This window comes from Sceloporus occidentalis, unplaced genomic scaffold (genome assembly GCF_023333645.1).
Source record: "Sceloporus occidentalis isolate IW3139 unplaced genomic scaffold, rSceOcc1.0.p SCAF_28, whole genome shotgun sequence".
Lineage (NCBI taxonomy): Eukaryota > Metazoa > Chordata > Lepidosauria > Squamata > Phrynosomatidae > Sceloporus > Sceloporus occidentalis.
This window is the reverse complement of record NW_028317008.1, coordinates 12,614,037-12,674,984: the sequence shown is the minus strand read 5'-3', so window position 1 is coordinate 12,674,984 and position 60,948 is coordinate 12,614,037. Positions and strand designations below refer to the sequence as shown.

Genomic DNA, 60,948 nt, shown 5'->3' with positions numbered 1-60,948 from the left:
CAAGTTAGAGGACGCCAACAACCCAACAAACACATCCATGTATTACATGTACATAGTTTTAAAATCAATTCATTTATTGTGGTGTTGGTAAACAACTCCCACAGCCCTATGCCAAAAGCTACTGGAGATATTCAGCCCTGGCTTAGAGCTTTACAAGTCTGTTATCTGCACTGTATCTTAAATATGGCAGTTTATTCATGTGATTGGTACAGTGATTTTATTAACAGTGACCACTGTTCACATTGTTGGGCAAAGTCAACATCAGTGTTATTCTGTGGACCTAATGGATTGAAATACTAAGACATATGGAATTATATATAAATGTTTTTTCTTCCATATTTAGTGTTTTTTGCCCACTCAATCGTACACAAGATAATCACACTATCAGTATAGAATGTAAGAGTAAATAGTATTTTTGAGAAGTGGATTGTAGTCTGTGACAGATACCGAATGACTTTGCATCACAGCTTCAGAAATACATACATTTGCCATGCCCCCTTTGGAAATAAAAGTGCGCTTTCAAGTCACTCTTGATCAGCATTATTTTGCATTGAAGTTACTGTGCCCAAATCCATTGGCTATGCAGTCTTCACAGGACCTTGTGTTATCTGGCTCCGATGCACAGCTACACTCAATTGGTCTGCTGGAATGGGATGTTCGAGGTTGTATATGGAGAGAGTGTAGTGGGGAATCTCTTTCCATCACTGATAGGACATTATCCGCAGTCCTGTATGCCTCAAGTTTTCTGGGTACTCCTAGGAACGTCACTTCAGATTGACTGCATTCACAAGGGTTTCCTAGCGGTTTTTTTATTTGTGTCATGTTCATTGGATAGTCCAGACTTTCATCACTCTCCATGGGAACATTATGATAATTCAGTTGCGTCGGAGAAGGATAATCTGACGGTGGAACAGACTTCAGAGATTTAGGATCATCCTCATTATTGTGGTCAGCACACCTGGAGGTCTCTACTCTTTTTAGAACCTGCAGATAAAATAATGAAGACATTTTACCTGCACTGTAATAAGTAATTTGTTATATAGTCAAAACATTATCCCATATATGCTTATTATGAGATGAAACAGCTGGGTGATAATTCAGTACTTCCACTTCCAGATGTTTGGAAGTTTGTGAAGGCCGGTTTCATCATTACATGTGAATGCAATGTGTTGTGTCTTTGCCCTTGCAAAAGATACAACAGAAGGAAAGTATATGAGTATACTGTAACTCAACCTCATATCTAGTACATCTTTGTACTCTTTATTTGAACTGTACATGAAGACATGGGATGATGATCACCCATGCAGTATTTTAGTTGTGAATCAAGATTGATTCACATGACCACTGGTAGTTCCACTGCACAGAGCACACATCCATCAAGGTCCCACCTTTTTTGTGTTATTTTTTGGGGTTTGTATTATTGTATGTAAGTGAATGTGCTGAGATTGTGGTGTGTCACATGTGTGTTTTGGTCTGTATGTCTACATGATGCCTTCAGCTTATTTGTTCTCTCAGTATTTTTATCAGTTTTTGTCTTATGTCTATTTTCTTGACAATGTTTTACTAACAAAAAATAATTATGGGTGTATGAATGTTTAGGGAAAAAATGAGTATATATGAATAGGTGTATGAATGTTTTAAAATATTCAGTCACACGTGACACAGAGGAACCTAAAAACAATAATATTTAAATATCTAAACCATATATAAACAGAAGGACTGAAGTCATATTGTAGAAAAAAACAGCACCTGTTGCCTATGAGAGGGGTGGCAAACACAAGGCAGTAATATTTAGTGAAATATGTATACAGGTAACATTGTTTTCGTTTATTCTTGCTTTTTGCACATAACATAATAGCAAGCCACAGGTAAAAAGAGAGTGGTTATTGCAAACTATTGTGGACAGGTGTGAAAAAGGAGAGCAGAAATCAATTATTTTATGTAAGACATCTAAACTGGCACCAACCTCTTGCATATCGGGTCTTTGTTTCATTCGCGATTCAGTACATTCAATTGATAAACCTAAGAGTCTGTGTGCAGTAAACTGGGGCCAGCTGTCACATTTTTCATCCAGGATTCCAAGAAGAGACTCAGATCCTCCTTTCTCTGTCAGGTCCCACATCAAATCTCTCTATTAAAATAAAAGACACGATAGGTACATAACTACCGCTGCACCAATGTCATGTTGTATATAAATCATTACTATTATTGAATGCACGGAGAGCTTACCAGACACATATTTTCAGATCCTTTGAGAAGAGCTGGTTTTCCAGTTAAAACTTCCATCGTTATCTAGGAACAGCCAAAGTAAAATTAAATCATAAACATTCATCAGCTATGCTCTGTACATTGGTTATTTAAACTAGACCTGTTATGTTAAATTTTAGATTATTTATTAAGAGACGTACAAGAATTCCCTGTAGATATGACACATTGGCACAAGCTAGAAAGCCAAAGGAAATAATTCGATGGGATTGACTCATAGCACTGAGCTAGAAGTTTGCATGTCCAGCTGTTGATGACCTACAAGTTAAATGAGTGAGTGGAAGAAGGATCATATGAGTGTCCGTCAGTCCAGGACAGCCCAACTGGCACATCAGGCCAATACCTGGTGGCCACTGGCCAAAAGCACCACACACTCCAGCAGCAGTTTGGCTGCTTTACACTGTACCCGGCTGGATATACACGGCCACATGCTATGTGAACATAGAAATGTAGCATGCGACCAGGCATATCCAGATGTCGGCCCTACTTATGTCATCAGGCAGCTGCTGGTCTTAATGTGCTAGGGCCGACTCCTCATCACCAGTCCAGCCCTGATGGTAGTTCAAGTCCTGCACTAGATATTGCTACCCCTTGGTATGGAGTGAAGGTGTTAATTGTGGTTCCTCATACTCACAATGCCATAGCTGTACACATCAGTTTTAGATGACAAATTTCCTCTTCTAATGTACTCCACTGGCAAGTATCCCAGGAAGCTGAGGGTGGCATGATCCATCTTTATGGTGTAACTGTGATTTATCAGGTAAGACCGCAAATGGACCATGGCAAAGTCTGAGAGCTTCGGCTGGAAATGCTGATCAAGCAGTATATTTTTGCTGGAACACAGAAAATAAGAATGAGAACCAGTGGCTGGAAAATGTGAAAATTGTGCTATTCCCCAATGCTATTATGTATAATGTCACACACTTTATCATGGAGAGACTGTAAAGTAAATCTCTACGCTATCCCAGATGTATTAACCCCATGACCTCCACAGAATTCCAGGGCAGAGAATAAGACAAGCAGATGGTCAATAACTGTTTACAAAAATCTAACTTAGATGTATATTGATCGTGTACCCCATCCCAATTCCACTAAAAGAAGCCAAATCCTTGATCTGTTAAGTGTAGAAAGATGGTGTTATACCAGACTTTGTTCATTACGACACTGGTACCAGTAAAATCTTACAGCCTTGTTTACACAGAAAATGAAGCATATGGACCAGGCATAAAACCTTCAATAATTAAAATGAAATATGTTAAAACAAAAAATATAATAAAAGCTTTTGAATGTTGCTTAAAAAAAACCATACTATGACCACACATGAAGTGCATAAAGAGAGCAGACATATCAATTACCTGGTTATATTCCCACATATGACAGGATTATACATTAAATTGTGGAGATATTGGATGGCTTGTGCTACTCCATGCAGAATACTGAAACGGACTTTCCAGGACAACGAAGCACTGTTTGCCTAAAACAAACCATTTTGGGATTATTTGAGAAATAAAATGAGAGTGTACGTATATATGTATAAGTAGGAGAAATATTGGAATAAGAGGTCATAATCTAGAACTAGAGGGTGAGAGGCAGATACATGTAATACAAGGAGATTTTACTGTACTGAGAGAGTGGTAACAGCCTCCAGTAGTGGTAGGGGCTAATACAGTGAGCAAATTTAAACAATCATGGGGTAGGCACATGGCTATCCTGACTAGCTATGAGATCAATGACTGATTAAGGTTTGAGTCTTTGCATCAGGGAAAATGACGGGTCAAACGGTTGTTATCTGCCTCATGTTCTATATAACTGGTCTAAATTCCTTTCCTTTGCTACGGAACAAGAGTGCTTGGCTTTTAAATTCGTAATCCCTGGAAACCAGATTCAGTAGAACAGATTAATTTTGAGGTCTCTGAATGATATGATAGCCATACAGTCTATCAGTTGTGTATCAGTGACTACTGATTCTTTTACTATTATTTTAAGAAGATTGCAATTTTCTTACAAACTTACAGTGCACTGTATCCTGTCGTAGAGAGATCCATTTACAAGATATGGGTATACTAAACATGTAGTTTCATCAGATGAAAAATATCCAAAGAGTTCTATTATATTTGGATGCTGAAATCTGGAGAGGTAAAATAGATATAACAGGAAAGCAATTAGTTTCATTACAGTTTTTTTTAATCCCCACCCTTGCTTGCACCTCCTCATATAGACAAACACTTCACCGAAATCTCAAACCCTACACATTTGCTGACGTTAACACCATAGCCTATCTGGGAATTCTGAGTCAGGACACCATGGTAGGAAATGCACTGGAAGCATTTCTTAATATGCTGAAAGCAGCCAACTGGTACCTTCGCTCATAAGGTACAGTTATTAAGCCACACCAAAAGTAGGCATTAACAGGGTTTCTGGTTTGACTAAGTGTCCCATAGGCACCAATCTCTTATACATTGAAAAACCCAATCTTCCTGGCTATAGATGGGTTATCAGTAAATGCATTTCCTTGGTCTCTAGGTTCAGGAATTGGACCCAGTGGTCCCCTGATATACCAAACGAATGTAAGCCTAAAGAGGTTTGGGAAATCATTTAAGACAATATGAAAGTATTCCTCTTATATACCGTAGAATAAATAGAACATTGTTTTTATATATATATTAGTTTATATTTTCTATTACCATTTGGAAGTTGGTTGTTACGTTTACACATTAGTTGTTTGGATGCACAAATTCCATGATTCCTAAAAATCCTATGAAATTGCTCAATAAAATGTCATCTGAATTACATCTATAACTTGACTGACAGCTCAGACTTCAGTGACCAGACCTGCCCAAGTATTACATCTTACAAGGAGGTTCTGTTTATACTGTACACTATTAAAAGGCCATTAAAAGGTATCATATAATTACCATTTTTTTTGCATTTGATTGCAAACATTCAGGACTACTTACATAGTTCTCTACTTCAGATATTTTATACATTTAGAGCTCAAATTGCCCATACATAAATATGTTTACCAGAGTTGCTAATTTCACATCATTGCAGAATATATTTTGCAAATAAACAAGCAATAACAAGAAGTTCAAAACTGACTTATATAGCAGGCAGCAGCAAAAGCAATATCAAAATTAACTGTCTAGGTTAATTACATTTTCAAAACCCAGTAAGGTCAATAACCAGGTTGTACATTAACCAGAAAAGAGATAACAGAAATAAAATATGAAAAGTTCTTGATTCAAATATCTTCTACTGACATCTAGTGGACACCATGGATTCCAATGTAGTTTACTGCATGCAAGTTGAAGAATGCATTATTTTAGTTATTGGTGTTAGAAAATTACAAAGTCTTCACCTGGCTGCAATTACTAAAAAACAGGCAGTATTTCTATATAAGCCTGCATGGGAGACGTACTGTGTAAAGGCAGCTGGAGTTAAATGAGACAGAAGAACACCAATTTGCATGCAGTAAAGTGAATTGAGTTCATACAAAATATACTGCAATATGAATGTAACATGAAAATATTAAAATGTTTTACCCTCAAAATTACTATTTAACACACACACATATATATATATATATATATATATATATATGTATACATATATATAACTTTCCATTGGAAAGGGGGAAACACTTAGTCTTACTCATTGCTCACCTTTGTAAACTTTTCCATTGTGAAATAAATAAATTCCATTGGTCTCCTGAATGTACTTTCTGCAGAAAGAAAAAAGCCATTTGTTAATAGCGGCTTATGTGATATATATGAACTATTCACCACAAATTATATACCTATATGTGTGTGTGTGTCTATTTGTATGTATATGGATGTGTGTGGATGTGTGTGTATGTTCCCTAGAGAAACTAAAATGTAAACCTGGCCATGCCACCCCCACATATCTCCAGACTCTAAAACACCTTATGGCATATCCAGCCCTGACCGAGACTGAGAATCATTTGCTGTAAATACAATACAGTTCACATATACTATATAAAATCATATCTCCTAAACATTAACAAATCAAATTAAATATCAATAAAATTTGTCTGTGGGCTGAGCTGCTTAATCTACATGCAGGGCCGGACCGGACATCTAGCACACCGGGCAAAAACCCAGTGGGCTCAATATGCCTGGCTACATGCTACATAAGAATAAAAGCATAACATGCTGGACGTGTATATACAGCCGTCGCCTGCACTTACTCCATCAGAAATCTTTAAATACAAATGTTAACATCTGCTTTGTTGAAAATATTCACTGTAAAATCCACCAAACTGAAATAATAACTGAAATAATGTACTTATAATATATATATATATATATATATATATATATTTTTTTTTTTTTACCTTTTTAAGCACTTTTACAACACACATTCGTTTTTGAATTTCAGCTTTGTAAATGTCAAAAAATAATCCTTCTCCAATCAACAAATCTTGATGAAAGTTGTTAGTCCCTTCTTTGATTGCTGTAAAGCTGGCTGGTGGCAGGTTAATTCTGTCTACTGAGAATAAAACACAAACAGTGTTACCATACATGCATGTCTGTTTTTTAATTGTCACGTATATAATATACCGCTCTACGACTCTCACCCATAGGTATATATATATATATATATTATATTTAATATATATATATTAACGTTAGAGATGGTGATATATGTAGGTGTTTCAGCGACACCCATAGCTAAGATATATAAAATCAAGCACATATGCCACACATAAGCAAACATTGGCAGTAGAATGGATCACCGAAGAGCTCAGTGACTTTGGCACTATAATAGGATGCTATCTTTGCAACAAGTCAGTTTGTAAAATGTCTGCCCTTCTACATAAGTCCTAGTCCAATGTAAATGCTATTATTGTGAAGTGGAAGGCTCTACAATTTGAGGAAGGCCCTAAATGTTGTCCTGTCCGGTAAAGGAAGAAAGTGGCCTGGATATTCTTCACTGGATGATTCTGGGCCAAATCCAGAGAGTAACCAGTGTGCAGTTACCCCAAATGCCATTAGTGACAAAAGTTCCGTAGAATGAGGTCAAACCCAATTACCCCATTTAATGTCTTATTTTTAATATGTACAACTGAGGATTTTTTTGTTCATATTACTGTTTTGTTGGTCTTTATTGGGTTTTCTTCTAATCTGTAGTAAATATGTAATTCATTTTGTTCAATATTGAATTCATTAATGGTTTCTTGATAACTAATGGGAGCTATGTCCATTAGTGTCTAGGTTTAGGATTGAACCCATCCGTGACACTGCACTCTTTAATACACACCTCACCTTTGTGATGAGATCCAGATGTACCCCTTGATACAAATTCCAATGTTTGACCTCCACAGTTCTATACACAGAACATAAATAATAGTTATTATATTCCTTAATCTATCAACAACATATGCACTGTGATATCACCACCACTATGAAGTCTACCAAACTTGTTGAGTAGGTGAGTAGTGGCTACAGGCCTGTGCCTTTCTGTATATGATGTAGTAGATGCAGTCTGACCTGCTGGGTGAGGGCAGAGAGTTATATACTGTTTTTTTTCTCCAAGCTTCTAGAGACATAGGGAGCTGAGGAACACTACAGGACACTTGTCTCATTAGAAAATTTGGAGGACATAAACGTATGTATTTATTGGTTAATGTTAGGTACATGCAGAATGGTACACTGTTATCCATAAAAACACATTTGAACGCTCTAATATCATTAGCATTATAAAGAGCAAACCCTAGGGAGATTCTTCTCCAAGGTCTGAGTTGACACAATGGATAACTAATGTGGCAGATTGTATGTATATACTGTATACAGTATATACATATTCCTTCCCTTGCAAGGGGAAGCTTACTGGGTTTGCCCTTGATAATGCATAATGATATCTCCTACATAGACGCGGGAGACCCTACAAGAGAAGCTTGTTTACTTAAATGTGGAAAAGAGAGTGAAGTGCACAGTAGATGAGGATCTTTAGAGCGTATTTCATACACAGAGTGCTCATATGGCAGAGAATTACCTTGAAGGTGGTGTTTGTTTTATTGAATGTGCGATCTGAATCATGCGCAAGGAATAAACTGGCTCCTAAAACATAAAATAATCATTGAAACCAAAAGGGGTTTTTTTTTTACGCTTTTGTACAAAACTTGGAAATGTAAACATTGCAAGTTCACAAAAATCACATAAAGCAATAAACATTTGCATGATTGTTTTTGTCAGGCGTCTCCTCCTAGCATTCTGAGGATTATGGGAGTCGGTCTGATCCAAGTATTAGACTCTCTCCAGCTAATTTGAATTCTTCCCAAATCTTCTAATGATCGGGTTTATGTAAATGTGTTCCTGTTGCATATTCATAGGGACCTCTGGGAACATACCACTTGCTTCTATAAATGTATGATCATCATCATTAGGCTTTACAGAATGCTGAAATAATTAAAGCTGTGCTGTGATACTCCCTCTACAGTCATGACAAATAACAAGCAAATTCATTTCAAACTCAAGGGCCAATAGTGGTTGACCCCATATCTCGGCTAGTGATCAAAATCTTCTGCTATCCACTAAACCCTCCATACACTGACAGTCATCCTCGATATAAGTCAATGAACCCACGTTCCCTTACTAAACTAACTTTGGACTTGCAAACTCAATAGCTCTTGTTAAGCGAGTAGCTTAAGTTACTCTGCAAATATTTACTGTTTAGGATCACAATAGCACTTTTATTTTAACCGTGTACACCATAACACTAATAATTCTTTTTTATTTTAATAAATGATTACATACCTACATTTGCTACTGAGACACATAAAGCACCAGTCACAATACACAATATTAAAGATACTGGAATGTTCTGTACCTTGGCTGTTAAATAGATGTATAGCTCTCTCATGTCCCATCATGTGTAGGACCATCAGAAGGTCGCCTACTGTTTTGTTTTTTTGGGCCCAGCTCCACAGCAGTTCCCGTGTTCTGCTTTTACCTTGTTCTGCATATTTCTCAATCTTTCGGAACTCCATCCAGTCTGTGGAGAGACGTGCCGCTGAAAAAAAACACAACAGAGTTTTTAACCAAAAACATGTTGTGCCTTTCTATGTAGCACAAGGTTTATTTGAACACAAACTTAAAAAAGACAATGTCGGGCGGGAACTTTGGTAGATGGCAGGTGCTTGATATTCTTTGTTGTTTTTGGTTAATGTTTGTATATGTTTTTGCTTTAGTTATTTCTTATCATTATACTTGTATTCTCTTCTGTTCAATATCAATGGTATTCTACAATTATTTTTTGGTATTGTATTATCATTTAAAAATGCAAATTAAAAATAGGAAAAAAAACATAGTTCATGTAACAATATAAGTTATTACAAGTTTAAAAATGAGCTGGATCTCGGGACTCTTCAAACAATAATCCTTTAGTGGGCACTAAAAGAGACTCCAAACGGACTGGGACCGGCCCACTCTAAGAGATGGGAACACTACAGGGTCACGTAACAGTTAGTGTATATGTGTTAGAATGAGTGTGTGTTAGATGAAGTGTGTATGTGTAAGTTTGTGTGTTAGCTACGGAGTGTGTGTGTCAGTGTGAGTGTGTATGTGTGTTAGCATGCACATGTGTTAGTGTGTTAATGTGAGAATGTGTATAAATATGTGTGCCAGTGCCCCTATGGCAACTAAGGGCACTTTCTCAAGCCCGACAGCCATGCCAAGTATAAGAGGTATATGAGCTCAAACTATACCAGCTCTTGAGCCAGATATGTGGTAGACAACTGTCTACTGTGAGTAAAGGTAATGCTTAAAGATGAAGAATGACATTGTACTGCAAGGGAAATAAATCTTTTGTTGTCAGTTCTTTTTTCTAAATAAATTATATTAGAGTGCAATTTGTAATGCAATTATATTTGAAACAATACAATTTTTAATGAAAATGTTTACATTCTGACAAGCAACCTTTCCAAAATTCAAATAGGCTTCTTAGACCTGTTCAGTTGCATGGCCAATACATATTACCATTAAACAGAGACTGCTGTATTTACTGTATATATTAAACTATTTTAGAGGTTCATATCTAGGGTACTATGTTGGATACTTGGGCTACTTTCTATTATTTTATTGTAAACGTCACATACACTATTATACTAAACAGACATTACCACTGTAAAAATCCTACAATTAGTGATTTCATCTGTTTTATCTAGTTCAAGCATTTACAATAATAAGGTAGATGGATTTGTGAAAGCCTGGTACAAAATAAGCACAGTCACAGTTTTCCTAAAAAAAACCCAATACTCTTTGTGGAAGTAATACAGTTATACAATTTCCCAGATATTTCCATTCATATTTAATAATATGATTTTTTTGTAATTTTGGAGTAAATTATGTAAAATCAGGTTAAGCTTATCTTATGACCCCATAGACTCTAGAACAGAGGTTCTCAACCTGTGGGTGGCGACCCCTTTGGGGGTCGAACGACCCTTTCACAGGGGTCGCCTAAGACCATCGGAAAACAGATATTTCACAATATATAATTACATAATTGTATGGTTGGGGGTCACCACAACATTAGGAACTGTATTAAAGGGTCGCGGCATTAGGAAGGTTGAGAACCACTGCTCTAGAATGATTCCAAGCGGCCAGGTTCTTAAGAATGTTCTACTCACCCAGCCCTCTCCATCCCAAGTCCCCATCACTGCAGTCCATCATTTGGCAGAACTTCTCCATAGTTGATGGTGGGACTTCAAACAGGGAAACATGACATGTGATAGAGAGATCTGATCCTGCCATCTTTCAAGATAGACGTAAAACTGATTCATTTCTCTGCTGCTGTTGCTTTTTTGTCAAAGGGCTGGAATTTCCCAGCCCTCTCCCCGCCCTCTTATAAAACAAATTTCACAAGCAAGGAAATCCTGCTCTTGCAAGATCTTTGTGCTTGTGGCTATCAATGAAACTGAGCTGTACCTAATATCTATATTCATAATAAAAGGCAGAATGTTTGATTTTAAAACATTGTGCATAATGTGTTATATATAGAGCACATAATAATCTCTATCTGAGACTCTGTAACAGTATGAATTGTCCCGGTATTGTTTAGATCTGAGTAAAGTTGCAAGGCACTGTTAACCCCTTAATGACAAAGCCTGTACATGTACGGGCTCAAAATGCATTGTTTTCAATGGGTTTTGGGACCGCCATTGTCCTTAAGGGGTTAATCACATTACTTTCATGAAAAAGAATAGAAATTACATTTCCGTTAGTTTTACATTTTAACCCCTTAAGGACTAGATCTAATTTACACTTCAAGACCAGAGCAATATTTATTTTTTTTTGCTATATTTTTCATCAACCCTTATTTCCCTCTTTTTCATTTAATGAATCCAGGAAAATTATATATTTAAGTGCATATTATTATTATTTTTTCAGGGAAGGTGTTTGATGTTTTTTTTTAAACCAAAACATATTCATATACTGTATGTAGGACCTTATCTTTTTAAGATACGATTTGAAAGAATCACTCACTAATTAATTTATGCAGGCCTTTGTGTGTGAGCATGGATGTGTAAGTGTTTGGGGGGGCAAACAGGGCCGGACTGACCTACTGGGAAATCGGGTTTCCTGTTGAGTGGTCAGTTTAGGGGCTGGTGAAGCAGCACTGGGGACATGCTAACGTCTGGCCACCTAATGTTTTAATGCGGGCCCCAGTGGCATAACAACCAAAAAAAAAAACAAATTACTGTGCGAGCAACCTCTCTTTTTACCGCCCATGGGAAGCAGGAATGTCAGGTTACTCTGCTGCGTTCCTGCTTCCTCTGAGTGGTAAAGAGACGTTGCTCATACAGTGCACGAGCACCACAAAGAAAGCAGGTGAGGTAATGGGGTGCAGGAGGAAGTATGAATGAGTGGATGAATTAATGAATGAGCAAGTGACAACATCATCCAGTCTGTGTGGAATCACATGAAAAGAGGAAAGCAACTGAAGCTGCCTACATCTAGTACTCTTACTCTGGATAGTTCTCCAAGATGTTTGGAACAAACATCTGCTGCTAATGTACCTAGAATAATTGAAGTTGTTTTGAAGGCCATGAGTGATCACACCAAAGATTGATTACATTTGTATTTTGTTCACTCACTTTGAATTTTATTAAATGATAAAAAGTAAACTATTAACATGTCTTTTTTGAAAGCAATATAACTTTACAGCAGTTTCCACACCTGCCTAAAACATTTGCGCAGTACTGTAGATGAATTTGGCCAGGTGTCCAAATTATTTTGGTTATGTAGAGGTGGGTGCAATAAAAACAACATAGGCTTGACTTGTAGTGCATATGAGCGAAGAAATACCGTACTCTCCTGGCACACATAATGAAAATGACTAAATTACCAAAAAGGAGTAAACATTTCGGCAGGTTTTCACTTCTCTACTCTTAAGCAGCTGGGCCCAATCCGACACTGGGCTCTCTTAGCTATAATAATCTGCTATACACTTGTTAGCAGTTTGGTTGTAACGATACTGAATTAATGCAAATTTATTATGATTAACCCACGTCAAAGAGATTTAGGAGGGCCTTAGAAATTCATCGGGACAAACATACAAGTGACATCTGTGAATTTTTATGAGATAGGGTATCTATTGGATATGGAATTGGTGTATGATGTATGTTTGGGATTTAATATATCTGAAGCCTCCTATCTTTTGGCCACTTATGCTTCTGTCCTTCAAAAGTACATAATTTCTAGGAACTCAGAATGGCGGGTTTGTGTGCGTCATGGTGTTCTACAGCCCTACTGTATTGTGTATATCAATAGCACAACATTTTCAAATTAAATAGTGTAAATAATATATTATTCTTCCTCTAAACTGACAACTGCACAGATTCTCACACCTGGGCCCTGAGGCTTCTAGTTACGCCCCAGTTTATATATATATCTTTCTATCTATGTATGTATATATCTATATACATAAATATATACATAGATATATATATATATATATATATATTTTGCACAAATACATTGCTGTATAATTCCACGTGTTGAATAAAAAAAAATGTCCTGAATGAGATTCTGACTTCGGCGTAGTAAGCAATGTAAGAGACGTTAATTGTTTAGTAAAAAATACATAATGAAAAAAGGGAAAAATAGGAATCCCCACTAAATCTAAAAGGTAACTTTTAATAATTATACATTAAGAATTCTGAGTCCCCGTATTTGGGACAATAGTCGTTCTTGATTCACGGGGATACTTATAGAAGTTAATATTATATAAATTTTAGATTTAGTGGGGATTTTTTTTTTAAATTGTATTCAAGAGTTTAGGTTTAAAAACCTTAATCATTCTCACCACAGTACATCAGGGACATATAGGATTACATCACTTATTCACTCTTAAATTGTTTAGAAAACCAAAACCAAAAAAATTAAAAACCTACGCAAATGACAGTAAACAGCCACTCCATTAAAATATTGTTGTGACAGAACTTAAAGAAAGGTACGCGCTATATCCACTTCATACATTGCTGTCGATTATCACCGTATTCTAGCCGCCAAAGAATGTTAACGAGACTAGTATTGCCACGGTGCGTACATAAACGCCATCTTTATTCCTGGCAAACTATAATAATATATGCCGATGGCCCCAAGGTTTGCCTCGGTACTTTTATTTGTAATTTAGTGAGACATCAGTCTATCTGGGCCTCCTGACAGCAATTTACCCAAGCGATTCCACTTAGCTACAAAACATTTTGCCCAAAATGAATATGGCCGCCAGAGAGTGACGAACGTCACCGGAGTAGCTGCGCTCGGCCCACCGTAAGCTGCCTTAGTCATTCTGTATCGTGATGTCAGCACACGGAAGCGCTGCTCGGCTGTAACTCGCGAACTACGGGGCGCAGTCGGTCAGGACACCAGGTACAGCTCGTTAGTAAATAGCGTGTGTTACAGTTTATCTGTTTGGTTCTTCAGGCGACGTGTTGTGAATGCGATTATGCTGTATGTGCGTATACCTCGTATAGCATTTACCTGCATGCACTGCAGAGACAGTGTGACCAGTCTATAGAATGCTTGTTTATACCAGTGGGTTCTTTAGATCCACCTGTATCAGTGGATCATTTAGATCTCTTCGCGTGAATTGACGTGGATCGGTCAGGCTGTGAGTCACAGTGACAGATTAGCCTATACTGACTGTAGGACACTAGTGGGAGAATAGCCCTCAACACTAACCTTGAAATGATAACTTCAAGGCCCATCTAATACTTGGTCCTGGACTGAGGTTATCGTTAGGAAATGGGGAAAGAAAACATGTTGATAAACATGGCTGAGAAGTGACATTACTGGAGATGGATTCTGTGTATGGTGGACACTTTGTCTCTGTTGCAACTGGAACTGGTAACATTCATTCATACACACACACACCAGAGAAACTGATGTAGTTTGAAATGGAGAAATAAATCTAGTTATGGTATTAGGATGTTGGTCAGTAGACTTGCCAGTGTTCCTGAATACACTTAAAAGACTATTGTAATGGTGTTCACAAATTCAAATTAGTGATATCCAGTTAATGTGTATAGCATGGACAAAAGTATCTGAACTTCTCAGGATGCGCATGATTATTTCTCGCCATTATTTATCTCTGTCCCATTGCCAAGTTGCTGAATGTTCAGTTGAGGCAGCCTCTGTAAGGGTGGGTGAGCAGAAGGGAGAGAACTTCAGGACAGTAAGTTGATTAGATAAGGCCAGCCCTGCCTTGGGCTGCTGGTGATCTCCTCTTCCATCGTTGAAGACCATATCGTATCCTGTTCCTCTGCTGATTCCAAATTCTAAGGGTTTGGAATGATTTTCTTGATCAAACATAAACATATAATATAGAATATTTGGTGATAATTTGGAATGTTGGCCATTTTATATGGTTAGTGAATGAACCCCATTGCTTTCACTTATGCTGACATCTTTTGAGACAGCGTATGAATATATTTAGTATGGTAAATGCACAGGAAGCATTCATACCATTAGCAGTCGCAACTGTCTTGTTTCCTTAAAACCTAGTTTCACTTCTAACAGTTGTTTGCTTTTCTCATTCGCCTGTTCAGATATGTATTTTTATGGGGAGTCAATTAAGAAAATAAACCTGTCTGATTTTGATGATTATATGATCAATGATGTATTGTGACTCGGGGTAGATCAGGTTCTCTCTGCTCAATGGGCTGGTTACAGGGGAGATCCTTCACTCAACACAGCATCTATGGACTATTAGAAGACACTGCACCTTTAAGACACGGAGCCCTGGGTTATGATGTCATATCGCAGCGCGCCATGTTTGACAACAGAAAAAAACCCCCATTTTTATCTGGTTGGTGTTAGAGGACACTATAAAGACGAGCGTTAGGATGGGCGTCAAATAATGTAGATGTCCACCAAGTTTTCCCTTAGTTTAGTTTATAAAAAAAACAAAACTTGATACCCACTACAATATTTGCCTACAAAAATGGTTACTTTAACCCCTTAAGGACAATGGGCAGTCCCTAAACCCATTGAAAACAATGCATTTTGAGCCCGTACATGTACGGGCTCTGTCATTATGTCATAAATACTGATCAAATGGGGGATGCCATTTAATTGAAATCTGATATTTTGTTCAATAGAAAAAGCTTCCCAAAACACTTTTTCATAATTAACCGGTTGACATCCATGCCTTAATATATTTTTTACATTTTTAAATGGCGCAGATGATTGCTAGTCTTCCTCTCTGGAAATATATACAGAGAATCTAGAATCTAGCATAATTCCAGCCTAAAGTTTGGAGCTCGTTTACAAGCGTTTGGCAGTGTGTGTCCTTAACATACACAGTTAAAACACAATGCTGCCTGTACACAATGCAATACACTGTGCACTGGCAGTATTTTTATGGAGGACAGGACCCCCCCACCCAAAAAAACAGGACTGCCCTGGGAAATTCTGACTTCTGGCAGGTATGCAAAAGGGTGGACTGTTCAAAAAAGTACTAGAGGAGAGCTGGGTGGTTTCATGGTTTTGTTATAAAAAGACATTGGCTTTGAAACAGAAGAGTTATTAAAAATGGGTGAGATGTTCTAAAGCAGGGGTGGGCAATTAATTTTCCCATGGGGCCACATGAGAAATTGGAATGGTTTTAGAGGGCCAGACCTCTACAAACTACAAACTCCGAAGCCTTGTCCATTTTGTTAACTTATGTGCTGTTTAATAAAGTTATTCAAGCCTACGTCATTGGTAGAGGTGCTTGAATAAGTAAGGCCTGAATAACTATTAGCACAGCACAGAAGTGAACAAAATGAACAAGGCTTCGGAGTGCATACCGTATTTTTCGCTCTATAAGACGCACCTGCTGATAAGACGCACCTAGATTTTAGAGGAGAAAAAAAAGGAAAAAATATTTTGAGCTAAAAAATGGGCTAAAATATTTATTACAATAACTGAATAAGCTATGAACACAGTAAGACAGACACAGTGAGACACACACAGACACAGTGAGACACACACAGACACAGTGAGACACACACAGACACAGTAAGACACACACAGACACAGTGAGATACACACAGACACAGTGAGACACACACAGACACAGTGAGACACACACAGACACAGTGAGACACAGTGAGACACACACAGACACAGTGAGACACACACAGACACAGTGAGACACACACAGACACAGTGAGACACACACAGACACAGTGAGACACACACAGACACAGTAAGACACACACAGACACAGTGAGACACACACAGACACAGTGAGACACACACAGACACAGTGAGACACACACAGACACAGTGAGACACACACACACAGTAAGATACACACACACACTGTAAGACACACACACACACTGTAAGACACACACACACACAAACACAGTAAGACACACACACACAAACACAGTAAGACACACACACACAGTAAGACCTCCCTCCCTAACCCCCCTTCTCAGTATCTCCCCTCTAACTCCCTAACCCCCCCTTCTCAGTATCTCCCCTCTAACTCCCTAACCCCCCCTTCTCAGGATCTCCCCCCCCCGCCCCGGTCACTTACCTTAAACTCCTGTGTTGGAAGCGTGAGGCGTTTGTCTCGGGTGCCGGCGCTTCACTGCTGATCGCCGGCGTCTGACGTCATATGCCGGCGCCCAGCGTAAAGCGCCGGCACCCGAGACAAACGCTTCCAACACAGGAGTTTAAGGTAAGTGACCGGGGCCGGGGGGGACACCGGACTCATTGGTGAGTCACCAGGACACTCTTTGCGGGCCGGTCCGAGCTATTCAGCGGGCCGGATGTGGCCCGCGGGCCGTGCTTTGCCCAGGTCTGTTCTAAAGGATATATGGCCCACACATTCATACTTATTACTTTCATTTGATGATCAGGTCCTGCACTGTCCGTCGAGTGCCATTCTGCTGATTTGCAACCATGATACCACCGTTTTGAAAATGTGAGATTTGTATATTGAACCTATAGTTTGGATGTTATGCTATAGATGCATAGCTGTACATTTCTGTTATAAAAAAAAAACCAAAACAAAAAACCAAAAGGTTGCCTGGAATTTCCATAAAAATATAGTAGCAGCTGATAACATCAAATAAGTGCACCTTTACATAGATGTCTCTTAAAAAGGAAGTCTTCATTCCTCTGCATAGGTTCCTGTCTGATCGCTACCTCTGTGCCTGGGCTGCTGGGCTGTATTCAGGAGGCTTGTGGGTAGAGAAAAGCAGATACTGGCACGTCAAGTCTTGTGGGCAGTTTACAACTGGTCATGCACAAGACCAAATACACACCGGCAGCTGGGATCGGATATATTCCTCTAATGTAGTTGACTGTGTGTGAAGAACACTTGAGTTTTGAGTTATACAAATGAGGGGCATCATAAGATATCTTGCTGTTAAGAGATCAGACCCTCTACATACAAGGTTCTACATCATGCTTTAGATGCTGATTGGAGTTTACTCCTTCATGCCAAGCCATCAATATTAAGAAGCAAACACATGCTTAATGGGACTGGGACTTCCCAGACTTTCTCAACAGAAGTGATGTTTCTGTAATCCATATGAGATATATTTCCTTCCTGTCACATAACACCCCCCCCCCCCCCCCCCCCCCGGGAGCTCTAAGCAAAGTCCTCCAATGGCTTAAAGTGGATTCAGGATATTCCGAAGACAAGGCTTAATACTTCAGTTTTTTTTAAATAAGAGGTGATATCCAAACATTTTGTGTTACAGCTCTGCTGCGGTGACATCACGTCGTCTCACACGTCATCCTGCTCACCCTTGTTTATTCCAGGCATCCGTTCTCAATATGTGAAACACTGCTAGTTTTTTTTTTGTTTTTTTTGTTTGTTTTTTATATCTGGACTGTCTGTTTTCATTCTTTTTTTTTATTTTTATACTTCACTATTGTCATTCAACTATTTTGTATTATTGTGCGCTTGTAATGAGTGATAAATCAAACCTTATAACTGACCTTGCTGAGTAAAGCATTTTATGGTTATTTGCCTTGTGATCTCACACTAACATGTAGTAAAGAATTATGTCATGTGACTGATCAATAACATCTGATAAACATTTATTTCACTTTTTCTTCAGACTGTTATAAGACTTCCGGGCTTGACAAAATGCAGAGCACGGCAAATTACCTCTGGCTGCTTTCCGATATTTTGGGACAAGGCGCAACAGCAAATGTGTTTCGGGGGCGCAATAAGGTATCGTATAAATGTCATAGTGCATAATTGGAAGTACAAAAAGAAGAAAATGCCTTACTATGGTAAGGCTAGGTTTCCACTTGTTTTTTTTTTTTGCTAAAAACACCAATTCAGCCACACGGCGTTTTTTTTGTGAAAAAATGCTGCAGCCAGATGTTAGCTGTTCTTCAATAGGAAATCGCACAATGCCATATCCACTTGGCATTTTTCTGTTCGGCATTTTTTCAGTCCTCTTTGGCGTTTTTCTGCTTTTTGGGCTCTGTGGCAGTTTTTCGGAATCGCAGCATGTTGACACTGGCGTTTTTTGCAAGGAAATCTTGGCGTTTTTCTCCAATAGAAGTCTATGGGAGAGAAAAAACGCCATGAAAAAGCCATGTGGGTTTTGCCTTGGCGTTTTTTTCCACAGTTACAATGCAGAGGATGAACCCAGTATCTGTGTGTCCTACGAGAAATAGGCTGGAAACAAACAGTTTCACACAAAACAAAGTTCATATTGAATTTTACACCAGTTAGAACAAACATGCCATTACAAACAAACATACCCGACGCATCAACTGGATCCTGCGTGCCAAAAGCAACAGCAAACAATTTGCACCATCATTTGGGGCCAATCTTCTTAGAGGAGCAGACATTCGGAATAAAGCAGGCCTTACAAACCACAGAAAAGAGACAAAAGGGTCCGCCGGGCCGTGTTTAAGTAGAACTCTACCAAGTAAAGGACATCAGGAGGGGGCAGATACTTGCCATTTATCCTAATCCCTTTTAGCTGGGTGAAACTTCTAACTTGTAAAGGCGGGAAAAACTGCCTAAGGTCAAAAAAAGCAATTTCCACAGAAAGGCTAAAAGGCCAGAAAAAACGCCAAAACGCAGGTAAATGCAGTGGCAGGTTTTCCTGGCGTTTTTCATCAAGAAAATAACGCAGGATAAAAACCCAAGTGGAAACCTAGCCTAAAAGTTATAATTTAACGCACATTGTTACTTTGCCACTTTTTTTATTGACTTCTTGTTTTAAGCTGTTATGTAGAGTTCATCTTGATATTTAGATATACCGGTATATTGTTAGCACTGCCTGGTTTTAGATTTGTTTAAATTTTAAGGTGAAATGAAGCTACTTATATGTACAGTATATAAATTCACTTATTAAGGTCATCTCACTTTTTGTCCACCCACTTACTGAAGCTGCTGACCCAGGGGCGAAATCATTTATTTATTTATTTTATACCAAAATCTGTAGGGGTGTAAACTGGACTAAAGGTTTGATTAAATTCTGGGACTGGTCAGAAAAAGGGCAGATGAGATCCAACATCCATAAATGTAAAGTAAATTTTTTGGGCAGTAAAACCCACATTTTTGGGGCTATTACAGGACAACAGAGTGCAAGCAGCATCTTCAAAAACAGTCAGTTTAGACAGCTTAACTTGTACTCATTTCATGTCGACTGATAACTTAGAGTTTTTACATGTACCGCTTGAAATTGTGTTTCTTTTTCCTCTTAGAAAACTGGGGACCTATATGCTGTTAAAGTTTTCAACAACTTAAGCTTCCTTCGTCCAGCAGATGTTCAAACAAGGGAGTTTGAAGTGTTAAAGAAACTCAACCATAAAAATATTGTCAAACTCTTTGCTATCGAGGAAGAGGTAAAATGGCTCATAAAGCATTGTATTTTTTAATGGGTATATTGGTAGTTTTAATGTCTATGGTTGCCTGAGCCCTAAGTCCAAAACTCACTTGTTAGCTTTTGTCAATGGGATTGATTCAATGGCCAGTCTTAATTTTAACTGGCTTTAACTGGGATGCGATTCAGTGACCTTCCTACAATCTAGACGACCGGTAAAAAATTGTACTGTGGAAGCTAATGGAAACTTTTATGCATTTTGTGAATAAATGAGGTCCTTAGTAACTTGGCTTGTGTTAAATTGATACATTTTTTCCCCAGATCTTCTAGATTTTCAAAATCCCGCATTTAGAAATTCTAGGCCGGTCTAAACTCACAATTTAGTGCTTGCTTTACAGGTCATTGATTTAGACCCAGTGTATCACACGAGTAGTGTTTCCAACGGGTCTTGAATATACAAATCTATTTCTGGAAAAATATTTCTGAAACTGCAAAGTAACCAACTTACATTTTTTCTCTCCCTTTTGTCTCCATTTCTAGTCTGAAATTGCAGGGGACGAAAGTAGTCTTGTACCGGTTTGCTGATAGTATAGCAATTAACGAGTTTTCGTTTTTGTCTTTTCTATTTCAGACATCTAGTGGACACAAAGTTCTAGTTATGGAATTCTGTCCCTGCGCGAGCTTGTACTCTGTTCTAGAAGAACCATCTAACGCGTACGGTTTGCCCGAATCAGAGTTCCTTATTGTATCACGTGATGTCGGTATGTATCTGATTCACATGGTCTGTAAGACTTTTAATAAGTGCAACTCATGTTTTGTTACAGCCTTGCAGTGTTTATTATCATTATATACAGCTCACTGAAAATGTAACCCCCGCCTCCTCGAAACTTATCCTAAAGCTTTAACAATTACTTTAACCACTTTCTGCCTACATGATTTCTCCAACCATCAAAACAATGGGCATTAAAGCCTCTATTACTGCATAGCATGTCATGTAATAGAGGATGGTTCACACCTGGGGCGGGCTGGTCCAAGATTGCACACAAAGACCCGGTCCAACATGTATGTGTATTACCATGAATGTGTAAGTGTGTGTAGGTGCGTATGTTAGTTACGGGGGGTGAGGGGGTCTAGCCAATTTGGCCACTAATCTTTACGTTCCCCCCGCCCTGTGCCAGAAGGCCCCAGCCCACCCCTGGTTCCCACTCATGTGCACATTTCTAGTGGACTCTTCCTGATGGGGTGGATTGCCTTGCAATAGATGCAGTCTGTGACAAAGACACAAGCTTATTGTTACTGATTTTAAGGATAAAAATATGTTAACATTCAGGCAGTGCTTGATTTCTAGTTAAGTTGTTGGGCAGAGTCTTTGGGATGGTTGGAATCTGGATATCTGCTTCTGTGCGGCCCTCTGTGGAGCATTTTGATAGAAATAGCCATATATTGGATTGCTAGTTGAAGTAACAATACTATATAAAATTTGAAATCCAGCTACCGTTCAATTAACGAGTTTACAAAGATCATTCTTCTTTTTCTAGTGGCAGGAATGAACCATCTCAGGGAAAATGGAATAATTCACCGTGATATCAAACCAGGCAATATCATGCGCGTTGTCGGGGAAGATGGGCAGTCCGTTTATAAACTGACCGATTTTGGTGCAGCCAGGGAGCTGGAGGACGATGAGCAGTTTGTCTCGCTCTATGGCACCGAGGAGTACTTGGTAAAGTATTCTGCACTGTTATCATGATGTGTTATTAGTGTGTGATTGTGTCTTGAGAAAGCATTTGATACCCCAGAACAACACTTCAAATAGAGGTAATACAGTGAAGCAAATTAATTGCTGTCTCACGCTTAGGATTTTGCAGGGGAGCACTATACATTCCCTAACTGCCCAGTACTGCAAACAACCTCCCTGCTCCCTCAGCACAGTATGTTAGGACGTCGGTGTGTGTGTGTAAGTGTGTGTGTAAGTGTGTTAGTATTGGTGAAAAGAATCTAGCTTCTAGATATAAACCAAATTTGTCAACTCCTGGATTAAACTAAGAATTATGCACAAACTAAAGAAGCAATGGTTCTGTAACAATATGGTTATGTAACACGATGAGATACTGTTCCTCTTACATCTTCTGACGAAAGCCTTTAGAACAATAGGGATGCTATGTAGCTGCCTGATCCAGTATGCGTCAGAATCACCCAAAGTACTTATATTACAAACAAGTTCATTTTAGGTTTTGTTTTTAAACAGCATCCAGACATGTATGAGCGGGCTGTGCTTAGAAAGGAACATCAAAAAAAGTATGGCGCTACTGTGGATCTGTGGAGCATCGGCGTGACGTTCTACCACGCTGCTACAGGAAGTCTACCTTTTAGACCTTTTGAAGGACCGCGACGGAACAAGGAAGTCATGTGTGTGGGATATTTAGTCTTTGAATTTTGGTTTCCTTATTGCTGTGCTGTTTAACAATAAGATAAATGTGTACCTTTCATCCCTTAGGTTGTACAATGAGTTGGTGTAACTTGTTCTCTAATTACATGTTTCAAAATCTAAGAACAACTGTATGGGAAATGTTCTGTATTTTTTAATATTTTTAATTTTTTTTTTTTACAGGTATAAGATAATTACTGGAAAGCCCTCTGGGGCAATATCTGGTGTTCAGAGAGCAGAAAATGGTCCAATAGAATGGAGCAGAGATTTGCCTCTTAGTTGCAGCTTGTCCTAGTAAGTAATTAACAACCTCCCATATTGTTTTAATATTTTTTGGCATTTTTTTTTTTAATGTCCTTCGCTTCTAGAATTCGTTACAGATTTGTTTTGCTCTTATTTAAATTTGTCTAGCATGTGTACAAACTGAATGTATAAGAAGTTGTTGAATAACAATAAGGGGTTTCACCACTTTCTCCTGTTATGTTCCCAGTGGCCTTCAGGTTTTGTTTACCCCAGTTCTGGCCAACATTCTTGAAGCCGATCAGGAGAAGTGCTGGGGCTTTGACCAGTTCTTTGCAGTAACCAGTGACATATTCCGTCGAATCGTGATCCACGTCTTCTCACTTCAGCAAATGACACTCCATAAGATATATATCCATGCATATGATATGTATGTCCTTTTCCATCACTTGTATATTATAAGCTAGACTTTTATAGTGTTTTTATCCTCATTTGATATCTTGTGGCAGACGTCCAGATTGTAAACTAGTTTTAGATTTCTTAACCCGGAGGTATTGCGCCAGATGTTGATGTTGGGTGCTTATATATGTGTTCTGTATCACCTGCTCATTTTGAGTTGCTTGTGCTGGGCTGGCATAGGGTTTCTAGCACCCTAGGTCAGGGGTGTCCAACCTGTGGCCCTCCAGCTGCTGCAGGACTACATCTCCCATACTCCTCAGCCAGCCCCTTAGCTGAAAGAGGATTATGGGAGATGTAGTCCTGCAGCAGCTGGAGGGCCACAGGTTGGACACCCCTGCCCTGGGTGAACTATGTGTATGATAAGGCTTTTTGCAAAAAGTGCTGCAAGTAAAGAAAAAACGAAGATGGTATACAACACAAAATAAGTTTGAAGTTGATTCTTTATGACACATTTTCATGAATTAATGAAAATATGCTAGATTATCACCAATCCTAAAGGTAAAAATAAATAGTATTTAAGCCTTTTCTTTTTATGTAAAATAAGCATGTTTGTGTATTCTTGTGGGTTTATTTACGAAATAAGGAAGTCTCCACGTCACTATGCATTATTTTGGGCCACCTCTGACAAGTTTCTCTTTTACAAATGAGCTGAGCTGACCCTGCATAATGCATAGTTCAATCTGTGCGTTGATTTTCAATAAGTATCTTCTTGCAGGGGAAGCTCATTGGGATTAACCCTTCACAATCCATATCACAATCAGCAACTTCTTCTGCTTTAGTAAAAAAAAAAATCTCAATGTGTTTTGCAGCAGAAGTGTGTGCCTCACATACCCCCTGCCCCTTGTATGTGTTTCAGGGCTACAGAGTTCCATGATCTCATTTACAAGCAGACAATGATTCCGGCGCAGAACCAGGAGCTTCTGTTTGAAGGGAGGAGGCTGGTACTGGAGCCAGGGAGGCTGGCGCAGAGTTTCCCAATCACCACCGAGGACAGCCCTATTTACGTGGTGACCAGGGAGCTTGTGAACATCATTGGTCTGAGATACGAAGAAAGTACGTGTCATGGTCCTTATTAGCGGAACCTTTAAAAATAATTTAGCCACATCCGAGAGCTTTAAAAGAAACAACCTGTTCAGTTTTTGATTTTGTATTCAAACAACTCGAGTAGGCTATCAGCTTTCATAGACACATTTTTCTCTCTATAAGCTAGTGCGCAAGACTCTGTGATATTTCAGTAAATTTGTTGTATGTTGATCTTAAAATCGTATGCCCATGGCAGTGGATTTGGCCACTAGAGTGCGCCAAAGTGTCTCCTGCTCTGTGCATATTCTCTCCTCCACACAATATATCTCTAAGGGGTTGTTGGACAAATGTTTCACAGTAATACAACTGCAACTATGCCCTCCAGGTTCATAATTGTAAAGAGGGAAATAACAGATGATGTGAATTAAACAATATTTTATTTATATTACAGTCTTTTTACCAAAGCTTCTCTTGCCCTTTGATTTGGACGCTGATGCTAATTTGGCAAAGGTTGGTGTTTTTTTCTTCATAAAGACATCTGATTTGCGCAAGCTACCTAAATGTATCTGTGTTTGAAATAATTTAAGTTGTGAATGATAGTTAACGATGTAAGCGGTTAGAGAGAATGTGTCAAGAAAAAAAGCAGCTTTGGAATGAAGCATGTTATTACTATTTATGTAATAATGTTATGAGTTTCAGGTTGCTTTACGTAATATGTGTGTGTGTGTGTGTGTGGGAGTAAACTCTAATGTCTCAGTAAAATATTGCTTGACAAAAACTTTGCCTGGATTGTAATATAGAATTCTACCAGAAATAATATATAACCATATAATTTAAGTTTCCTTAAATGTGTTTTTAAATGTACAAATATGAAATTGTGAATCGCCATTTTTTTTAAGAATCTTACTGATTGGTTGTTCAACAATGATTGTAATACAACATAAAAAAGATGTGAAAGCCTTAAGTATATGAGATTGAAGATCGTCTCGTTCTTGTCTTGTCCAGGTAGTAACAGGCATTGTATGCTACTACTGTAGGCTATATTCTTCCCTGCTGCTTGGACAGGAGCTTATGAGGAAAGGAATACGCTGGCTAATGTAAGCAGTACTTAATGTTTGTATACTTTGTATACTTTCTCTTTATGTCGTATAGGTTAACCTGTCCTATTCGTACATTTACTCCTCGGGTTGCACCCAGTCATGCAAACCTAGAGATATGAAATTGAGCATTACTTACCGCCATATTATGTCTTTAGGGATCTGTCATTCTCCTGAATTACACATTTTAAATGTATAGGGTTTTCAGATTTAAAAGCAATGTATGCATGAAACACACCTTTATAAAGCAAGCGTGCTGCCTTATTATTCTACTGTTTTCTGCATTTGGATGGTTTAATTTCCATTAACTCGTTTTTCCCCTTTTGGTGAAATCTGATTCTCGAAATAATTTCTTTATTAGATACCAAGTACATATTTAAATAATATTCTATTGCAGGTAACTGTAATAAGTCAGCAGCCTCATTTCAGTTCTCATTGAGTTTGTTGAACCGTCTGGATATAGTGTCCTTACTGCTTGTGATGTGATCTCCATGCCCTTGATCATTTGCTAATATAATACATAACTCCCAGAAACTAAATGATTGTTTGTGGGAGTTTAATGTGTTTTATAAACTACTGTGCTGGGCATTTTCTTCCAGTGAATTAATGAAGGAGGAATACAACGAGACCATTCACAAGCATACCAAGGTCACTCTCAAGTTTAACTTTTGCAACAGAAACATAGAAAAAGATCTGAAAATGTAAGTTCCCCCTTCTTTAATTTAATGTTTGTTTTTCTTTTATATATTTTTTTTACATGTTTTAATGTTGTTTTTCTTGTACTCTAAAACATATTTTTCATTGATATGTTGCGCAATCCATGTGGCTCAGGCTACTCGGATAGTAGATTTGGAAAGAAATGTAGTTTTATATTACCCTGACATGTCTAAAATTGATTTACAGATATGAAAATGTAATCAGTGTCGAATCAGAACTTTATGAATTACATTCCAAGCTTCACCGTGTAAGTCCTTTAAAAGTTTCTATATATGTTTGTATATGTTAACTGGTCCTCTCTATCCACTTTAGAAATAACCTTTTATCGACATATATTGTATTATATATTTGAAATATGTCAGACGGTAGAATGGTAGCTACAGATGCAACCAACGACGGGCTTAATTCTTTGTCAAAAGTAGATATCCTACAAGGCAATGTATCCTATCTTCCATTGGCACACAGTTGTGTGATGTATATATTTCTCATAAACTGGACACATTTCCTGATTTGTGAAATGCAGTTTGTGTATATGAATAACATATTGTTGAATTCCAACTTCAGCTTTCCAGTTCGCAAGAAAATTTGGAGACATCTCTACAGGAAATTAAAAATAAACTATCTCCAGGGGGACTTCTAAGTGAATCATGGATGAGTGTCGAGGGCACTCACCCAAGTGATAGGAAGTAAGTGACCCGTAAAATCCAATTCACTTGGTTTCTTATTCGGCATTTAAGGTCTCGTTCTAAACCTTCCACTTTTTTGTTTGCACCCTAAAGTTTGGAGAAGTTGCAAGTGCTGCTAAGCTTAATCACAGAAATATACTGTCAATTCAAAAAGGATAAAGCACAGCGCAGTAAGTATTCTATATAGTGTGTGTGTGTATATATATATATATATATATGTTTGTTTATATACACGTCATCAGTATAGATAATCCAGCATGTTCACATTCTAACAGATATCAGTAGTAAAAGTACATTGTTGATTTTCAATGATTAGAAGCTATAGGGAAAAAACAAAAGTGATTGTCCCTTTCAAAGTTAGTGTGTCTAAGCATGTTCTTTTGCCTTTATAGCAGACATGTATGTTGTATTATTATATTAGAAAACCATCTTCTTTGGATGCCAGGGAGAGCAGCCATCTTAATTGTCACATGATTTACATGATAAAACCATCCCATAAAGTTAGTTGACTTTTGGAAATCGACAGCCTTAAAATAAGGAGTAAGAAGAATTCAATACAGGTATTAGTTATGCAGGGTATGCTAAGGTAAAACAGCCATAAAAACAGATAAAGTAAACGTATAGGTAGTTTTGTTGAAAGCTGTATAGATGACAGGTCCAGCTGTTGTGAGCAGGTATTCTATGTGTACATATGCAGTTGTGGAGTCATTTTATGATCTGAATGCAGTCTTCTTTACTTTTTATAGGGCTTACATACAATGAAGAGCAGATACACAAGTTTGACAAGTAAGTGTTAAAATATTTTATATGCTTTGGGTACATGACCGCACCTAGAGAACCCATTCATGTGAACCCTGCCGCAGCCCGTACGTTCACAACAATTTAAAACAATTGTTAGGCTGCTTTTGTTATTATGTAGTTATTAGTACTTTTTTAGTACTTCAAAGGACTTTCATTCTGCTTGGTGCCTCTACGACATCTCCTTGTCTTAAAAGGGTACGGTTGAAGTGTTTTTTGTATTTTTATTTGGAGAGGGTCTGTTTTATTATTTTCTGTTTTCAATATAATGAATGAATATAATAGTTGAATATAATGAGTGAATAACCCCCTATAATATGTGAAACTCCAAGGAAGTGCCTCTACTGTATGATCAAACTTTTTAATTACCGTACATTACTACATCAGGTTGATCATTATACCATCTGTCCTGGCTTCCTGAATATTAACTTGCTGAGTAAAGTGTATTTTATATACCACAACAAACTCGCCTTTCCTTCTGGTACTGCACATTGCCACTTTCTCATTTACTTTCAGTTTTATTTATCATTCGTGTTGCCTGTTGAAACCACCTTGATGTGATCGGTCCGGCAACCCTCGCATAGCCTGTGCTCCTCAGCTATGCAGTAGCAATGATCTAAAACATTATATATATATATGTGTGTGTGTGTGTGTGTTGATCTTGCTGTAGATCAGTCTTCATTTTGGAGAAGAATCATTCATTTGCGCTTCTATACTATTATAAACGCAGCACAGTGAAGTAAATCTCTGTATTTCTATGTCCAGGCAGAAGTTGTGCTTACACTCCAAAAAGGCTGCTTCGCTGTTCAAGGATGAATGTGTTGCCAAATATGACGAGTTCCGCAGCAAGGCGCAGGACTGGATGAGGTTAGTTAATCAGGGCATGTGGGCTTTGTTGCAAAGAGAGACCATCCCAAAGCTGTGTTAAACTTTACTTACTCTGCTTCCAGAAAGACGATTGTTTTACGGAAACAGCTGCTTACGCTCACCAGTCAGTGTTTTGACATTGAAGAAGAAGTTACAAAGTGCCAGCACTATATTAATCAGGTACCTATTTGGTTAATTAAAGCTCATTTGTTGCTTCATGGTAACCAAACTCAAATTCTTGGCTTTGTGTTTTATGTTTTGTCTTTTAACTGAGGAATAATTTTGTAAAAAAGAGTTCTAGCCAACAGAAAAAGGAGCTTTAGCGCAATGTAGATTGAAATTCTCTAAATGCTGGATTGATCTGGGATCCTTGGACTTATCTCGTATATTAGTTTTCACACCTTATCTGTTAGTTTTTTGTTCCTCTTGGTTTGATTCTAAGTATTTTTTTTCTTTAAAATGTTATTGCAGTATCAAGAAACCATGCCTCAGAAAATGTTTGCTGCCCCCGGCGGGATAAAACCTGCAGTGAACCCAATCTATTCAAGTCCCAACACCTTAGTGGAAATGACTCTTGGGTAAGCGACAATGTGCACCATACCAAAATGATGTTTCCTTACTTAAGAGTCTACAAGCCCTTGTAGAAAATGCAGTGCGGCCCCTGTGTGTGTGTTAGACCCCCGTTAAAACTTTTTCACATAGATCAGAGCTGGCTGACACATTTGTGTGATGGCTAGCAGGGGATGTGTTTGGCCAAACATACCACCTGCAAGCCAAGGTGCTGAGGAGCGGAACAGAGGTGGAATCCCTCCATCATTTGTAAGGGGGACAAAAGATTTAACACCTTCATGACAAAGCCCGTACTCACAATGCATTGTTTAATATGGGTTTACGGACAGCTCGTTGTCCTTAAGGGGTTAAAAAGGGCAGTCTTCTATCATATGCATCTAAGTATGGTACTTAGGATGCCTGAAGTGTTCCTATAAAATGGAACTTTTCTCCAACACAGCGTTTAATGTGCTTATGAAAATGATGAATAACCTATATATATATATATATATATATATATATATATAAGATATATATGTCATGCGCACAAACATTCCCATTCGACATCTTTTCTTTTCTAGGTGGGGCTAAATTAACATTGATGCATCTTATATACGTTGTAGATGGGAAGGATATGGATAGTATATTTAAGCTAAAATGTTTCTCGTCATCTATATCGTGAACTTTTGGTTATCTGTACTTCTTGTGAATGAACTTCATACTCTAGTGTTTCCAGTTTGGCCAATAAATAAATAAATTGAGAAATGTGTGTTTTTGGCTTCACAGAATGCGCAAGTTGAAAGAAGAGATGGAGGGAGTTGTCAAAGAGCTAGCCGAAAACAATCACATTTTGGAAAGGTAAACCAATCAGATAATGAAATGTTTAATTCAGGACCAGGCATCCCCTCTGCTTCTGGGACTAATATTCTGTGAGACTTATCCTTGTCCTGAATCGGTGGCACAATGAATATATTCGACCATGTTCACCAAAATAGTGAATATACCTATTAATATAAAGTATTCTTTAGTTTACCATATTGCCTATTCTAGAAAGATTTGATTCCCTAATGTTTAGTGGTCAGTGTTTATGGGGTGCAAAATAGACTACTTTAGAGAAAATGCAGTGAATGTAGTGCAAAAATCACTTGGCACGAGTTCATGCCAGTAGTCGGTGTATCCTTTCACAGTTGTTAGTCTGTTTGGGATTTGGGACCTTAACAGATTCTCTCTTCCCTAAATGCATTGGCACAAGTCCGATTGATGCGCGTTTTTGTTCTTCACTGTCCTTTAGTAGGTTCACCATTATTCACTAAATTTGTACAACACAATAATTACACATAAGATTATACCGTCGGAGCATGTAATGGAATTTGCCACATTGGTTATTTATCAGGAGTATAGCAAATCTTCCGCATTGTAATGTGGCCAGCATGATATATGTTTGGTTGAAGTTTAGCACAGTGTATTGGTAAAATCGTAATTGAATTTAGTTCATAGTCGGGTTTAATTTCATTAGACGCACCCAGCCATGATTAATCCCAGTGCTGTTGAATCTAAACATCAATTAGGTAGAACCTTGCTATGTAGGGTAGGCTAAAAGTCTCAAAAAGCAGCACATGATGCCGCAATCTAAAGAAACTCAAGAACAGATGAAAAACAAAATCTTTGGCATCAGGGTGGAAAGGGTTTTAAATCTATTTCTAAGGCTCTGGGGCTTCACTAAAGAACGGTTGGGGCCGTTATCTACAAACGGAGAAAACTTAAAACAGTGGTGAGCCTTTCCAGGAGTGGCCGCTCTACCAACAATATCTACAAGAGCGCATTAATGACTCAGTTTGGGTTCTTTTATGACATACAGGATAACATGTAAATAACTGCTGGGCTAACGTGCCTCCGTTAAGTTCAAGTTAAGGTTAAGTTCAGTTAAATTCATGATTCTGCAATAAGAATGAGACTGTGTAAAAAAAAATGGCATCCATGGGAGAGTTGCAAGGCAAAAACCACTTCTGACCAAAAAGTACATAAAGCCTCACCTCACATCCTCACATTTGCCAAAAAAACTCTTGATGACTCCCAATACGTTTAGTATATTATGTGGACTGATGAGTCAAAAGCGGGGCTTTTTGGAAGACATGGGTCCTGTTTAATCTGGCATATTCCACAATACGAACATCATACCAACAGTCAAGCACAGTGGTGGTAACAGTGAGGTGGTCTGGGGCTGCTTTGATACTCCAAGACCTGGGTAACTTGCCATAATTAAAGGAACCATGAATTCTCTCTACCAAGTAATCCTGGAGAAAAATATCCAGCCATCACTTTGCGACCTAAAGCTCAAGTGCGGTTGGGTTATGCAGCGGGGCAATGATCTGAAGCACACAAAGTCCTCATACACTGGTTCCAAAGAAACAAAGTCCCGACTTGAATCTGATAGAGATGCTGTGGCATGACGTTAAATTGGCGGTTTATGCTCAAAGACCCTCCCATGTGGCTGAATTAAAACAGTTCTGCTAAGAAGAGTGGGACAATATTCCTCCACAGCGGAGTAAAAGACTCATTGCCAGTTATCTAATATTTGATTGTAGTTTTTGCTGATACGGGTGGCACAACCAATTATTAGGTTAAGGGGGGCAATTACTTTTTCACATGGGTGATATAGGTTTCTATTAACTCTTTACATTGAAAACATGAAATGATCATTTCAAAGCTGCATTTTGTGTTTACTATTTTTTTTTTATATTAAGATTTGATGCTCTGAAACATTAAAATGTGACAAATAAACAAAATTATGTGGATGTATTTTAATAAAAAAAAAAAATCTTTGTTCCTTTGCTCTACTTTATCAGATTTGGGTCTCTGACTATGGACGGTGGCTTCCGGAACGTGGATTGCATTTAGTGACCTCAAATACTTGTATGTGGCAAGCTGTGAACCGTGCACCGTTCCACTGGTGACCGTGCAAGGACCTTGAAATATTTACCTGTTCCCCAATCATCGTGTATGATTTCAGTGCCAGAGATCTGTGTATATATTTGTATCATATTGTGAATATAGAGAAATGTTTCAATGTAGTATTTTACTTTTTAATGCTGTTAAACCTGATTGTGTAATTTTCTGTGTTCTTAACAGCATAAATATATCATAAAATGAACTGTATCCTGTAAGCATAACGTGTAAATAAAACATCTGTCTGTCTTAATCACTGTAAATCCTTAGTTTAAAAAAATCCTGGTATTCACCTCAAATTGCACTTTAACTTGTAATTTTCTTCTAATGTGAATAAACCAGCATGAGTTTCTATTGATGGCTGTAATGGCACATAAGCACACCTGGTATTCTTTAATAACTATAGTGTTTGCAGATATCTCTGGACTTGACGAGTTTACGGTAGTTGAAGGAGCCAACCACAAACTCCAGGAGCTGACTCTCCACCGCTGCAGGCAATGATAGTAAAGAAAAGCTAGCTCTGTATAGAGCTGAGAGAATATTGGACCAACACTGTATAGAACTGGCTGCTGGACACTGTATAGAGCGGCTAGTGTGCCCAAACCTAAGGAGCCAGGAAGCAGTTTCTAGTCGTTATTGTCTGACACCTGGGGGTTGTCCAACTCTGAGATATCTAATAAATATTAGATTTTTCATTAAATTGATCAGTTATCTGATGGTCATATTCACATTTCATGCCTCTCTTGTGCCTCTGCCTCTGTGTTGTGTGGCAGGTAGACAAGTGCATGTGATGAAGAACTAACTAGGGTCGTGCTTCAGGGGCTGGCAGGCAAAAGGCATTCCGTCAGGACTTTGGGACAGTCCAGGAAAATACCCATATGCTTCACCGTGTTAATGTCAGTGTATTGGTTCTTCGTCATAAAACAGACAATTGAGTGACCATTTCCTATTACATTATTCTGATCTGTCTCTAGGATCTATTCGTTATCAAATAGGATTATTAATGAGAGCCTGTCTAGCTAGAAAAAATCAAGATGCGCTCCTGCAAATTCTTTGACATTTGTAATATTTGCGTTACTTATCCGATGTTGACTTAACCGAGTTAATCGTGAGGCAGTGATTAATTACCTGGAAACATTGTGAAATTTGAAACATTTTTGTATTAGTTTTAAATGCAACTCTGTTCTAACCCTCAACTTGAAAGGATTTCCTGTACTCAGATGATGCTATCAAATTGTTTTGTTGCAGGACTGTCATTATTGCAAGAGGTACAAAGAACTACGTCTTGGGGACAGGAAGGGTGCAGGAAATAATTCATTGAGCGTTATTGAGAAGCTTGGGGTGTTCTGAGGATCCTTCCATTGGTTCCTTTGGTGATAAGATTTTGCCCAGAATCAACTTTTTATGTGTAACCCACTATGTGTTTTGGCAATGCCTGCTAAATATTAATGCGCCAAGGCCTCATTATTCCCTAAATGGGGCGCTGAGCATGAGCAATCTAATTTGGTCAATTGGTAGGTAGAAGAAGACAAACCAGTTGCTGTCCTTAACTGTGGTCCTGATTTAAAATACATACATCTCTTTCCCTGATATTTTTATTTCATGGCTTTCTTTCTATAATACCATGATTTTAAAAATCCTTTTATTGTAATCTTCATTTATCTGTAAAATATTCTCTATTTTGCGGTAGCTCTGTCTTTTGCAAATAGAGAACAGTGTGCATGGATTGTGAGTGCCTATGTATTTTCTTGGAATAAGCTGTCACTAAATAGTTATGACCTCTTCAGCCAACAGATCCAGTGTTATAAAAATACTAGCCTTGCGAGACAGTTGCAAGCCATTTTACACATAAGGATAAGATGGCCACCGTGAAGGGTGAGAAAGGCGATCTACGGAATCTGGCAGGTGGCTCCATTTCGTATGTTATGCTATTGCAATTTTAGGGATTGTTTTTTAGTTAATGATGGGTTATTTCTACAGTGGTTCTGCATGGACAGCGATCTTATGTAAATGTGTAAAGGTCACACTTAAAATGTACATTATTGCCAAAACAGAACCTAAATGTAAAATTCTATTTTTGCAGCCTTCCAGAGCATTGTCATAACGAAGTGTCTAATCAGCAAAAGATTTAATAGGTGTGTATGTTTCTACTGAAACATATGTTAAGAAGGTAAAGTTCCTATTTTAATGAGGTCAGCAGCATGTCGGGTCTAGATTCTATTAAATCCAGTGGCCAATGTGCTTCATACGGTTGAATGAGTGCGTTGGCATATATGAGCGAGAATTGATCAAATATTAAGGTGGTAGTCAGTCGTAGTCATTATACTTCCATTTGGGTAGCTCAGTTTCTGAAACAACTTATTTGTGCTTTTGTGTCCCGGGCAAATAAAATTGCTCTATGAAGAATTCTTTCTGGGAAGTGTATGGGCATTCAGCGGTGCTAAGAATTATCTTTCTAATGTTTCAAAAGTGCTGAACTCAGGAGAGTATGTGGAACTTCACCTTTTAATGTCTTTTTCGCCAGTTGATGGAATGCTGATCCTATCTCTTCACACACTTTAATGTGAAGTAATGTTGCTGGGAGTAATAATACTGCTTTTCTTGCAGATTGTGTTTTTGCCATCACAAACTATTAATGGGGATTAGGAATAGAAGGAGTTCTATACTAAAGGTAATTGTTTCAGAATAAATACCTATGTGCATAATAGTATTTTGAAAAGGCTGCTTTGCAACAAAATAAAAAAACAAGTCTGTTTTTAATAGAAAATATAGATTTTGTTTGGCTCATTTGTAGACAAAAGCAATGGAGTTCATACACAAATGAACATGTGAACACATAGCCACCTAAAACTGAATCCAATATCCAGCCGTGGCTTGGGGTAGGTACATCAAAACCGGAGAAAAGGTAAAGGAGCACCATCTGGCACAGGAGTCACCCAGCAAGGTCCCCCTTCTTCCTCCGCTAGAGTATCTTCTGGCGCAGGGCTATGTAGAGGAGGAAGAAGGCAGTCGGCGCAGGAGCTTCAGAAAACTTCCCTCCAATCATAAAAACTTCTCCTTTCTACTAATCTGGATGCTTAGGTTGCCTGTTTTTGAGTTGTTTGTTTTACTTTTCTTATTTTTTCCCCCCTCTCTCCCTCTTTTCACTGCTGTCTCACAGCTTGGTCTGGTCAGCTCATGAAGGAGATTGGAGAGTCTTGATAGGCTGTTTGGGGGTTTAGTGATATGGGGTATACATATGTGCCCTCTCCCATCATCAGTACAACTCACACCTCTCCCTCCCCTTCCCTTTTTACCCGTCAAGGTAACTTTTAGCTTACTTTCTGTGCATGCTATGCTTTACTACGGCTGGGACATGTAATGTGGTTACTTAGCATCCCCCTGATATATATTATGAAGATAGAACACCTACAGAACTTTCTATATAATGCATATTTAAATGGGTTAGATTTCTTCCATATCCCCTCACGCATTTAGTAATGCATTATACAGGGCCAACCCTGCCCTTCCTTTTTTAAGAACAAGAACTTGCTTTGCATGAGGCCTTCTCTAGCTGTGGCTATGGTTCCCTTCCTGTCTTCTTAAGTATGATTCCTGTGGACGCATCTTCCTATATATAATCCTAAAGCAGTTGCCACTTTGCCCCCATCGCCTTGCCCTTGTCATCTGTTTGGGAGAGGTGGTGATAACAATATGAGTGACACCAGGGCATTTAGTAGAGTGTGTGCTCTCTGATAAGTAAGGTGGTGCTACTTGTAACCTACAACTGCCCCTCCCTCCAGGGTGTTGCTCTCCAGATCATCATGAGCTGGCTTTTTCCACTAACTTCAGTAAAAGGAACTCTCACTAAATATAATAAAAATAAAAATAAACCTTTCCCTCACATTTCCAGGATCTCAGCAGGGTCACGTACCGCAATGTTACATGACCCCACGGTAAAAGCAAGACTGCTCGCGCATTGTACACACAGCAACCAGACTGAATGTTGTGGGTGAGGGAGGGGATGAGAGGGTAAGGGAGAGAGTATGTATAAGTGATTGCATGTTGGCGTAGATGTGTGTGGCCATTAGCATGAGTGTGATAGAGGATGGGTATACTGGGATGGATGCTGTACGGGGGAGGTGTATACTGGGATGGATGGTACGGGGGAGGTGTATACTGGGATGGATGCTGTATGTGGGATGGTACGGGGGAGGTGTATACCGGGATGGATGCTGTATGTGGGCAGGTATGGAGGAGGTGTATATTGGGATGGAAGCTGTATGTGGGATGGTACAGGGGAGGTGTATACTGGGATGGATGCTGTATGTGGGATGGTACAGGGGAGGTGTATACTGGGATGGATGCTGTATGTGGGATGGTACGGGGGAGGTGTATACTGGGATGGATGCTGTATGTGGGATGGTACGGGGGAGGTGTATACCGGGATGGATGCTGTATGTGGGATGGTACAGGGGAGGTGTATACCGGGATGGATGCTGTATGTGGGATGGTACAGGGGAGGTGTATACCGGGATGGATGCTGTATGTGGGATGGTACAGGGGAGGTGTATACCGGGATGGATGCTGTATGTGGGATGGTACGGGGGAGGTGTATACTGGGATGGATGCTGTATGTGGGATGGTACGGGGGAGGTGTATACCGGGATGGATGCTGTATGTGGGATGGTACAGGGGAGGTGTATACCGGGATGGATGCTGTATGTGGGATGGTACGTGGGAGGTGTATACTGGGATGGATGCTGTATGTGGGATGGTACGGGGGAGGTGTATACCGGGATGGATGCTGTATGTGGGCAGGTATGGAGGAGGTGTATATTGGGATGGAAGCTGTATGTGGGATGGTACAGGGGAGGTGTATACTGGGATGGAAGCTGTATGTGGGATGGTACAGGGGAGGTGTATACCGGGATGGATGCTGTATGTGGGATGGTACGGGGGAGGTGTATACCGGGATGGATGCTGTATGTGGGATGGTACGGGGGAGGTGAATACTGGGATGGATGCTGTATGTGGGCAGGTATGGAGTAGGTGTATATTGGGATGGAAGCTGTATGTGGGATGGTACGGGGGAGGTGAATACTGGGATGCATGCTGTATGTGGGATGGTACGGGGGAGGTGTATACCGGGACGGATGCTGTATGTGGGAGGGTACGGGGGAGGTGTATACCGGGACGGATGCTGTATGTGGGATGGTACAGGGGAGGTGTATACCGGGATGGATGCTGTATGTGGGAGGGTAGGGGGGAGGTGAATACCGGGATGGATGCTGTATGTGGGAGGGTAGGGGGGAGGTGAATACCGGGATGGATGCTGTATATGGGCGGGTACGAGGCGGAGTATGCAGGAGGTATTACGCTTGTTCTGTTACAGTTTGCCAGCTCCCGTTAAAAGTCACCTTGTTACCCTGGCAGTTTCCGTGTCCCCCCGGCAGTTTCCGTGTCCCCGGTACCCGGGCTGCCTCCTCTCACCCCATGTCTGCTCTCGCTCGGGCTCTCGTCTCCCCGCTCGCTGACAGACGGGACACCCCATTGCACGGTCCTGGCAGAGGTTTGGCGGCTGCTCCCGGGGTAAGGCGCAGGGTCCGGGCTCATCGGCCGACCCCAGATGTCCGCTTCATCTTCCAGCCGCCGCAGAAGCCGGGTGGCGGCCACAAGTTCCAGGCCGAGGCCGCCCTGACAGCCTGGTGCGACCTGTGCTGTGGCTTCATCTTCTCCGGGGCTCGGCGCTGTGCGGGTAAGAGCACCCCTACACCTGCATACATAAAGAGCCCGTAGTGCTGTGGGGATCTGATAGTGATCCACAGCTGGTGTACACGATAATCCTATCCCCATCGGTGTGCATGAAACTAATCCTAATGTACTGTGATGTGCACAGCAAACGGGATAATCCTATACACAGTCACCTATATACTACACGAGTCTGTGTACCATGCCATGTGTCCAGTGCCAGCTCTATATCTGCTGTAGAGTAGATCACAGTGTTTGCCCTCTTTTCTGCAATTATTAATATGTACAACAATCTGATGTAAACTGTCCGATCCTGCACCGTGACAGGTGCAGAAATGCGCTTGCAGGTCCTGCCAGTGTATGCCATGCTTTACATAGGTTATAGGAGCTGGTGGTGTACTCCATGTTGTACACATAACAGGTTGCCTGTATGATCACTGTGTTTAATATGTGCAAAGTGCGGCAAAGCTAACAGTATCTGTCCACGTAGACCCTGTAATAGACACAGTACAGTAGATGACAGTATACACCGTGTGTTGAACAGGTTCCTAGAGCTGCCTCTACATTCCTCGTGTTGCGCATGTTACAGCAGCTGGCGGGATATACCCAGAGTTGCGCATGTTACAGCAGCTGGCGGGATACACCTTGAGCTGCGCATATTACAGCGGCTGGACGGATATACCCCGTGTTATACGCCAAGGTTCCAAAAATTGCAGTGCAGTCCCCCCTCGGCATGAACACGTTATGAATTCACTAGTTTCATGCATTGGATATACCGCTAAGCGCATTGTATATGTGACACCCTATAGAAGGGTAGGACCGGATGTATAAGAGATGGGGTACATTTGGTTAGGCATGGAATTAATTTGTTTTTGGTTAAGGATCCAGGGTTGCGTCCATATAATAATTAATGAATTGAAAATTAAATGGGTGTTTTGTATGTTTTACTTATAACCCTGGAATTTAATGCGTTTAGTGAGGCGAGTTAAAGCAGCCATTCCATCTGATAAACTTCATTGCACACGTCAGCAGCACCTGCGCAACTCGATTTACTGCCTGCAGAACCAGCGCTTCCATGAGAGGTCACTTTATAGAGCTCAGCCTTTCCTGGACACATCAACAAAATATTAGTGACTAAGGTCATAAGAATATATTAAATGCGTTATGTAAAAACATTGTAATGAATGTACACAACGAGACAAATAGTTTCATTAAACACAATTAAGAACTTTTGGAGATTAGCAGCTTTTTACTGCACAGACGACTCCACGTAGAATGAAACAGAATGCGTCACACTAAGGCTGTCTGATTCATAGCGATGGCTTTGTTTTATCCATTTATAAAGCATTCAAAGGCTTGTTCGATGATACTGTAATGTTCCAGCAGGGACGTTCCTAGACTAAATAGCACCCCAGCCAAGAAGCCTCTCTGTCGCCCTACACAAGCCATTTCCTTTTTCACTTTGAGAATACCAGCCTAGGCATAGACCTCTTTGTGTGGAAGCTTCTGTTTCACCTCTGGTGGGCAGCAGACCTACATCCATACATTGGGGACATGTTTTGAAGGTGACCCCTTGTGGCCCAGATGCACCAAGCATTAAGGTGGACCCTGGGCACCCGCGAGATTTCTGGAATTTAGATCATTAGGTATGTGTATGGTGTGTGAGATACACAGTTACCAAACATATTGACCAGTAGGTAGAAGCTCTTAAAAGCCTCTGATTGCCAGCTGATGTTTAATCAGCTCCACCAAACCTGGTTGCCCCTGAGGGTTAAGATTTCAATGTGATCCTAACACGAATAATAAATTATTGGCTTTGAATAATGTGGAAGTGTCGGAGATAGAGTCGCAATATGGGTTTGAAATGACACCCTAGTAGACTTTTGGCCAAGGGCTATGGTGAATGTTTAGGATGTGTAACTGTGTGAACATATGGTTACTGCAAACGAGAATGAGGGGTGCATCCTCTCACACTTGAGGAGCATCCCTCGGTTAAATACTGCATATCTCCTAGTTTCTTCTAGGGCCAGACTGCTTATGAAGTTAAAGATCATTGTTTTGTGTACCCTTCAGCTATGTAACCAAAACCATTTTCAGATTCTATGCCTTGGGCTATCAAATAGGGCGGATATTATTTATTTTTGTATATTTATAGTTTTAGAACACAGATTATTCACTGGTTTCAAAAGGCAGCAAACTACATAGTTATTGTACCTGTGAAATACATGTCCTATTGTGTTTCACTGCTTACATAAATCCCCGTGTACTAAATAAACATGTTTTAGCTTTACTGAATAGTTTAGGGTTCTGCCTATTTTTTCCGCGCTCTGCCTTTTTAGTTAGGATCACTGAATGAGAAAGTAGTTTCCTTTTAGCAATGCCTGATGTGGGCTGGAGAGAATAAGCAGTTCTTTGATCTAATAAACAATCAACAAAAGCTTTCTAGCAAGGCAAAGAATAAATATTGGCAATAATGGAAATAAATAATACTTTTAGGTTTATTACAGTATTGGTATGATTAATACTGAGCTTATTTGAAAATATGAATAAAAGTGATAATGAGATCATAGGAGCAACATGTTTATATTTTGTATTTGTCACATTATACATTGTTCATTATGAGGTTATAATACACAGTATGGTCCGGCTCAATAGGAACAGGCTGGTGACTGGAGAATAAAATGAATCCATAATAAATACATAAATTGTTAAATAAAAAAAGCCATTTATGTACACTTGTAGTATTGTAGAAGTAAAGCAATAATCCATGTAATAGGCAACACATAGGATACATACAAACAACACCGTGCACATCCTGAATGGATTGTCGGGGCTACTAAGTTGTACATGCAGCATAGAAACATATTCTTCAGAAGTTATTGCTTCTGGCATTTAAAGTATGTGAGGATATGTTTTTAGAAAACCGGTCTAGTGACCTGGTCACACCTTCTTCAGAAAGTATGTTTGTATTCCTATAGATAGACCTATATAGAAGGTATAGAGCCACACTACAAAGATACAGGGTTCAGTATGCGGTGGGGGCGATTATGTTGACAATGTCAGTAATATCAAGGCCACTGGAAATGTAGGCTTACTGTAAAGCTATAAATGGGACATCAGAAGAATGTAAGCTTGTTTGAGCAGGGCCCTCCTCACCTATTGTTTCTGTAAATCATATTGTTATGTTACATACTACCTGTTTTGTCCTGTTCACCCATCGTACAGCGCTATGATATTTGATGGCACTATATAAAACAATACATAAAAATAATAATACCTGATGCCTTTTTGGCAATGTTATTTTTTCTGTGTCCATCATCTTGCACAATTCCTTATAGTTATGTACACTGATTTGGTCTATAAATATGTTATCGATTATTTGTGTGCGTGTGTATATATATATATATATATATATATATATATATATATATACTGTATTGGCCCGTATTTTTTTCTTTTCTTTATCAATTAGCCCCGCACCGCTGCAGGGGACCTGGATCCTCCTCTCTGGCAGCCTGTGGGCGTCTGCACGATGCAGACAACCCCCGCTGCTGCCGGCAGTTCCGCCGGGCTTCTATGATGGAGCACCGGCACTACCGGCCAGAAGCAGCGGAGGTTGTCTGAGCACGTGGCGCACGCCTGTGCAATAAGCTCAGATAACCTCCGCAGCGGCCGGCACTTCCGCCAGGGCTTCTTTGACTGAGCGTCGGCATCCACCGGCTGCCCCCGCTAGACACCATGGAGTTGGGATGAATTGGAAAGTCTGGGAGAGGGGGGCAGAGCAGCATATCAGGATGGCATAAAGCATATCAGAGGGCAGAGTGGCAAATCTGGGGGGGCAGAGTGACAAATCAGGGTTATAAAGCATATCTGGGGGCAGAGTCGGATGTCAGGGGTTATAAAGCATATCTAGGGGGCAGAGTGGCATATCAGGGGTTATAAAGCATATCTAGGGGGCAGAGTGGCATAACAGGGGTTATGAAACATATCTGGGGGGCAGAGTGGCATATCTATAAGTAAGGTGCATTATGAATTAAGGGGGGTACCTTAAAATGGCTATAGGTTTTCCAAATTTCTGTTTGTATATAACATATGCCAGGGCTTGACAAATTTGTTGTGAATCTAGGCGCCAGCTAAAAAAGTTAGGAGCCAGGATTTTTTTTAAACTAACAGTTGGTCAGGAGTGATCTGATCATCATCAGCCCACTTACTAAACTCACAGCGTTTGACCTGGACTTTCAGGTCAGTGCTGGTTTTTGTTGTTTTTTTTTTAAATAATTTTTTTTTATAATTTTTTTTTTTAACGCTTTCAATGCTGATGTTCCATTGGAACATCAGCAAATACGGTATATCCCTGTGTGTGTGATCTCATGGGCTCAATGGCAGAAATAAAATGTGGTCACCCTACCCTGGAGACACGCATTTGTGGTGTTATATAATGGCACACATTACTGATGTCACGTAGATGCATTTTGTTTATTTTTTGCTTCTTATTTAAGGTCTATAATGTTGCCCTTTCGAAGTATGCTTCTTTGATTTGCTCCAGTCATTATTTTGATTAGTTTCTCTGTGTTTGACCTGTCTCGTCCCAGCCACTTTGCTCCCTAGCATACTTATTTGGCTTGACCATACTTATCTCTGGTGTCCTGCCCAGCTAGTCCTGACCACACAGCTGTCAGGTGTTGTGACCCGGTTTGTTCTGACCATGCTACTCTCTGGTGTCCTGACCCAGCTTCTCTTGACCACTGTTCCGATGCCTTATTCCTGACTGTCCTGACCACTCTTTGCTTCCGTCCCCGCTCTCATTTAGCATTGTGATTCCTTTTATAAAAAATACCAATAACAAACAAATCCTTCTGGTTGATTATTACTGTTGTCAAAAGTGATTTAAGTCCCATTGTATTATTGGGTCACTTGGCTAAGCTTGCCCTCTAGGTCATAGCTTAACCATCCTCCGCTGTAAGCACACAGACACGATCATGAGTGTTTGCGATATTACTGCACTGAGAGGAGCAGCCCTACATTGTACATGTGCAGTCAGTAACACTACCTGCTTATAGGATATAACTGTCTTTAACTAATAAATCCCTTTAGCTCTACTGACTGTGCGTCAGCGTTGCTTCTACAAGTTAATCATTCCTCTGTCTGGTATGTGTAATGCTCTCAACATCCCTCATGTGTTTAGTATGATGGAAGCCCACTGAGTACATTCAAATACGAAGCTTCTTTTTATAGCTGCTAGAAATGTAAAATACTGTATACTGGAAGATTAAAATAGTATGTTCATTTCCTGGCCATGGACTATGTGGGCCACTAAGGCTTCTTGATGCAGAATTAGGCACTTTGAAACTGGCGCTAATCTTCTTTTTAATGACCTCTCTAATATTTTATTGCTGAATACACAATTTGCGCCACAACCTAGAGCCACACAAATGAGCACTAATTATGTAGTATACTATGTCACCACAAATGTACAAAATGTTTCTTTAAGTATGATCTATTTCATGGGGTATATTTATAGTAAAAACACCAGCATAATGTGGAAATAGCTCTTGTTGCTATGTGGCAATTATCGGTTGCCATGGGAACATCAGTTCTGTATGAGCCACAGCAGTTCTTGGAATCGCCCTATAAGAAGACATCACAAAATTGTCTGCTTTCCAAATGTTCCGATATGCAGTAATTAAGCTGGGAGAATTATCTGATACCCACTTTTTTTTTGTGAAATGTATTTTTTATACGATTATATTTATTTATTTATTATATGATGAAAACATAACCCTTATTTTTTTTGCTGACTGTGACTAATGGGAGCTATATTTTATTAACAAATGCAAATTTGCATTTCGATTCTATTTAAAGAGCTGTGTTAATCTACAGTCTATGCATGCTCAGGTTTATTGTATGTTTCTAAATCCTTCTCTCTTTCTTATATAATCACTACCCTTAGGTGTTGTGTTGCGATGTTCTTATCACATATGTATTTAAAGCTCATTTTCATTAAGCAAAAGGTCAATAAAATAATGCATTTTTAACAATCAACCACATTCTTTTACTAAAGGGACACTCCAGCCATCATATTCACATTAATGCATATGATAGCTGAGAGGTCCTTTTACATTTTAATGTGATGTCCCTTGCAAGTACATGGAGGAACTGTACAGAATCGGCCATATGCATTTTGCCCTCTTTCTCTATCCCTCCGTACAACGGCTTGCAGGAGATATGTTTCGGCCAAACACATCTACTACCTGCACCCATGTAGTATACTCACTGCCAGTCAGCTCCACTGCTTGGTGAGGGTTGGGGGTTCTAATGAGAGCCCCATGTGCATGTGCAGAAATTACTACCATTGCTTTTAATGGAAGCACTTTCCTACCACCAATTGGCTGTTTTAATCAGAAATGGGACCATGGAGACAGTGTTAGGTATAAAAAGTATACAAAGTCAAAATTCTGCAGCTAAAATTCTCCCAATAAAATACCACAAGTGAGTGGTATTCACATGCGCAAACACTTGCTGTCTGTCCCAATGGTTTTCCCCCATTTTACTTATACATGTCACAAAAATATATATGGTGTCACTTTATAAAGCATGTACTGAGCACACAAAAGTATCTCAGCAGTTGTGTGTGATTTGTGGCTTACCAGCCATGCCTAATCCATACTCACTAACATTTCCTTCCTGGATCCTGGGACAAAGGGGCCTGAAGGGGCGGGGCCACGCACTGTGTTACCCAGCAGCATTGAGCTCTAGGCAGATGCTGGGTAGTTTGGAGCTCATTTACAGGCGTTTAGGCTGTGTGTGTCCTTGACATAGACAGTTAAAATGCCATGCTGCCGGTTCACAGTGTAATGGTGTAAAGCACTGTGCATAGGCAGTATTTTATGGCAGGTATGCGTTACGGCTTCCTTCTGCTTTTTGGGCAGGTGGGCTCATTTTGGTACCTTTTTACCAATTCCCCTTTCCTGTCTTAAGTTCATAAATCCTCCTTTTGTTTCTGTAAGTTTAAATTAATTGTTATGTGATGAACTACGTGTTATTTCCTGTTTACCCATTGTAGCATGATGTGGCATATAATAAATAAATAATAAGCTACAGTAAGAGGAAATAATTACAAGAATATAAGCAGCTTTGTAACATTTGCTGAAAACATAAGCTTTAGGATGAAATGTATCCAGTGCAAATTCTAGGGAGCCTCATAGCTTTCTGTTTCAGTTTAAGCATGTAATTTGTATGTATAACCTCAATGTACAGCTCTGTAGATTCTGCTGGTGCTATACAGATCTAAATATTAATAACATGACAAATAAATACCATAGAGAACCTTGATTCTTAAAGTTTTGATTAGATTTTCCATGTTTTATTAGTTTTTACTAATATAGGGTTATACTTATATCACCAGATCTAAAAGTGTTGATGATGTTTTCGTGCTCCAGGTATAGCCTACTGTGCCAGAATTGCTCCAGTTACCCACGGTTAACACAAACATCAAAACATGAGGCTAGCTCCGCCCCATCTTTGCCTGGCTCCGCCTCATGCAGGATTAGCCCTGCAAATCCCGCTGACTAGCTCCACCCTCTTATGAAGCCACTCCCCCAGAAGAGGAAAGCTCCAGGTAGCCTGCCATGGGAAGTTCCCTGGTAGACTTATAAGCACTTCCTGCTAAGAGTGAATATGGGGATTGGGCTTGTTAAAAATGCATGTTATGCTGTGATACGTGTTTCAAAGATTTCAGCGATGAGTATTTTGTGGCACTGATAATGCTCAGCATTTACGTGTAACAAGTTAGGCCTGTTTGTCTGCATTTATACTGAAGAATGCCACAGTGACCTGACATTATGGTACAATCTTCCAGCCAGGTCACTAAAGTGTCACTAGACCTGAAATTCTTTATGTTTTATGCTCAGGTGACAGGAAACCCATAAAGCTGCTAATTTTTAGTTTCTTAAGTATATTCTGACACACACTTTAATACATCAGGTTAACAACAGTGTGTTAAGTGTGTACCACGGGGTAGAAAGATCCTTTTATTTCCTCTTCCTGTGATTATTTCTCCCCATTACATTATCTCTCACCTATTGTTGAGATGTGGATTGGTGTTGATTGCCTCTGTAAGGGAGGGAGAGGAGAAGGGAGAGAACTTCAGGACAGGATGTCTATTAGATGCTACTGTTCATGCCACTCGGGTTTCTAAGGACTAGAGCAAACATTGTATCCATAGTCGGCACAAATCTTACTCTACCCCCAAAGCCTTAAGCATGTGAGGGTGTTTTTTTACAACAACCAGACTGGGCACTCACTCTACAAAATTGGCAATTGCTCAGGTGAAGGCCACAGAGTTGGCTTACAAGGAGCAGATTGTGTATTCTATCAGGTCAGCTGGACCAGCACCTCAGCTACAGTTCATATAGATTTTCTTGTTGACCTGCTCCAAGTTGCTATGAAAAGCAGTAAATTGAATTGATTATCAACTTTAAAAATGTCACCAAATGAACATGAGTTTTGTGAAGGAGGGAGCTTGCCACAGAACAGATAAACTTAGAATTTCAATGTATATGTTGATGTTTGAATTGGCTCTGAGTGCCGTCAAGTGGTTTGGTTACTGATTAAACTAGTGAAGGTCCATGTCCTAACATTTGTAGTAAGTATGAATAATCCTGACAAAAGGTTTATTTTATGTGCAGTCCCTAAAACTAAGTGGAGTCCTTAGTCAAAGTTGATACCTTTTATTGGGCTAACATAGAAAAGATGGTGTTGCTGTCAGGTGTATTGGGCCCAGCCTTCCTGCTTGGCCGCAGGGTTGCACTGAGGTAGGCGCCTGGTAAGAGAAATCGCCCGGTGGGGTCACGTAACATGAATTACATGACACTGCGTTAGTACATACACTGTTATAAAGGTGCCCGCGTGTCCCCAACACCTCCAAGCTCTGGTCACACCGCTAGGCCGGTGCTTTAGGCTGTGTTTTCTCGGCCCCACGTACAGCATAAATATTAATGTACACACTGACTCTAACACTAACATATATATATATATATAAATATGTATGTATATATTGTATATAGTGTTAGAATCAGTGGGTGTGTGTAAGCGTATGTTCTGCTGCTTTTTCTTTGAAACTACCTATATAGACAACACATTATAGAGATCAAAGCTACATTAAAATATCGTATAGCCTGACAATATGGTCATAACATGTGTTCAATGCGTTTATGGTCTGAAATTTTTAGGGCAGGGTAAAAGTGAATCATGTAACATTCTTTCATTGAGATGTGTCTTTTACCCAAATTACGGTGACTATGTGGATGGCCATAAGTGTCAAATTATTTTTAACAAACTTGGGTGATTTCCTAAATAAGGCAATTTATCCGTTTTCTTTGTCTTTGGACTTTTGCTTATCAAAAATATATATCCTCCCATTATTTCTGTATCCCTCGCTTAAAACTTTATACACTTAAAAACATGGTGTATTTAATGCTCTTTCTGATGAAAGAACCAGTATCTCTCTTCTTCACAGGAAATTTTGTCTTCTAAAAGTTTTATATGCATATTGTTGTTACAGCTTTTAAAAAATAAATAGGAACAAAGCTCTTTTCCGGAAAGAGAGAGAATGAGTCCCGCATTGAAGTTGCCCTTTGTTCATTGTTTGTTTAGCTATGGAATAGATGTGCAAAAACTGTCACTTAGCCTCAAGGGGACTGCTCTTCTTTCTCTTCTGTAATGTGAGATGAGGGCATCTTTCTATCAAGGGATCTTTGCTGGAATCGTGTGTTTGGTTAGTACCGAGCTGTCCGATCAGTCTTCTTCAACAGCCTCAGTCATTCAATAAACACAAGCAGCTAGATTTTTCAATAGGACAGCAAATAAAAACCCCATTAGCACAACATTTTCCCAACATAATGGTACAAGCAAACATATAAAATTATGCTATTAACCCTTTCATTGAGGACGAGCTGTGAAATGCTTTGCAGGGGGTTTTGTAAACATTGAAAAAGTTAAAGAATAGTTATTCTGTACCAAAAGGCTGAGTTTGAGTTTTGAGACCTCTAGGTAGTAATTTAGGCGACAGACTAAAACATTTTAGAAGAAAATTTGATTTTATTTACACTTTAATTTATAAACACATTTCTGCTGTTTCTATTCACGCTATTTCTGTAACTTAAGGGCTGAAGAACAAGGGGAAAAACTCACAATTTAAATAGGTTTGCTAGGTTGCCTTGAAGCAGTATAATGTAGCACTTTGCTTTATAAGGCTGTGACCCTTTGCTATGATCATTGTCTACTCAGGTGTAAATCTGTCTGAAACTGAACTCTGCATGGGTGGAGATTCATAAATCCCAAGGGGGTCAGTTTTGACCCTTTTAACTCCAGCTATAGATCACAACATTCTCTACCTTAAGACACCATTCATGGCTTTGCAAAGTAATGAATCATTGTGCAAACCTCTAATCAATATGCTTAGGTGACCCGGGTGGATTATGGGGTCTTGGGGTAACACAACAATGGTTCCATCCGATTTCTGTTACTTATTTCCCCCTCCCATGCAGGGCATTCTGTGCCTGCAATGCTGATCTGCTACCCCTTTCCAGTGTGGGCTCTTGCATTAATGATGTCTTGCATCTTCCTCTGTTGTTACCCGCACCCCTGTACTGTTCTGGGATAATTTACAGGGTGGTTTTTCATTATTGTTGGTAATATATAATGCTAATAAACTCATGCCATCTCCTGTTACAGGGAGAAAAGGACATCATTATAGGGTGACAGTGAGTGGTAAAGGCTGTGCTTAAATAACTGCTTAGCCACAGAAGTGAAGTGGAGTGGGGCAGGGGCCCAGCCACCTAACCCTTTGATTTTTTTTTTTAGTAGTTTATTTCTTGATTTGCAAGGACATGAAATAGCGATCTGCAGAGCCTGGTGCTCTATTAATACATCCCACTGCTAGAATAGAAGGGAGGTCTGGGATGAACCAGCTGACTGTCAGAGGGGAGGAGGATGTCTGACAACAGGTGGTCTTGAGACATGCTGGCTGAGGCACTGCTCAGAGAAAACATGTCACACATCAATGTGCAGAGGTCTGCTCGCTTGTGCTGTCTGCGTATCCATCTGATCCTTGACACCAGCTCAATGTGCCCGTAGCTAGGAGCAGCCAGTCATGGCAGTCAGACATGAGCTTGGCAAAACAATCAGGAGAATAGCACGTCTGTTCTTCTGGTTCCCAAAAACACTGAGCATCACCAGAGGCAGGAAGCTGAAGCTGCTTTGGAGGACTGCTGGTAAGATAACCCAATCATGTCCTTGTTCCTATCTGCACTGTATTGCATGTGAGTGATAATTTATCATGGGGATGCTTTTTTCAGCACTAAAGGGTGCAAAAAATAGACAATTTTTCATGCTCTTGGCAGCTGCATGGGAAACCTCATTGACTGCATAGGGGTTTGACTGGTCCTGATGCGAAGCTGCAGCACATTGCTTATCCCTTTATTTAGAGGCGATACGGTTTATTTACTGGCAGTGGTGCATATGGAATTTTTTTTCAACCCTATTGTCAGAGGCTGAAGAGATTGACTGAATCACAGTATGCAGCAATGCTATAAACCAGAGGTGACACCATCTACATAGGCTCTGCTTTATTAGAAAATCCTCATTGTGCCTTCATGCAGATGAAGATGCACTGCACGGTGCAGATGTGCTACAACCCATTCATTACACTTCTGCATTATGCAGGATTCATGCTACCCTTTACTATTATTCCACTGAAATAACATGGACTTGCAAATCAGTGGGTATTATTTAACAAGCTGCAGTATTGTTGATTGGTACAAAAACAAGGGAAAATGGATTTTGCCTGGTAGGCATTATATGGGAAAAAAGATTAGGCAGGCAATTCTGGCACTGGTGGGTAAGATCTGTTTTATTTTTTCTTCTTCCTCATTCATTGAAAAAAAAAAAATTTCAGTCACAGTCAATGTCCTGTTGGGAACAAAACTGTAGTGTCAGATAACAGCAAACGTATTCTCTATTTTCGATGTCCCTTTTCAAACGTATTATATCCATACAGTGTGTACACAATACTACCGTGTGCAGTGATGGGGAGACCAGCATATGAGCCAAGCTCTGATCATTTTTTATTACTGCAGGGAATAGGGTGAGAAATATAGGTGACTTTACCTTTAAACCATGACCATGGATTATTGCTCTTGTCAGGTCCTCAATGCCAGCTCAGCTTTATTGTGGCTTTTTAATAAATAGATTAGCAAGTATTTTAGTGTAACAAGCTTTATGTATGTAGCAACTGGGCAATAGTGTAGGTGGCTGCGGTTCGTGAGTTGACCCTATTGCTGTGATCATCATCATGTGGTAATTGTGTTGCCTAAAATTGTTACTGTTTCAAGTTTAAGTGTTTACATACATGTGAATGACATTCTATAGCTTACAGTCCTCATGACCAAATAGTATCTTATTGTAGAGGTTGGGCAAAACAAACAGCTGGAGGCACTACTTGGGCTTCAACATGGAGGTTAAACTTGCCATAGATCCAATAGAACTCAATGGGTGTCAATGCAAAACATTTCTTTGAGTTTTCACCAAGCCGAGCTCTAGAGCTGAATTCTAAGTTACCTCTTGACTTTAAAAAATCAGTTAATGTTATTGTGGGATCTGTATTCTGGTCACATAAAACATGTAGCCAATCTTATTTTGCGCATCTTCATGTTAATGAGATGTCATGAGGCTAATAATCATAATTTGGCACATCATGGTGCCTTCCTTTGTACTGCTCCCAGAGGAGGATTGGTAAGGGGGCACAGGGATAATTGCCTCCTGGGTTTCTCTTGTTTAAAGTTTACATTTTTTTATTTTATTTTAAGTTCCACATACAGCCACAAGGGATTCTATAGTAAAAAGGGTTCTATAACCTGCTTGGATCATTTTAGCTTCTTTATGGGCATTCTGTTCCCTTTCCTCTCTTTACTTTTGGTCAGGGCTTGTTGAGTGCATTATCTACTAAATGTGTTCTGCTATTTTATTACTGGTCACGTGGCTGAATTTGCCCATGGGCGGAATGGTGCCACCCAGGAAGAAAGTCCATGTTTGCCTATGCTGTAGATTTCTATCACTGTCAATCAACAAAAACACTAGAAGTTTTGGTGTGCTACAAAACAAAAATCATAGCATTCAATGTATGGGTGTATCCTATAATTCACTGATGGAAATTAACAACTCGGCAGAAAATAATTAAACACCTATTACATCTGTACAGGAATATGATTGATAGGATATGTAATATAAGACCGTAGTACTTATACAACATCCAGATGCTCCTTAATGGGCTTACTGCCTGCATCTCACAAAAGGGCCAGATATGTCCAGCACAACATATAATTTTATTAACAAGCAGCACATCCCCGATTTTAATGCCTTCCATTTGCTAATAGGTTTATATTCATTGCAATTTCCTGTGTAGCAGGCAGAAGCAGCGCAAGTCTGAGGATTAAAATCGGTGCTGGCACTTTGTCCAGTGTTGTTAATACAGAATGGTTGCATCCTGATAGATTGAAAGGCTTGGTTTTACTGGATTTTTATGGTAACAAGACATTGAGAGGTCAAAAGGTCTGACAATAAAACTGGTAAAGCAGAAACTACTAGTTTCAAGAAGGTATTATTTACTGTTGCTAGTAAGAGCAATAAAAAAAGTTAAGGACAGACAAAATAAAGGCGTAGAAATGTTCCTTCATCAGCTGATTTTATGTTTACAGGTAAACGCTTCAGGGTTAGTATTACACAATGTGATTCCAAGAACATGCCCCAACAATATACTTATTTTGTTTTTTATTATTTATAGTTATTGTTTTATATAGCGCCATCATATTCTACAGTGCTGCACAATGGGTAAACATAGCAAGTAACATATAACATAACAGAAACAAGAGGTAAGGAGGCCCTGTTGAAACGGGCTTCAAGTCTAGAAACTAAAATCCTGCAAAAAAACGTATTTTCCATTCTCATTATTTTTCTATTACCTTATTTTTTTATTCTATTACCATATTTGCTTGATTATAAGACGACCCCCCAAAATTTGAATATTTAGGAAAAAAGAAAAAGCCTGAATATAAGACTACCCTATAGGAAAAAAGTTTTATTAGTAAATATTAATAATCATATTTAATAAAAACTATGATTGAGAAAAATTAAATTCTTGTTTTTATTTCCTTTTATTTGCCAACCTGCCCCCCCAGTTATGCACATCTGCCCCCTGTTTGCCACTCTGCCCACCAGATATGCCTTATACCCCCTATATGCCACTCTGCCCCCAGATATGCCTTATACCCCCTATATGCCACTCTGCACTCAGATATGCCTTATATCCCCCTATATGCCACTCTGCCCATCCAGACTTACCAATGCATCCCCAGACTTGTCCCCATGCTTCAGACTCCCTGGTGTCTACTGGATGCAGCCGGTGAACGTCTGCGCAATGCGTGTAGACTACCTCTGCTGCTACCAGGCACTTCCGCCGGGGCTTTTATGACTGTGCACTGGAAGCCCTGGAGGAAGTGTCGGCCAGCAGCAGAGGTTGTCTGCGCGCATTGTGCAGACATCCACCGGCTGTCAGAGAGGAGGATCCGGGTCCCCTGCAGCACTGCGGGGGATCTGAATTTTAGTCAGACCTCTATTTAAGGTCAGATTATAAATTGAGATGTGCACTTACATCATGGGCATGTACCAGCAGTGCTAAAGGATATGAGATACATCTTGTATTCTAAAAGTAAATAACTCTGGCTTCTATAAATGTACTGGCTATTTACGACAAATAAATATTGGTATATATATTTGCTAATGAAATGGGTTGCCTATAAATCATAGATCTAAAATCTAGATAAAAGAGTTTATAGTGACCTTTTAATATATATATACTAGATGTGCATATTATAAAGTTGTACTGTAAATACTTCTGGGAAAGAAGAATTTTCTTTAGTAGACATGCTTATTTTAAATCTATTAAAAAATGAATTACCAAGCAGAGAGAATAGGCAGGTTGTGCTCTTCCAGTATATTCCATACACGCTTTTCTTGTCTGGCTGACTGTGTAATTAATTGCTCGTCACACAGGTTCTGTGTGGATAGTTATGCTCTACTAAATTGTTGAATGGGTACAATCAGTCATTGGGCAAACTAGGCGAATGCCTGGAGGGTCAGTGCCTAACAGGGCCCCTCACTTACCTTTATCACTGCTTGTGCAGCCAGTCCAGTGTGTTCAGCTTACTGGTGGATGCACACTGCAAATGTGTAAGCGTGTAGCATGTGGCCACTTGTATCCAGCAGGCTGCTGCACGCACATCATTTATCGGCTGCTGGCCTTAAAGTACAGAAGACAATTTTCATCCCCAGTCTTTTCCTGGATGCCATTAACTAACATGGGACAAAAAATACTTTCTGTTTTTATGCAGACTGGCAAATACATGAATCTCACAGCCATAATGGTCATCTGTGTAGACCAGTCCCAGCTGTTATTCCATAGGTCATTATTAATGTTATTAACATAGTAATTATACAGCACACTGTATGAACAATCCAAATAGGCATCTTAAAAGGAGGGTGCCAGAAGCTGTGATACCACATAGTCATTAAAAGTGTTTTCAGTTCAAATATGGGAACTAAATTACTTCCATATATGTATTTATTATAGAACTGGAAATCCCCCATTTATAATGAAAAGTAGCCAAAAATAACACAATGCTGCGCAGTGTAGGTAAAGCAATTCTGAATGTGGAGTAATGAATGTAGATGCCATTCAGATATTTTGGATATATTTTTAAGCGTTCTAACTGAGGTAGTTATATAATTTGGTTGCTAGATGGTTATCCTACATTCTATTGTGTGGTGTTTTAATCTGTCAGATGCTGAATGTTGTAATTTGGTATGGCCCACCATGTAACTCGGTTTAGCAAGTCTTTTTTAGCCAGCAGATTTGTGGAGCAGTGTATATAGGTTCCTCACATCTAATGTACACATTATCTCTGATGACCTTTAGGCGCAATAGATATTTATGTAAATCCTTGTAACTTTCAAGACTATTATTTCTACTCACTTGTTGCAAATAATCCACATCAGCTTCAAGACAGAGGCTCTTGTGGCACTATTTTTATTTAAATTGTTAAGAATATATTGTATTTGCTTCTCATACATTCCTGTGCCTAGTCCGGGAGTTTTTGAAACAAGCTTAATTCACTTATTCATCAAAGCATAAACCTAAGCACATTGATCAAGGTAAAGTTTGCATGGTATGCCCCTAGTCCCTCATTTCATCCTTTTCATTTGAATCTTAATGCAGATGATTTAAAATGTTCTGCTTAAGTAACATAATTATGTTGTTTTGCTGAACTTTAAAGGATATTGTGCACATTTCATCTTCAGAAAGTTATTAATATACCCAAGTGCTTGTAAAGAATAGTGGCATTCATGTATAAAGTGCTTTAACTACTCCACGCCCTCACAGTTAGTAACATTAAAGCCATGTGTTTTACAAGCAGATCAATCTATATATTCAGGGTAACAGAGCCATACACCTCTTTAGATGACATCTATGATGCTTTTTTGTTTTGAATAAAATTGGCCTCTCCCACCTTGAGAAACAAATGTGCTATATCCACATTAAATATATTTTTCAGAATAATTTCTTCAGAAATATAAAGTAATATAACAGGTGCAGTGGTTCAAATTACATGAATGCAAAATGTCAATAAGCCTTAGCTTTGAGCAGAAAAGGTTACTGGTCAGAGTACGCTATATATATATATATATATATATATATATATATATATATATATATATATATATATATATTTATATATATATACCGCATACCGCAAATTATTTTAAACACTTGGAGCAGAAATCTTGTCTGCATTTTTATCTCGATTTAACTTTGAAGTTGTAGCATTGTCGGGCTGTAACAGCATTACAGGGCAGGCATGTGCTGGTGTAGTACGGTACCTCTACAAGACGTAACCACAGCGCATCTGTGCGCTCTTGTACATGGTCGGTCTTTGGGCAGTTGGCTTTGCCATGTGGAAAAGTAAACCTTGTGTTCAGACATATGGTAGCTGAGTATTGTGTACCTGCCGGAAGCACTTTCAGTATTCTGCATGGCCCAATGCAGATGTGTTCGCAGGATACACAGCATGTCAATGCAAGATGACATTTTGCTGCAAGCATGTTCGGTAAGAAGCTTGTATTTGGCACAAAATTAGAAATTTAAGGCTGGTTTCAGTAAATGAAATGAGTATTTAGAAAGTGTATTTGTTCCTTACACAATTTGAATACTTTAATGTTGCCATAGCAACACAGTTGATATTTGGGTGTATGTATCAATGAATTCAGAGTATGAGTGGTGCAAAAAAAACAAAATATTGGAGGACTATACCTATTCTTATCACAGAAAATATCAGAGCTGTAACTAGGCCTGGGGGAGAGGTGGAGATCCAGCTCCATGCTGACGTCATATCCGCTTGTGGAAATGGGAGGAAGCAGGGGTTCCAGGTGCATTGCCACTAGGCGGCTCAAGTGCAGCCCTTATCTTGCGCACCATGGGCAGGTGCCCCTCTTTGTCCACAAAAGATATATCCCCGGAGAAAATATAAAAGGTGCAAAAATTGTCTACCCAGATATTAAAATGAGTAAATAGCTGATACCTGAGATTCTTTCAGCGTTGTTCTGTCTAATATTATCAGAACATTCTTAGGGATTTAGATTAAAAGTTACGTTTTTTTGCTTTCCTGTTATTTCCATTTAGAAGTTGTAGACTTTGAGCTTGTTTGAGCAGGGCCCTCCTCTTGTTGTTTCTGTAAGATAAAATGTTATGTTATTGTCACGCACAGCGTAAGGTAGAACCTGTAATCAGGTAGAACAGCGTGTGCAAGTCCCAAAGACAGAACACCAGAGTCCAGTATAGAATAACCAATGAGCAAGCCAGGGTCAGGAAGCCAGAAGTCAGGATCGTTGCAGGGTAAGCCGAGGTCAGGAAGCCAGAAGTCAGAATAGTCGTAATGAAAGCCGGAGTCAGATGCCAGGAATCAATAACAGGAACGCGTACTGGGATGACACTATACAAATAGGTACAACCATCAGAAGGCAAGGTGAATGGTTTCTGAGGCTCTTAAATAGAAAGAGGAAGTGCAGACTTCAATTAGCATTCTCCCGCCATAAATTCAAAATGCCGTTACGTCACTTCCGGTCCGCGGCCATCTTGGGGTTGGCGAGACCTCAAATTACGAAAAGGACCGGTAGTACCGGCTGGCGCCACTAGGTGGCGTGCGGAAGAGCGCGTATGCGCGGCAGGACCAGACCAGGATTCAGAAGGCGGCGGCTGCCGTGTGGAGTTGCGGGGTCTTCCCCGTCCTCGCGGCGGCAGAAGCTGTCTTGCGGAGGAGGGGGGTCTTCCTCTCCTCCGCGGCGGTTGAAGCTGCTGTGGTAGGGCGGGGGGTCTCCCCCTTCTCCTCGGCAGCTGTGGCTGTTGCGGTAAGGTGGGGGGTCTCCCCCTCCTCCGTGGCGGCTGAGGTTGCTGCGGCAAGGTGGGGGGTCTCCCCCTCTTCCGTGGCGGCTGATGCTGCTGCGGCAAGGTGGGGGGTCTCCCCCTCTTCCGTGGCGGCTGAAGATCCGCGGACCCGGAGGGACCGGCAGCCAGGTACGTTACAGTACCCCCCCTCGAAGGGGCGACCACCGGGCGACCCCTGGCAAGACCCACACGTCTCCTAGCAAGGAAGGCACGTACCAGACGGGGAACGTTGAGACGAGCAGCGGGAACCCAGGAACGACTCTCCGGACCAAGTCCTCTCCAGTGAATCAAATATTGTACACTCCCTTGTTGTCTGCGCGTAGCCAAAATCATTTGAGGACAACGTCGAAGGGAATCTGCGACAGAGGTGCCCGCCGGTGGTGGTCTTCTGGTAGTAAAACGATTGCACACCAAAGGCTTCAGAAGAGAGACGTGGAAAACTCGAGGAATTCGGAGTGTTCGGGGTAACAGGAGTTCATAGGCCACCGGATTGATCCGGCGGATTATAGGAAAGGGACCAATGAAACGTGGAGCCAACTTCATAGATGGCACCCTCAGCTTGAGATATCTGGTGGATAACCACACCCTGTCTCCAGGCAAATACGCAGGGGCGTGAGAACGTTTCCTATTGGCTTGACGTTCCTGTCGCCTGCCTGCGAGTCGTAGCATCTCCTGTACAGACGACCAAGTAGCCCGGATGGCAACCAGCCTTTCTTGTAGGGCCGGAACCGTAGAGACGGGAAATGCCCCAGGGAAAGGCTGAGGGTGTAAACCGTAGAGACAGTAGAAGGAAGAGACCCCTGTGGACTCTTGCACGGAGTTGTTACGGGCAAATTCAGCAAAGGGTAGTAGATCAACCCAGTTGTCTTGGTGGTTATTAATGAACAGGCGTAGGTACTGTTCCAGATGCTGGTTAGCCCTTTCAGCTGCCCCGTTAGATTGGGGATGGTACGCGGACGAGAAGGCCAGAGTAATGCCCAAGGCTTTGGTGAATTCACGCCAGAAGCGTGCTATGAACTGTGAGCCTCGGTCGGAAACAATCTCGGTAGGTAGTCCATGGAGCCGGACGATCTCGCGTAAGAAGACATCAGCTAGTGTAGCAGCAGAAGGTAACTTCCTCAACGGAATCATGTGAGCCATTTTGGAAAAACGATCCACCACCATGAGTATGACTGTATGCCCTCTGGAGTTAGGTAAGTCAACAATGAAATCCATAGAAATGTGAGTCCATGGTGTGGAGGGAAGTGGCAAAGGGTGGAGCAACCCGGCAGGCGCCCTCCTGGAGGACTTGTTGGCTGCACACTTAGTACAGGATCGGACAAACAAAACCACATCCTCTGCCCAACCTGGCCACCAAAAAGTCCTGGAAACGAGATCCCTCGTGCGGGTAACCCCCGGGTGACCTGCCGTTCTGGAGCCATGGGACAAACGGAGAACCCGGGACCTGAAACGGACTGGAACGAACAGCTTGCCCGTAGGTAGAGATCCTGGAGCCTGAGACTGCAACCTGGCAATACGATCCACGAGGGGAGTGAGACAGGTGAGGTGAGTAGCAGCTAAGACCTTTGCTGTTGGCACAATATTCTCGGGTTCGTGATTCTCCTCATCAGGAAAGGTGTGCATCCGCGAGAGAGCATCGGCCTTGGCATTCTTGGACCCCGGACGGTAGGTCAATACGAAGGGAAACCGGGACAGGAACAGGGACCATCTGGCTTGTCGAGGGTTCAGACATTTCGCGGACTCAATATATTGCAAGTTCTTATGGTCCGTCAGGATCAAGGTTGGAACTTGTACACCCTCCAGAAGGTGTCGCCACTCCTCTAAGGCCAAAATGACAGCCAAAAGTTCTTTGTTGCCGATATCATAATTTCTCTCCGCCGGAGAAAATCTTCTAGAGAAATAGCCGCAAGGGTGTAGTGGACCGCTGTAGGAGGCTCGTTGGGAGAGGATCGCCCCCACTCCAGTCTCAGACGCATCTACCTCCAGGACAAAAGGTAGTAGGGGATCCGGGTGTCGGAGTACAGGAGCTGTGGTAAACTTCTCCCTCAATTGAGTGAACGCGGAGACAGCGGCCATCGGCCATACCATCGTGTCGGCCCCTCTCTTAGTGAGAGCCGTTAGGGGCGCCGCGATCTTAGAATAGTCTCTGATAAAACGTCTGTAGTAGTTGGCAAATCCCAAAAAGCGTTGTAGTGGTTTCAGACCCACAGGTTGCGGCCAATCCCTGATAGCACGAACTTTAGCAGGGTCCATCTCAAACCCCTCTGGGGTAATGACGTATCCTAAGAATAGCACCTTGCGAACCTCGAATTCGCACTTCTCCAACTTGGCGTAGAGCCCGTGTTGCCGCAAACGATCTAGTACTTGAGCAACCTGTGTGCGATGGGTGGAAAGGTCTGAGGAGTAAATCAAGATGTCGTCGAGATATACTACGACGAACTGTTGCAGAAAATCCCTGAGGCAATCGTTAATGAACTCCTGGAAGACAGCTGGAGCATTGCATAGCCCGAACGGCATAACCGTATATTCGTAATGTCCCGATCGTGTGTTAAATGCCGTCTTCCATTCATCGTCCTCGCGAATTCGAACAAGGTTATAAGCACCCCGCAGATCCAGCTTAGTATAGATTGTAGCTCCGCGCAGTCTGTCGAAGAGCTCGGAAATCAACGGAATGGGGTACGTGTTGCGTCTGGTGATTCTGTTCAATCCTCTGTAATCGATGCAAGGGCGAAGTCCCCCATCCTTCTTTTTAACAAAGAAAAACCCTGCTCCAGCGGGTGACGTGGAGCGGCGAATAAATCCCCGACGAAGATTCTCCTCAATATACTCCTCCATAGCTTTAGTCTCTGGAACCGAAAGCGGATAGGTCCGACCCCTGGGTGGCATGGTACCAGGGAGCAGGTCAATGGGGCAGTCATACGGTCGGTGTGGGGGTAACTTCTCCGCCTCCTTCTTGTTGAACACATCCGCAAAACAACGATACTGATCTGGCAGCTTTGAGGTTTCAATGGAGCTTAGTGTCACAGGAACAGTCTTTATAGGTGAGAGGCAGTGGTCCATACAAGTGCTGCTCCAAGCCGTAATCTGGTTCGTAAACCAATCAATCGTAGGGTTGTGATTGCACAACCATGGATACCCCAAAATGATCGGCACCGAGGGGGAGTTGATGACCAATAACTGTACTGATTCACTGTGAACCACTCCCACCAAGAGGGTAAGAGGTGATGTGTGAAGAGTGATGTGCTCCTGAAGGAGCGGTCTCCCATCGATAGCCTCCACAGATAACGGGTCGGGCAAGGGAAGGGTGGGAACCAGGAACCGGTTACAAAATTCGGAGTCAATAAAGTTGCCGGCGACGCCGGAATCCAGGAAAGCCACGGTATCCACGGAGCCCTTAGCCCAGACTATTCGAACTGGAACTGTCATACGGGTGATTTTGGTCTCAGGGGATGGTCGAATCACACCTACAGTAGGTCCCCTCAGCCTACCTAGGTGCGAGCGTTTCCCGGCCTCTTTGAACAGTTCTTCAGGAAATGCCCCGAAAGGCCACAGTACAGGCATAGCCCCTCCCTTCTTCTCCTGCTCTTCTCCTTTTCAGTGAGTCTAGCTGCCCCCAGCTGCATGGGTTCCTCCGTGGAATCAGGCATAGTGGATGGGGACGGAACTTGAAAAAACTGATGCACGGTGTCCCTCGCTCCTCTCTCCTGTCGTCTTAATCTTTCTCGTTGGGTTTGTCTTTCGCGAAGACGCAAATCCACCTGGGAGACATACTGAATTACCGCGTCCAGATCCGTAGGAAGGTCTCTAGCCGCAATCTCATCCTTCAGAGATTCGGATAGTCCATTAAGGAATGCAGCGACTAGTGCCTCGTTAGTCCAGTCAACTTCTGCCATCAGGGTCCGACATTCAATAGAATACTCCTGGAGAGAACGAGAACCTTGACGGATGGAGAACAGTGATGCGGATGCCGTACTCCTCCTCCCAGGAACGTCAAATACTGAGCGCAGTGTCGAGACAAACTCCGAGTAGGACCGAACCGGAGGAGCATTTCTCTCCCATAGTGGAGAGGCCCATGCCAGAGCCTTGTCGGTGAGCAAGGAAATCACATAGCCCACCTTAGCCCGTTCAGTAGGAAAGGCGTAAGGTGAAAGTTCAAAATGAATCTCACATTGATTCAGGAATCCTCTGCATGCTGCAGGCTCACCACCGTAACGTTGAGGAGGAGGTAGATGAGCAGGTACAGAATGAACAGTTGCAGATGGAGGTGGATGGAC

General features: G+C 40.5%; 2 protein-coding genes across 2 annotated transcripts; one reads left to right on the top strand and one right to left on the bottom strand.

Annotated features, from left to right (window-relative positions):
• Positions 1-540: 540 nt before the first annotated feature.
• On the bottom strand, positions 541-11,036 carry IRAK3 (interleukin 1 receptor associated kinase 3). Its single transcript, XM_089486122.1, has 12 exons — positions 10,913-11,036; positions 9,115-9,297; positions 8,281-8,345; positions 7,551-7,611; positions 6,620-6,774; positions 5,684-5,766; positions 4,279-4,393; positions 3,621-3,739; positions 2,900-3,098; positions 2,230-2,292; positions 1,967-2,131; positions 541-984 (listed from the first exon to the last, which is right to left on the bottom strand). The coding sequence occupies exons 1-12, from the start codon at positions 11,034-11,036 to the stop codon at positions 541-543; spliced, it is 1,776 nt and encodes a 591-aa protein (XP_089342248.1).
• Positions 11,037-18,882: 7,846 nt separating this feature from the next.
• On the top strand, positions 18,883-32,343 carry LOC149299839 (serine/threonine-protein kinase TBK1-like). Its single transcript, XM_089486128.1, has 20 exons — positions 18,883-18,969; positions 20,466-20,606; positions 21,216-21,345; positions 22,123-22,304; positions 22,830-22,990; positions 23,193-23,303; positions 23,500-23,679; positions 24,565-24,761; positions 25,183-25,241; positions 25,737-25,828; positions 26,428-26,529; positions 26,732-26,792; positions 27,110-27,231; positions 27,325-27,401; positions 27,978-28,017; positions 28,795-28,896; positions 28,980-29,076; positions 29,368-29,474; positions 30,232-30,303; positions 32,292-32,343. The coding sequence occupies exons 1-20, from the start codon at positions 18,883-18,885 to the stop codon at positions 32,341-32,343; spliced, it is 2,172 nt and encodes a 723-aa protein (XP_089342254.1).
• Positions 32,344-60,948: the final 28,605 nt, after the last annotated feature.

Excerpts from the sequence above, each read along its gene's own strand:
- LOC149299839 (XM_089486128.1), top strand. The coding sequence starts at position 18,883 with ATGCAGAGCACGGCAAATTACCTCTGGCTGCTTTCCGATATTTTGGGA. Across the intron at positions 25,829-26,427 it reads AAAGGAATACGCTGGCTAAT|TGAATTAATGAAGGAGGAAT; the intron begins GTAAGCAGTACT and ends ATTTTCTTCCAG. Across the intron at positions 27,402-27,977 it reads AAAGGATAAAGCACAGCGCA|GGCTTACATACAATGAAGAG; the intron begins GTAAGTATTCTA and ends TACTTTTTATAG.
- IRAK3 (XM_089486122.1), bottom strand. The coding sequence starts at position 11,036 with ATGGCAGGATCAGATCTCTCTATCACATGTCATGTTTCCCTGTTTGAA. Across the intron at positions 3,740-4,278 it reads ACGACAGGATACAGTGCACT|GCAAACAGTGCTTCGTTGTC; the intron begins GTAAGTTTGTAA and ends GGTTTGTTTTAG. Across the intron at positions 985-1,966 it reads AAAGACCCGATATGCAAGAG|GTTCTAAAAAGAGTAGAGAC; the intron begins GTTGGTGCCAGT and ends TTTTATCTGCAG.